This window comes from Spinacia oleracea, chromosome 3 (genome assembly GCF_020520425.1).
Source record: "Spinacia oleracea cultivar Varoflay chromosome 3, BTI_SOV_V1, whole genome shotgun sequence".
Taxonomy (NCBI): Eukaryota; Viridiplantae; Streptophyta; class Magnoliopsida; order Caryophyllales; family Amaranthaceae; genus Spinacia; species Spinacia oleracea.
Genome location: NC_079489.1, coordinates 138,829,987 through 138,902,075, shown reverse-complemented (window position 1 = coordinate 138,902,075; position 72,089 = coordinate 138,829,987). Strand labels below are relative to the sequence as shown.

At 35.9% G+C, this 72,089-nt stretch overlaps 1 protein-coding gene across 1 annotated transcript; it reads left to right on the top strand.

The window, feature by feature from the left end:
* Positions 1–49,177: 49,177 nt before the first annotated feature.
* Positions 49,178–59,913, top strand: LOC110794078 (LOB domain-containing protein 36). Its single transcript, XM_056839710.1, has 3 exons — positions 49,178–49,309; positions 56,489–57,646; positions 59,577–59,913. Exons 1-2 carry the CDS (start codon positions 49,178–49,180, stop codon positions 57,521–57,523), a joined length of 1,167 nt encoding a protein of 388 aa, XP_056695688.1. The 3' UTR covers positions 57,524–57,646; positions 59,577–59,913.
* Positions 59,914–72,089: the final 12,176 nt, after the last annotated feature.

The window sequence follows — 72,089 nt, the reverse complement described above, 5'->3', positions numbered from 1 at the left end:
AAATAATAATCTTGGTCCAAGTTTTCATTTAATGCATTTAATGCTAAGTCTTATAAATGGGGTTCAGTATTAATTAAACAAGTTAATTATTCAGTTAGATCAAGTGATCTGAATGCCTAGCTAGAGGTCGCTTCAGTTCAAGTGGAATTGATGATATTAATGCATCGACTTACTCTTGACGAAACCCGTAGGGTCACACATATTGTACGTGAACGGGTCAAGTATTTAGGTGAATATAATATTCAGTAAATACTCTAATTATGGAGATTCGGAAATGATGGATCTTGGTTCTAGTGGGAGCTAAAATCATTAAAAGGGAAATAAAGAATATTTGCCGGAAATAAAGATATTTCCGGAAACGGAAATATGGTTCATGACGGCTATATAAATATTATCGAAGTCGAATATATTGCCGGAAACGGAAATATGGTTCGAATCAGAAAAAATTATCGGAAATAGAAATATTGCCGGAAACTGAAATATTATCGGAATCGGAAAGATTGTCGAAATCGGAAAATATTGCCGGGATCGGAAATATTATTAGAAACGTAAATATTGTTCGAATCGAAAATAAATTCCGGAATCAGAAAACGAATCGGAAGTACGACAACGACAGGCCGACATGCAAGCCAACCCATCGCTCGACGAGCAAGCCAGCGCACAGCGTGGCCTGCGAGCTTTTTGTGGGGAGCAAGGAAGTGATGGGCGAGTAAGCAGCTCCCAGCGTGGGCTACAAGCCACGCGTGGGGGAGCGAGCAAAAAAGCCCAACCCACGTGCGCAGGTCATAGACTTTGACGCCAAGTCTACTTGCTTGTCAAGTAGCTTGGGCCACAAGTTGTTGGTTTCCCTTATCCTACATAACTTAGAGTTTTAGGACCACCCTAATATTTAAATATTTGGATTTTCCTAAAGACTAAGTATTTTAGATTAACTAGAATCCTAATCTTAAGGATTTTGGGAATTCTAAACCTAGTAGAATACGACTATCTTCCCCTATAAATAGATGATCCATGATCATAAATTTATATCAATTATCATAACTTGAATTCAATAGATTTAGAGTTATTGCACATCCCTTATTGTGAGTTCTAGAGTGTATAAAACTATAGATAATATCCTAGTTAGTTGAACCTAAGGCGGATCCGAACGTGGTGTGGACTATCTACGGAGGGGCGACATTTTGAGATCTATACTTGTTCTTGTTCGGTTCGGGAGCAGCTAGGGAAGGCACACATCACATAGTATGTATACTAAATTATGTTAATTTATTATGTGGCAATTAATATGGATTCCTAGCTTTATGGTTTTTTTGCATGAATTATATTGTTCATAACCTAACCAAATATGAATTTCACGACTTTGAGTTGAAGTTTGCTAAGGATGATAGGAAGTGTAAGGGCATGTTGTTGCATCATACGTCGAATGCATTTCTTGATATTTATATGGGTTATATATAATCATGCTATGGATATTTCGGATGCATTAGATAAAAAGTATGGAACTGATGATGTTGGAACTATGCGTTAATGTGTTAGTATGTGGTCTGGTTTTCAAGTCGAAGATGAAAAATCTATTATAGATCAGATTCATTCTTATAACAATGTGTGTATTGCTATGGATTCTGAGGGTCTGTGTATTTGTGATATCACGCTTGCTATTGTTCTGATTGAGAAACTGCCACCCTCAAGGAAGGATTTTAGAAATCAGTTAATGCATAAGACGAAAGACCTTACCTTGGAGGAGCTCGTAGGTCATTTGCGTAGGGGTTACAGTTAAATACATAACATGATAGCGGAATAACCCCAAAGCTAGTAAGCATATATAAAGTACAAATCAAGCATTACTTAAGTTTGTGGCGTGTTTTCCCTTAGTTCAACGAACACGAACAAGAGCTCCAAATGTCGTTCCTCTACTTGGTTCTCCGACACGTTCAGATCCGTCTTGAGATTGATGGCATAGATCTCCTTCATGATAGTTTAGCTTTTGGGATGATCACTCTAATGGAGGCACAAAGATAATTACAATTTTCTCTTTCCTTAGGTTAGAATATTGGATTTCTTAGATTAGGAAAACATGTGGAGTAGGTTATTATTATAACTTATCACATGAGCAAAGCCAATAGGCCAAGCAACAAGCTCAACCGACCAGCAAGGCCCACGACCACACATGCACACACACACAACCACAACGCAGCGAGCAGTTGGGCCTTGGGCCTTCTCTGCTGCTGCTGTTGTGCTTCCTTGCGTGTGCGCCTACATAGCCAAGGCCATCTGTGCGCTTATGCGCGCTGCGCCCATGGGCCTTGCGCCTCGTGTGCTTGGCTCGTGGGTTTGCTTTCATGTTTGCTATTAAATTATTTATTCAATAATTTATTTATCATTTCGTACTTGACAATCCATTGTCGTACGATACGATTATTCGTTTAGCTTAGCTTACGAATATACGCAACACAATATACGATTTCACGATCCAATATTAAATTGTATAATTATGTTTTCCGAACTAATTTCACGAAAAGCTATTAAATGAATTTCCTATTCATTTAATCCTATGATCTGTTACATGCCAATGGTGTGACCTTATAGGTTCAGTCAAGAGTAAGTTGTGAGCCTAATTAGGATTAGAACTCACTGATCAGAAGCATTGCTCCAGCCAGCTGTTCGGATCACTTGATCTCACTGAATTAATTGTTCGTAATTAATCCGAACCTTTGGTATTATACTAATGCACATTGGGTGAAGGACACATTTCCTCCAATCTCCCACTTGCCATTCAGACAAGTGTGTATTCACATTCCTTTGTCACTTAGTGTTACTTGCTGAACATAAGGTAAGATCCAAGTCATCCTTATTAATTAGGTCCATTGTGTTTCTCGAATCACTAAGTTCAACTGTTAAACTCTTATACAAGGTTAAGTCTTAACCATTCTTAGCACGGCCATGCATTTTCATAGTACCTAACTCTTCGAGAGGCCTTGTTACACAACAACACCATATCCTAACAAAGATAGGAGGACAATCTAGTCTTGCAATCTATGAATACTCACTTTGATTCATAGTACATCCAATAACTGCTTTTATAGTCTCCTTTTATAGTGCGACGTTTAGCGAGCATCAAAGCGAACTAATCTTCAAACGAGCAATCATAATTACTCATGTTTTGAGGAATGGTTCTAATCACCATTAATGAGAACTACTTATGACATGACTTTAATATATTAAAGTGTTCTCATATTCAATCCGATACAAGATCCAATAAGTATCTGTGCAAAATATTTCTGACATATAATGTCCATCTAGTTCAAGAAACTGAACTATAAATCTACTTGCAATCTAATCTTCATTACTCATTGGTCGCCCAACCTTTTAATGACCTGGATTAGGGATCCCTTGTGACTTCAATATTCAAGTTCACTTATGGGTGTTTCTTTGTCAAAGAATCCATCTTGACATCCCATTTGAATGTTTTGAATCACTTGGACTTTATCATTTAATACTAAACCAAAATTAAATGGATATGAAATAAGGAATTTCATAAATATGAAATGGTTAAACCAATTGTTTTAAACACAGGTCTAACAAATGTTATAAACAAAACTTAGAAAATCAAAGGAATTCTCCAACATGCTTGATTCCCATGGTTTCTACATGGGCGTTGTGCTTCAAATGTGGCAACAGTTTAGTTAATGGATCCCCAATGTTGTCGTCAGTTCCAACCTTGCAAATCTCGATTTAGTTTTGTTCAATGATTTCTCAAAGTATGTGAACTCGACGTAGTACGTGCTTGGACATCTGGTGGCTCCTAGGCTCATTTTCCCGGGCAATGGCTCCACTATTATCACAATATAAAGCCATTGGTCCTTTTATGGAGGGGAAAACCCTAAGTTATTCAATGAACTTCCGAATCCAAACAGCTTCCTTTGCTGGTTCTGATGCAGCATTGTTCTCGGCTTCAGTTGTAGAATTCGCAATAGTGCTTTGCTTAGCACTTTTCCAGCTTACTGCTCCACCATTAAGGCAGAACACAAAACCAGACTGTGATCTGAAATCGTCTATGTCGGTTTGAAAGCTTGCATCCGTATAGCCTTTAACAATCAACTCATCTATACCACCATAAACCAGAGATTGATCCTTTGTCCTTTTCAGGTACTTTAGGATATTCTTGGCCACAGTCTAATGCGCCTCTCCTAGGTCTGACTGGTACCTGCTTGTTGAACCAAGTGCGAACGAAACATCCAGCCTTTTACAAATCATAGCATACATGATAGATCCAATAGCCGAAGCATATGGAATTCCACTCATCTTTCTATGCTCATCAGATGTCTTGGGACACTGAGTCTTGCTTTGATATATGCCATGTGACATGGGTGGATGGCCTCTCTTTGCTTCCATCATACTGAACCTAGCTAGCACTTTGTCAAAGTAAGTGCTTTGGCTTAGTCCAATCATCCTCTTAGATCTATCCTTATAGATCTTGATGCCCAATATGTAACGTGCATCTCCTAAGTCTTTCATTGAGAAACACTTTCCAAGCCAAGTATTTACAGACTCCAGCATAGGAATGTCATTTCCAATAAGTAGTATGTCGTCAACATACAAGACTAGGAATGCAATTTTACTCCCACTTACTTTCTTGTATACACAAGATTCGTCCTGATTCTTGATGAAGCCAAATTCATTGACTGCTTCATCAAATTGTATATTCCAACTCCTTGATGCTAGCTTGCTTCAATCCATAAATGGTTCTTAAGCTTACATACCTTTCCTTGATTCTTTGGATCGATAAAACCCTCCGGCTGCATCATAAACAAAGTCTCTTCAAGAACACCGTTCAAGAAGGAATTTTTTACATCCATTTTCCATATTTCATAGTCATGAAATGCGACAATCGCAAGGATTATCCGAATAGACTTAAGCATTACGAATGGAGAAAAGGTTTCATCGTAGTCAAAGTCGCGAACTTGTCTTTAACCTTTTTCTACCAATCTAGCTTTGTATATGTATACAACTCCATATTTGTCTTTCTTTAATTTGAAGACTCATTCGCTTCCGATAGGTGTAAACCCATCCGGCAAATCAACAAGATCCCATACTTGATTTTCAGACATGGAGTCTATTTCAGATTTCATGGCCTCTAACCATTTTGTGGAGTTTGGCCTCGTCATAGATTGCTTGTAGGTCATAGGTTCATCACTATCTTATATCGGAACTTCTAAGTTTTTAGTCAAGAGGACGCATGTCCATCTATCCGGATGAACCTTAGTTCTATGTGATCTACGAGGGGCAACCAACGTCTTGAGGAACTACTCCCACTGGCTCTTCTAAAGGCCTTGTATATTCTTCACCTTGAACTTATTCTAAAGAGTTCTTGGTTCGTTGTATGTCTCGAATCTCTTCGAGGTCTATTATTCTCCCACTTGTCAATTTGGAAATGTGATTTCTTTCCAAAAAGACACCATCACGAGCAACGACTACTTTGTTCTATGACTTGTTATAGAAGTAATACCCCTTAGTTTCTTTTGGATACCCAACAAAGAAACATTTGTCAGATTTTGATGCAAGCTTGTCCGAAATAAAACGCTTGACATATGCTTCGCAACCCCAAATATTTAGAAAAGACAACTTTGGAAGTTTCCCAGTCCATAATTCATATGGAGTCTTTTCAACAGCTTTTGACGGAGCACGATTCAGTGTGAGTACTGTTGTTTGCAACGCATATCCCCAAAATTGTAAAGGAATTTTGGCTTGACCTATCATTTACCTTACCATATCTAGTAAGGTCTTGTTTCTGCGTTCCAACACTCCATTCCATTGAGGTGCCCCCGGAGCAGTCAACTCAGAAAGAATACCGCATTCTTTTAGATGGTCATCAAACTCGTGGCTAAGATATTCACCTCCTCGATCAAATCTTAGATCTTTTATTTTCTTTCCATGTTGATTCTCTACTTCATTTTGAAATTCTCGGAATTTTTCAAACGATTCAGACTTGTGTTTCATTAAGTAAATATAGCCATATCTACTGAAAACGTCCGTAAACGTTATCATAGGCCCACATACTTCCGTATGTATTAGCCCTAGTAGTTCGCTTGCTCTTTCTCCCACTTTTGAGAAAGGTCGCTTTAACATTTTGCCAAGTAAACAAGATTCTCATTGATCAATCTTCTCTAAGTCGAATGATTCTAGAATCCCCTTCTTTTGAAGTCTTTCTACGCGTTTTCTGTTTATATGGCCTAATCGACAATGCCACATATATGTGAGATCCAAATCGCCAGTTTTAGCCTTTTTGGTATTTATGTTATAAGTTTTCTTGCTTGTATCTAGCACATATAGACCATTTTCTTGTTGTGCTGAACCATAAAACATTCTATTCAAAGAAAAAGAACAACTATTGTCTTTAAATTGAAAACTAAAACTTTTAGAATCCGAACTTGAAACGAAAATCATGTTTCTGGTGATAGTAGGAACATAGTAACAATTTTCTAGTTCAAAAACAAAACCACTAGGCAAATATATAAAATAAGATCCTACGGCTAATGCAGAAATCCCTGCTCCATTTCCCACGCGTAGATCCATCTCGCCTTTATCAAGCTTTCTACTTCTCCTTAGTCCCAGTGAATTGGAACATAAATGTGAGCCACAACCAGTATATAATACCCAAGAAATAGAATTTGCAAGATCACAATGTATAACATATACACCTGAAGGAGAAGCAACGTTCCCATTCTTCTCATATTCCTTTCTCTTCAAGCAATCTCTCTTCCAATGCCCCTTCTTCTTACAATAGAAGCATTCAGAGTCGGCAGGAGAACGAGTCACCTTTTCTGTTTATCAGAACTGGTGCTATTCGACTTAGGTGTGGGTGTAGCCTTTCCCTTACCCTTCTTTCTCTTTCCCTTGCCAGATTTCTTGAAGCCCTTGCCCTTACGCACCATAAGCATATCTTGCTTATTCTCTTGCTTAAGCGTCTTTTCAGCGGTTTTTAGCATACCGTGAAGCTCAGTAAGAGTTTCTCCATATTTTTCATGTTGTGATTCAACTTGAACTGATCATATACACTATGAAGTGAATGGAGAATGACGTAAATGGCCATCTCATTAGAGACATCAGAATCTTGAGCCCTCATGTTCTCAAATAATCTAATCATCTTAAGAACATGCGTGCTCACTGGTTCTCCTTTCTTGAGCTTTGTCTCAAGGATCAACCTCTGAATTTTGAATATTTTGATTCTGGCCTGGTCCTGAAACATGTTCTTCAACTCCGAGATGATTTGATAAGCATCCGAGTTTATGAGAGTTTATGAAGTTCAGGATACATGGATGCAAGCATCACGCATTTGACATCCCTTTTGGCCTGGATCCAGCGGTTAAGGGCAGCTTGAGTTCCCTCCGGTCCAGCGGCTTCCGGTAACTCTTCCTCAAGGACATACTCCTTTTCCTCATGAATTAGAACTCTTTGTAAGTTCTTTTGTCAATCGAGGAAGTTATTGCCATTCAATTTCTCTTTATCGAGAATTGAACGCAAATTGAATGAGTTCTTATTGTTTGCGGCCATTGATTACTACATTTGAAAACAATTTGCAATAAATAACCATTCATAATCCTTTAAAAACTTTGAAATAAAAGAAATCATGCAATCATTAAAGCTATTAAAAATTTCATTCATGAAAAATAAAACATGGTCCATAATGAATGAAACGATTTCAAGACCCTAAAATTCTCCAAGTCTTAAGCATGCTTTGGCTTGTCTTAAGTCTTTTAAGATTCTAGGTAAGCAAAACCTATTGATAGTAATTTCCAAACTACTCTTGGTTAATAAATTAATGCCATAATTTATTCCATTGCCACAACATATACCAATATTGTTTGAGTTAAAACCACAATCAACGTGTTCCTTTGGGATATCTTACCATCTAAGAATACTAAAATTGCACCTCGCTTTGGCGGAAACCTACTATCTTATGTTCTAAGATTATTGTAAGTGCTTAATTTGGAAGGCAATTTTTAAACTCAATATTACTTGGACCTAGTTGTTTCTATGTTGGTTTGATTATTTAGTGAACTAAATCCTTAATCAAACATACAAACAACGCATTCATGCATAATATACATATACCATTATATAAAAGCATAAATAATTTGGTGAACTAGTATGGCCCAAAAACTTGGTCTTGAAGCATCCAATCTTCCCTTCACCTTGTTAGCTTGGCATCGTGAACTCCATTCAAAAAGCTAACTTAAAATCTTAAATATTCTAGAAGAACTTGAACCTAATAATCTAATTATTACATCAAAACTTCAATGGTACGCAGACCCTATTTAAAACTTTACATTCAAAGATAAAACAGCATGCAGGCCGTATTTAACTATCCTAGTTTGGCCATACTAGTCACCTTCAATACCTGCTATACATAAAAACAATATATATGCTTTCATCCATTCGTATCCTAAAACGAATGGCCCAAGTAAAATATGCAAGTATTTACACGATTTATTAAAATCACGTTCATGTAAACGCGTCCTAAAAGATTCGTCAATTTCAAATTATTAATCCTTAGAATTATTGTAATCAAAAATTAATTTAATTAAAATAAAGGTGTCCTACGAAAAATAATTATAATTAATTATTTTAAATAATTTCATTTAAACGGCTCCCACTTAAACCAATATTTAATTTGGACCTTTAATTTTAAATATTTAAACTCGCGGCCCGGCCCAAGTCAAATCAAAGAAAATAATGAAAAAGTCCACCGTTAGCCCCTTCGTGCAAAATTAAGCCCAAAGCCCAAAAATAGGCCTTGAAATAAAACGAAGAAAAGTTGCACAATTTGATGCATCGTGGCTAAGAAAGTGCCCAGCCCAAACGATGCGCAGTGCATTGCACCAACGCCCAGGCACGAAGCCCAGCACGCTGTGAGGGGGTCGAAAAAGCACGAGGCTAATGCGTGACCTCGTCCCTCGTTGGAGTGACGTTGTCAGATCAAGTGTAATTGGATTTCCTGTGAGTTTACACCCAATCGACTAGTAATATAGGAGTCGTCATTCAGTTTTTAACGACAATGAGAAAAACTGACAAAACCCGGTTATCGTGACATAAAGGGAGTGCAATTATGTTTGACCACGACGGCCATAGGTTCCCTTGTGATCCCTTGTGTGGGGATCGCTTAACGTACACCCGCAGGGCAGAGATTGAGAGTTCGGAGGACTGTAACTACCGAGAGGAGTGCTCATCGATAACTCCAGAGGCAGGTTATCCTTACTAGCTCAGCATAAATAATTGAAGGGACATGCGTTAAACTATTAAACTGTTCTGAATTGATTTTAGCAATATGCAACACATAACACTAAATCGATCGTGATTATCTTATTTAGATTGATTTAAGGTACCTAGCATGATAATTCAATCGTCCAAGGTATTATCTTATTAGGTGTGATTGATCAATCAAGTTAATAGTTTGACAATTTTATAAAAGGGTGATGAAAGTGATTGAATCATATGAGGGACACATTACAACGCACCCTTGAGAGGTGCGTTACGGTTCTCAGAAAACTAACCACTTGGCTTTCCTATTTCTCCTTTTATTTAACGAATCTCGGGTTTCCAAGCAACGTTCCAGTATTTAGGCTTAATTCATCAGCTACAAGGGGCAGGACGCGTTCTGTTCGACTTTTGGGTCGATTGCGACAGAACGCCGGATCAATTTCGCAGCGTGAGGCTAGGCTTAAGGCTAGAGTCAATACTCAGGTTATGGAATTGGGTTCCCTTTCACGTCGGTTTTGAGGCTGTAGTTATAGGGAAAGAGTTTTTGGAAAGATATATTTTTAGAATAAGAATCCAAAAAGAATTCGGAGACGACACGGCCCCAGGCATTTTCAGCGCCCAGGGCTGGGCGCCGAAGATTTCGGCGCCCAGATCCAGGCGTTGAAAACGGGATCTGGGCCGAGTTCTTTGTCAGATTTGGACTCTTAGAACGCGGAGCTTTTGAGACTTATCCGAGTCTTTTTAGTACGTATTAACTTATGACGGAATGCGTCTGGGCCCATTATGTACTCTAGGTTCGTTAGGAATTTAATTAATACGTAACTCTTATTTTCGAATTATACCAGGAATGCAAATTCTATCTCTTTATGGATTTATGTTGGAGTGCAACACCTAATTCTGACAGGTTTCTATCTTTTATGACTTTGCCACTTTTAACAACTACCTTTTATGGTAGTTACCATTCTTAGCAGGTTTCCATAAATAGCAGTTTTGGCTGAAATGAAAAGGTGATTGAGATCCGTTATTTTATAGGAGATGCGTTGCCAAGTGGAGATTTGTGTTCTCATCATCGAACCTTCCCTTTCGGGAATGGGGAAAAAAGTAGGTGTCTTTAGTTAGCCCCCACTTTAACTGAGTCTCGAGATGAGACGATGGTCAAAGTACTAGACGGAGTGCGTCATACAAGCCATGGTGTATGTGACCTGTTTTGCGAGGGTCTCACGAGCCCCCGAGTGATAACATTTGACTTAAGGGTCATCACTTGAAGTGTTAACACATTCCTCACGTTTCATTGGAATTTGTTAAGTATAGAAACTCCCTCACTTTTTCATTGGAAGTACCTACAGATGTATAGAAACTCCCTCACTTTGTCATTGGAAGTATCTACAGATGTTTTCGAAATCAAAGCTATAAAGTGTAACCAGGCCTGGCCAAGCCCAATCACGAGGTAAAAATGTTTTTAAAGATTCTCATTTTCAGGGTTAGCTAAACGAGAAAACCCCCTTGTTTTTATAGGACGTAAAACGAAGGAAAATCCAGCACATCACTCTTTTTTGGAAAAGCGGAAAACCAATTTTTTGATTTTTGAAAACAGAAACGGTCCTTTGATTTTTGGAAAAGGGAAACCATCCTTTGATTTTTGGAAAAGGGAAACCATCCTTTGATTTTTGGAAAAGGGAAAACAGGAAAAGTTATCGCTGCAGCGACTAAGGACCTGCGCGGTTAGTGACGTAGACCCCGCCCGCTGAAGGTGGGCGAGCCTGTCCTGCTGAGGGTGGACGCCCCGTCCGATAGAAGTGGACGAATTTGTTTTGATGTTTTGAAAATAAGGACCTGCGCGGTTTGTGACGTAGACCCCGTCGGCTGAAGATGGCGAGCCTGTTTTGGTTTTTTAAAGATTTTATTTTATTTTTTCGTTTTCGAAAACTGAGGACCTACGCGGTTTAGTGACACAGACCCCGCCCGCTGAAGGTGGGCGAACCTGAATTCGTTTTTTTTTATTTGGGACTCGCATGGTTCTGACGCGATCCTGCCTGATCGAGGTGGGCCAAAACCTATTTCATTTATCCTTGGGATTTCTTTTGAGAATTTTTTATTCATTCTTGTAAGAGCGAGTTCTTTCAAGAGATGCTCGGGTTTAGTTGTAACCTGAATGTGGGTTGGCAACGTGTCTAAACGGACCATCGTTTCGTGGTCGTCTGCCTTTCATGGTTTTGAACAAGTCTTTGCGGCCCATAGGATGTATGTCACCGTTTAGAACTGGCCTAGTTATGCCATTACTTGGGTCCTTGCGAAATGACTGGTGGGACCATACGTGAATGTTGACGGAGACCTTGCTTTGAGGTCGAGTCCGTTTTTGAATTTGTCCAAGCACGGGACGCGGCCTGGAAGCGTTGTTTCAACTTGCATCGTATATTTTCTTTCTTTCAAGCCCCCAAGCATTCGTACTTGGTGGTCGCTCTTTGCCAAGAAAAGTGCGTATTTTACAACGTCCTTGATCGTGTTTGGGATCGTGCTCGTAAGTGCGAGCGACCTTTGTAGTGGTATGCTACTTTGATGAAATCGTGGAGTGCGACTTCATTTTCCGGGCGACAAAGTTTGCTTCATTTTTCAATGATTAATACATCGAGCTTACTTTGGCCCGGATTGATCTTTTTGACAAATAAACGCTTTTAATTTGAGAAACCAACGACGTAATGACTTTTTTTTTTGTTTCGAAGAATGACCTTGATTATTATACTTTTTTTTTATATTGCTTTGAAAAATGTACACATATTTTTTTGAGACGAGTCTAAGTTTCGACATTTGCTTTCACTATTTGGGCTCTAAAAGTGCTTTGGGCTTGATCTTGATTACAACTGGGCCCCGTGTCTACTAACACGGTTTTAGGCATTTTCCTGGTTCGCGTTTTGAAAGATTTGGGCCTTGGGCTGCATTTTCATCGCCCCAGGCCAGGCGTTAGATATTTCGGCGCCCAGCCCTAGCAGCCCTTTTTTTTCCAGATTTCTCAACGCGTTTCCGAATGAGATCAGGATGATTTCGTGTATATATAGGGGGTTAAGTACGTCTTTCTTTTTCACCACTGCAAACTTCTTCTCTCCTACAATTATCTAACTTTATTTTTTTCTACTCTTGCCATGTCGATTCCTCCTTTCTCCCTCCAACGAGTTGTTAGGCGCTGGTTTAGAGCCCTTAATTCCACAGAAAAGGTTTTGCTGAAAGGATACCACTTAGAGGCACTTTTAGGCTTACAACAAATTAACATTGATTATAACTTTCTGTATGCTGCCCTAAACTTTTGGGATTCTGATCACCATGTTTTTGTTTTTCGGGGCAATGAGGTATGCCCTTTGCCAGATGAATTTACCGCAATCCTTGGTTATCCTACCAATGCTACTCCTGCTACCCCTGACACTGTTGAAGAGGGTAAAACAACTATAGCGGATGACTAGATGATGACACGCTTGCTGAGATCATTGTGGGTGATAAGGTTAATTTGGCGAAGCTTGCAAAACTTCACTTTAGGCCTAGTAAAAATATGACTGAACAGAAATTGAATATCCGGGCACTTGTATTCTTCTTGTTGAACCACTATTTACTGTCGAATAACAATGGTGAGTTTGGTGACATAAGGTTGATTCCCCTGATCAGTCAGATGGAGATTTGTTATTTCATTATGCCGTTGATTGTTGCCGAGACCTTGTTGGGTGCGGATGAGTTAAAGAAGGATGCCAAGTCTGAAACTTTTAAGGGGAGCCCCCTATTGCTGCAGGTAATTGATCGTTAATTTGTGCGCATATAATTTTTATTATTATTTTTTTCTTTTCGTTTGCCTCTGCCTGGAGCTGATTCTCAGCGCCCAGGGCTGGGCGTCGGAATTTCTGGCGCCTGGTCCTGGGCGTTGAAAATGCATCCCAGGCCTTATTACTTTTCTGATCGTACCCGTTTTTTTTTCGCAGACTTGGCTCATGGAACGCCTTAGGCTTCTAGAAGCTCCTGCCGATCCTAAACATTATCGCCCTATAGCCTTAGGCAACCGAAAGTATTTGCACCAAGGCCAGGACGAGGCCGAATGGGCCTCCTATTTTACTCATGGCATATGCTCTATTAAGTGGGTGGTACCGTGGTGGGGTTTGACTAATATGACGGGGGGTTCCGAGACGTTAGTTAATGTTTCTTTGTTGGGATTATCTCGGCCTGTTTACATCTTTCCTTACCGAGTCATGCGACAATACGGCTTAAGGCAGACTATCCCGTTTGCTGATAAGGTACCACCTAAAGTAGCGGTCTTTTCACGAGCACGGGTTCAAGCGTGGGCTAAATATTATGGTGGCCTCCCGCGTTGGACCGTGACTACAGATGGCTTTGTGGGTCTTTCCGAGAATTATAAGTTGTGGATGAGCTCCGATGATAAGGCTGTGAGAACTAAGGCTTGAAATGAAGAGCCGGCTGAACTTTTGATACCTCGAGGTAGGGCTAAGTATGAAAACCGTAATCCTGCTAACCCTCGCGACAATGGCATTAAGACTGTGAAAGCTCGTCCTGATCGAAAGCGAAAGGAAATTCTTCCCCGTTCCAGTTCTAGGCCTAAAAAGGTACCTAACATGAAGGGGCCTGCTGTTCCCAAAAGAAATGCAAGCTCTCGCGGAGATCGTCGCCGGAATAATGTATGGGTTAGGAAAGTTCAGCCCCCAGTAGAACCTGTGGCTGATCCAATTGATGTCGATAATTCTTCCCCTACTATTGTTTGTGCCCTTGAGGCTGAGCGGGCTATAGCTGTTCAGACTGAAGATGTTTCTGAGGCCTTGGCATCCTTGGAAGTTAGTGTCAAGGAGCCTGTTCTTATGGAGATCGACATAGGGCAGCGCAGAAGCCTGTGGGGGTGGACCCTGCGAACATTGCCCTCTACAAAACTCTATTTGATGATCCGGAAGAACTCGAGTAGTGTAGTTCTTGCTAGGGTGTAGGTGCCCTTTATTTATTTCAGTTGTGTTTGTTTTTCATTCCTTAGCACTTTTGTTTTCCTTCTTATTATTTTTAAATATTAATAAAGGCGTAATTTTATTTTTCTGGTTTCTTTGCTTTCTTGTTCTCGCTTTGTTTCTCTTTTTTATTCGCTCATTTCCAACACTTATGCACATTATATATTTTTTTGATTGGACCGAATCCATAAATAGGATTGCCTACGTATCCTTGTTAAATAACTTTAACTTAGAATCAGGTCGCGCGTAGTTCTAGCTAGAATGAATTCTAGGATGCCGAATTTGATAAGTATGTTCTGAGATGGAAACATATTATTTGAAACAGTAGAATAGGCTAAGTTCATTTTAATCTGCTGCTTTGCCGTAAGTCGAAATTTGCTTTATGATTTTTTTTTTAGTACATGTATTTTGCGCATCGTTTTTTCATGTGTTTTTTTTTGTGGTATGTATATCTGAATACGTGAACACGTGCTGTACCCCCCCCCCCCCAAGTGTTTGTTATTTTTCCGTGTATGTGCGGATAAAATGACGAGCACTTCTGGGTAAACTTCGGCAAGCAGAGAGTTTCAACGCCCAGACTGGGGCGTTAATGATTTCGGCGCCCAGCTCTGGGCGCTGAAAATGATTTCTGGGGTGATTTTTGGCGTGTTGCTTCTTTTCTTTCACATGTTTCTTGCTTTTATTTCTTTTTCTTTGTTTTGTTTTACTTTTTATTCGTCAGAAATCAATTTTGACGCTATTTCGGAAGCTTTTTGGACTGTTAGCGTGAGATGCATTTTCGTCCGGATTAATTGTATCTATTCGTGACTCAAAACGGCTTTGAAAATGGAGTAAGGGTGCGAAAGATGTCAAGATCTTTGTGTAGGGATTTTGGGTGGGTTGAGGTGCGTGTTGTTAATGAAGGGTATGGTGGGGTTATGTTTTATTAATTTTCTTTTTAAGCAACATTTACATTTGTTTTGGGTTTGATTTCCTTTGGTTTCTTTGGGTTGCACGGGTTAGACCCTTATATGTTTTGGAAATATGATGGGGATGGTGTGGTTTATTACGGGGTTTTCGGGGATGGGTTTCGATGTCACGATTCAAGATCGAGTGGGCCTTTTTATTGGGCCTAGAGTGGGCCACTTCCTTTGCAAGTATGATTAGTGCTTATTTAATGTTAGAATAAAAGTTTTTAGGAGAAATTTTACGCCTTTATTAATTTGGAAAGTAAGGAAAACACACTGAAATAAATTAGCCTATATTCTAAGGGGTCTTAGGACCATCTCTAGAGCTTTATTTTTTCTATCATCTAAAGAACTACTAGGCGTTTTGCTAAAGTGCTCTCTATGGCTCAAGCCTTGGGTTTAGTCTCGTAGAACTTTGGTCCTTCGCCCGTACTCATCTTGAACTCTATTCCCTTTGCATTGACCCACTGATATGTCTTCACCCATCCGTTCTCGGTCTCTTCTGGTGTTGATGTAGGAGTGATTAACCGGGTTGGATTGAAACCTTCATCTTGCAGGGCTAGGGTGGTTATTACAGTCTCGTCCTCCATAGGCCTCGATTCGTTAAACAATGTCCATAGAGCTTGGTTGTCTAATATTTCAGATGTTTCAGTCTTGGTGAGGTGGGGTGCCTCATCCATAGTATGACAGTCATGGAAAATCTCAAATCCGGGTTTTAGCAGGCCATCCTGAACAAAGGGTTCAGGGAAGTCGCAGCATGGGTGTTCTTCTCCTTCTCGGACAAACATACCGTTAAGGGTTCTTTGGTATGGGGAAGAAGGGTGGCTTGTTTTGTCTTGGCTGGCTTAAGGCGTAGCCTAGACAAGTGGTCAGCAATATCTTCCTCCGTTGGTGTATAGCCTAGACCAAAGGGAGTAGTTTTGTTGGGTGGGGGATGGAACATGTTGTCCTTCTTCCTTATGCCCAATGGAGTTCCCGGGAAATAGCCTTGAGCTAGAAATATTTTAGGGATGACCCGGGACGCTCGCGGATCTAGAAATGCTAAATTGTAGTCCTCAATGACTTGGATGACTTCATCCACTTGAAAACCGTAAAGGTCTTCTGCAGCATCGGTCGTTCCGACCATAGTACAACTGACGTCGAGAGGAGGGGCGCATATTTCCAAAATTACCCCGTTATGGTTAAGTTTAACCATCTGGTGCAAGGTAGAAGCCACACCTCCTAAGTCATGGAGCCAAGGGCGCCCTAAGAGGAGGTTGAAAGTGGGCTTGATGTCAATTATCTAAAACTCTGTGGTGCGTGCCACAGGCCCGATTTGTATTGTGAGGTTGATTTTTCCCAACACAGGCCTTCGAGAGTTATCATAGGCTCGCACCCCATGCGTGGAGGTTTGGAAGTCATCATTTCCTAGCCCCAAGCAATGGGCGGTTCGCAATGGGCAAACATTTACCGCTGAACCGTTATCTACGAGTGCTAGGGGGATGTTTTGTCCTTTGTATCCAACCACTAGATAGAGAGCCTTATTGTGGGCGCCTCCTTCTTTAGGTAAGTCTTTGTCAGTAAAAACTATTGCTTTTTCCTCAACATCTCTGGTGACGTGGTTAACCAACGAGTCAGGTGTGATTTCCGTAGGGACTAAGATGAGGTCAAGTGAGCGAATAAGTTTTTCACGATGTTCCTTTGAAGTGCACATGAGATCCCAGATGGTAATCTCGGCTTTAGTTCTTTTTAGTTGCTTCAAGAGAGGATTTTCGATGACTTCTGCGACGGTGTTGTGCCGCATGTTTTCAGGAGTCTGTCTGACTGGGATGTCATCCACGGGAGGTGGGCGAATATCCTGTTGGTATACCCTTCCGGACCGAGTGAGATTGTTAACTTCGGGCTCTTGAGGGATGGTGTCAATGGGAGCATGCCTGGGCCAAGTTTCAGTAAAAATGTCCTGGCCCGATACTTGGGACAGGTAGATATCTTCAGCATCATCATCCCACACACCACACACTTCTCTCTCGATTTGATCCATAGGGACCATGGCGAGTGGTGCACCTTGGGGGGTAATATACACCGTAGGGTCAAAGTTCATATTTTCTGGTTGATCGAGAGAGATGTGACAAGAGCCGAGTGGGCTCTTGTTGTTGTTGGGTTTGCCAACGTTAGGGAGAGGTATTATTTCATCCTCTATCATATCCTGGATCGTGTTTTTTAGATTCCAGCAGTTTTCAGTATCATGCCCATTTCCTTGATGGAACTCGCAGCGGGCGCCCTCGACCCAGTATTTATTTTTGAATGAAGGGTCGGGTGTGGGGCCTATGGGCTTTGGTTTTCCTTGATTGGTTAGTCTTTGGAAGGCTTGTACTAGAGTCGACCCGAGTGGGGCAAACTTTCGGTCTCGGGTCCACCTTCCGGGGATCCTTCGGGTTGGGGTTTCTTCTACGGCGTGGACCTCTTGGGCTTGAGGCGTGTGGCCCCTGTTGTAGGTATTACTTTTGAATGCAGGCTTGCTTTGTACTGTTTTTGTGAGGTCATCCTCGATCTTTATTCCTACATCATAAACCCTCTTGAAGGTATCAAGGCCCAAGTATCTAAGATGTTGTTTATAAGTTGGGTCTAGGTTGTCAATGAATTTTTGGACCAATTCAGTTTCAGGAGGCCTATTGATTAGTTGGGCCGCTTGGTCCCTCCATCTAGCGAAGTAGGTCGTGAAACCTTCATTTTTCTTTTGGAAGAGGACTTCCAGCTCGCGCATGGTGACTTAAAAATCCATGTTCGACGAGTATTGCTTGATGAAGACATTGACAAAGTCCTCCCAAGTGGGGAAGAGATTAGGGTCCTGGTGGTAGTACCATTTGAGTGGCACAGGTTACAAGGACAAAGGAAAGGCAGGCAAATACATGGACTTGTCCACACCTTTCAAGTTCATGGCATTCACAAAGCTCAAGAGATGATCACGGGGATTGTCCGTGGCTTTGAACTTCGGTAAGTCGGATGAACTAAACTTTTCCGGTAGGTTGTCGGGAAAAGGTTCAGGATCGAGGGAGAAATACTTGCTCCCCACAGTTTGCTGCAGAACCATTTTTTCGATCTTCTTCTCGTTATCGAGGTCATGTTTGGCTTGCGCAGCCGCTAAGGATTCGTTTTCCATTTTCAGTTGATTCATAAGTAGGGTCATTTGGGCCATTTGGTCCCGCAGCTCTTCCATGGACATGTTGGTGGGTGCGAATCGAGGTTTGGGAATCGGAGATCCTTGAAAGGGGGAGTGACGGATGGAGCTTGGAGTTGCTAAACCTTGTGTTGGTGATGTATCTTCGAGACGTACTAACCTTTGATTTTTAGATCGACGCCAAGTGGCAGAACCAGCCCTATGCATAAGACAAGCTAAAGTTTAGGCCCAAAGTTAAGCATTACTTAGTCTAGACTTTTGACTCTTGCTATTGGTTTTCTATTCTCACTCTTGTTGGTACATTTTGGCTTTTCTTTTGGTCTTTCTTTAGATTTTCGAAACACTTGTCCGCGTGACATTCAAAGTTATATTAATTGGCATGCTTGGTTTTGGTGCCGAACATTGTCGTCATAGGAGGCCTAATGACGACGCAAGGAGTTATTTATTTTATAAGTCGTTCTTAGAATTGAGTGCCTTTTCCATACGTCCTCATAGCAAATTTGTTACTAATTTTTTATTGCTACGTATATTTTGTGCGCGGGCACCGAGGCTGCGGTGCCTGGCCAAAAGGCCAAGCAGCAACTTCAGCGCCCAGCAGGGGCGTTGAAATAATTGGCGCCCAGCCAGGGGCGCTGAAAATACGTCCCTGACTGGTACTCGTATTCTGTTCGTCTATTTTTTTCGTACATACGACTTAATTTTGCGTGCTTGCCCAATAACGTCCTTTGCGCGTTATGCAGCGTCGTGGGATCCGTTATAGGCCGTCCTGGGCGTCGCTTATTTTTGTGGCGATCGCCCGGGACTGCGGGGCACGTATTTAGGTATAACTCTTTGGCCAATTGGTGTTTATGAATGTTTGGGCAATTTTTAGGGTCGTTGGTTTTCTATAGTTATTTGTCACACACAATCACAACACAATCACGTAATTCGCTACACATAACTAACATTACAACATGAAGCAAAAATAATATGTCACGTAGTTTATGATAGGCTTCTATGGGTAATATTTGCGTCGGCTTGGTACCGCTTCTATCGTAGATCCAACACATGCCCCGGTCGAGGTAGTGCATTCAACGGACGAATTTCGTCCCAAGAGGCCAATCACGATGTAAGCCAAGGGGGCATGCACCAATGAGAGGGACCTTAGTGGGCGAGCGATTGGGTTTGGGACGGGTGTACTACTAGCGAAAAGTGCCGAGTGGACAACATTCAAAGTGTATGCACCCCCTGGTTGGCAATGGGTATCCTTAGTCCCAACTCCCGAGATGAAACGTGCCAAGGGAGCCGAGATTCGTTATGCGGTTCTGTCCGTTCACATTAATATGCTGATTTTCAGGTCGTCCCAACTTGATAGGGAAATCAACGCGGGGTAGGATCGTTTCACCCTTCGGCTATTTTGATTACCTACGAGCACGAGTATTTCATTAACGTTCCCCAGTGGAGTCGCCACTGTGAGGGGGTCGAAAAAGCACGAGGATAATGCGTGACCTCGTCCCTCGTGGGCGTGACGTTGTCAGATCAAGTGTAATTGGATTTCCTGTGAGTTTACACCCAATCGACTAGTAATATAGGAGTCGTCATTCAGTTTTTAACGACAATGAGAAAAACTGACAAAACCCGGTTATCGTGACATAAAGGGAGTTCAATTATGTTTGACCACGACGGCCATAGGTTCCCTTGTGATCTCTAGTGTGGGGATCGCTCAACGTACACCCGCAGGGCAGAGATTGAGAGTTCGGGGGACTGTAACTACCGAGAGGAGTGCTCATCGATAACTCCAGAGGCAGGTTATCCTTACTAGCTCAGCATAAATAATTGAAGGGACATGCGTTAAACTATTAAACTATTCTGAATTGATTTTAGCAATATGCAACACATAACACTAAATCGATCGTGATTATCTTATTTAGATTGATTTAAGGTACCTAGCATGATAATTCAATCGTCCAGGGTATTATCTTATTAGGCGTGATCGATCAATCAAGTTAATAGTTTGACAATTTTAGAAAAGGGTGATGAAAGCGATTGAATTATATGAGGGACACATTACAACGCACCTTTGAGAGGTGCGTTACGGTTCTCAGAAAACTAACCACTTGGCTTTGCTATTTCTCATTTTATTTAACGAATCTCGGGTTTCTAAGCAACGTTCCAGTATTTAGGCTTAATTCATCAGCTACAAGGGGAAGGACGCGTTCTGTTCGACTTTTGGATCGATTGCGACAGAACGCCGGATCAATTTCGCAGCGTGAGGCTAGGCTTAAGGCTAGAGTCAATACTCAGGTTACAGAATTGTGTGTCCCTTTCACGTTGGTTTTGAGGCTATATTTATAGGGAAAGAGTTTGTGGAAAGATAGATTTTTAGAATACGAATCCAAAAAGAATTCGGAGATGACACGGCCCCAGGCATTTTCAGCGCCCAGGGCTGGGCGCCGAAGATTTCGTCGCCCAGATCCAGGCGTTGAAAATGGGATCTGGGCCGAGTTCTTTGTCAGATTTGGACTCTTAGAACGCGGAGCTTTTGAGACTTATCCGAGTTTTTTTAGTGCGTATTAAATTATGACGGAATGCGTCTGGGCCCGTTATGAACTCTAGGTTCGTTAGGAATTTAATTAATACGTAACTCTTATTTTCGAATTATACCAGGAATGCAAATTCTATCTCTTTTAGGATTTATGTTGGAGTGCAACACCTAATTCTGACAGGTTTCTATCTTTTATGACTTTGCTGTTAGGTTATGATACATATGACATTACATAGATCATGCGGAAACAACCATTAACCCAGGACAACATATTATTTACACATAATCATATAGCATAATTTAGATGCATACTCTTTGTTGCGTGCCCTCCCTAGCTGCGCCCGAACCGAACAAGAACAAGTCTTTAGGACTCCAAGTGTCGTCCCTCCGTAGATAGTCCACAGCACGTCCGGATCCGCCTTAAGATTGACCAACTAGAATCGCCCTTAAGGTACTAGAAAATTTAGGCACTTTATGGGCAAGATGTGTGTTTTAATTTTCTCTCAAAAACTCACTTTTTGAAAACTTTGAAACTTGTTATAAATTGTGAGCCCTAGCCTCATATTTATAGGGGTATGGAAAGGGAATCGAAATCCTATTCAGATACAAATTAATTAAACCTAGAATCCTACAAGAACTCTATTTTAATTAATTTATCAAATAGAATTAGGAATTTAATCATTAACCGAACTCTGCATGTTTTAGGAAACGTGCACGAACACAAACACTTGCACACACACGCACGGCAGCCACGATGGGCGCTGCGTGGGCTGCTGCGGGCGCTGCGCGTGCTGCTGCTCGCGCGCGCTGCGCAGCCTGCTGGGCCTGGCCTTGCGCTGGGCCTGGCGTGGCTGTTTGTGCGGCGCGCTTGGCTTGCTGGGCGATGGCCTGGCTTCGTGCTGGGCCTCGTCCGGCAGGCCTCGTCCGATGCTTATTCGTACGATGCGCTTCCGATTAAATTTTCCGATTCCGGAATTCATTTCCGATACGAACAATATTTAATATTTCCGATTCCGGAATTAATTTCCGTTTCGAACAAATATTTAATATTTCCGTTTCCGGAATTATTTTCCGATTCCGGTAATATTTCCGATTCTGACAATATTTCCGTTTCCGGCAATATTTCCGATTCTGGCAATATTTCCATTTCCGATAATATTTTCCGATACGTACCATGTTTCCGTTTCCGGCAACATCTACGACTTGGATAATATTTATATTTCCGATACGATCCATATTTCCGTTTCCGGCAATATCATCGTTTCCGGAGTATTCATTTCTTGCCTGTGACGATCTTAGCTCCCACTGAAACCAAGATCCGTCGGTTCCGAATATTCATAGATGGAGTATTTAATGCCATTAAATACTTGATCCGTTTACGTACTATTTGTGTGACCCTACGGGTTCAGTCAAGAGTAAGCTGTGGATTAATATCATTAATTCCACTTGAACTGAAGCGGCCTCTAGCTAGGCATTCAGCTCACTTGATCTCACTGAATTATTAACTTGTTTAATTAATACTGAACCGCATTTATTAGAATTAACATAGAATGCATACTTGGACCAAGGGCATTATTTCCTTCAGTCTCCCACTTGTCCTTAGGGACAAGTGTGCATTTCCTAATTCCTTTGTCGCTCGATGCTTGCTCTTTGAACATAAGGTAAGAGTTGTCATCCTTATTATGTCCAGAGGTGTTCCTCGGTTTCAGAGTTCAACTGATCAAATAAACAGATAATCATAGCCTATGATTCATCCGAGCACGGCCATGCATTTCACAGTTTCTAGCTCTCCGAGTGGCCTTGTACAACTTTTAAGCATCTCATCCCGATTTATGGGAGGACAATCCCAATCTTGCGATCTTGAGATTAGACTTCGTTTGATAGGTGATTACCTGAGCGTTGCCTTTATAGCCTCCTTTTACGGTGCGACGGTTGGTCAACGTCAAAGCAACCAGTTCTCAAACAAGTAATCTCAAATCACTCAGGTATTGAGGATTTAGTGTCTAATAATTTTAATGAAATTTACTTATGACAGATTTTCATCTCTTACAGTAAAGTTTCATAGGTCTTGTCCGATACTAGTCTTCCCAAAGTAAGTATCTATGCAAATGATTATGACATTGCCATGTCCACATAGTTCAAGAAACAGAACTACTAGTCATCTTGCATTCTAATCGTCTAACGTTTTCTATGCGTCCAATTTTATAGAAAACTCCGACTAGGGACCATTTTCAACTTTTGACATTCAAGTTCACTTGATAGACATTTCTTAGTCACAGGACTGGTCCTGACAGTCTATCTTGAATATATCGTCAAATTGAAGGGACTCATCATTTAATACTAAACCAAGATTAAATGGAATATGAAAATACATTTCATATATGATAAATGTTCAACCCCATTGTTTTATAACCATGGGCCTCAAACCCATCTTCTAAAACAGTTCATGGAATTTCAAAGCTATGCTTGATTTCCAGTGCTACAATGTAAGTGTTGCTTCTCACTTGTTGCATAGGTTTAGTTATCATGCTTTGCCAATCTTAATATCCTTTTCATCGAATGTTCTTCGAGATAGATGATAAGATCTTTTGAGTATGTTTATTTTGTGATCTAGTCTTTCTCGCTACAATGGTGGTTCTACGCATTTTTCTATGAAGAACCATCAAGTTAGCAGACCTTTTTCTTGCTTCAAGAGTGGTTCTACGCATTTTTCAATGAAGAACCATCAAGCCAGCAGATAGGTGATCTTCCCAAGTTCAGTGAAGAACTATTTAACATAAACAACCCTGTTTTATTGCTTCTTAGGCAATAAGTACTTTTACTTCAACTGTTTAGGTTGCTAGTGATGCTTTGTTTGGATTTACCTATCCAAGCAGTTCATAGATATGTGGAAGACTCTCCAACTATATCTTAGAACATAGAAATTATTTTCTCACGCAACAACTCATGGTCTCCAACCCATGTTGCCATAAAACACGATGCTCTATTGGTCGTCCTTATCAATGGTTAACTCCAAAGGGTCTTGCTTGATCCTTTGCCAGTGTTTATGCGTGTAGCATCAATATTTAGCATATCTTTATTTTGTTGAATCAAGAACTATTCCTATGTACCTTTTCAAGTACCATAAGTATTCTTGATCTCAATCTAGTTGATCTTTACTTAGATCAATAGAGATTGGTATATGTTCGTCATGCCTAAAGTCATACGATACGTTTTTGGCGATCCTCATATTATATCATATACATGATAAATTCTTTTGCAGAATAATTCCCAATTGAATTCTATTCATGTAACTTTAGCTCATCCAGTCTCAGTAGATACTGAATCCAACTAAATTCTTTGACATATAATATAGGTTAAGAATCTTACTTAGATCCTTTGATCTTTAACTTAGTAAATGCTTATACATAGTTCAAACATCCTTTACTTAGATTTATTCACATGGGTCGAATATCTCCAATGGAGACTTTCGTGTTTGATTTAGTAAATGCCATTTACTTAATCCAAAACAATATCATAAGATCTTTGTAAATAGATCTTAATACCCAGTATGTACTAAGTTTCGCCTTGGTCCGTCATTGATGAATAATCTCAAATCTAAGTATTTAGCATTTGAATGTTATTTCACAATAGAGAGATATGTGTGTGATACACATAGGACCAATTAAGTTTTATGTACTCCCACTAAACTTCTTATATATCTATAAGAATCATGTATATTTTATGAAACTAAAATACTTATTAGCTTCACTTAAAATACAGTTTCAATTCCCAATTGCTTGCTTAAATCTGTACTTAGATTTTATAAGCCAGCTTTTCTTTTCAAGCATTTATTTGGATCCACAAATCCTATGACATACCATGTACATAGTTTCTTCCAACATTTGACTGAGGAAGATGTTTTGTCATCCAATTGCCACATGTACCAATATGCAATCATTGCTTGAATTATAGACTTAAGCATTACGATTTTGCATGAGGTTTCAACACAATCCACATCGTGAATTTGCTTGTAACCTTTAGCAACTAATCTAGCTTTGTGTGTGAACACAATTTCATGTTTGATGGTTTTTATCCTTAAAACAAACTTGCAACCAATAGGTGTGAAACTATTCTTGCAAATCAACAAAATTTCAATTTTGTCATCAAAACATTGAGTATGTTTTATGGCCTCTAACCATTTAAAACATTTGAGTCTATATATGGCCTCTAACCATTTTAGGGAATCTAGGTTTCGTCATAGCTTTCTTACAGGTCACAAACTCATTAATCTACATGATAATAGTTTGACTGTAAGTTGTAGGTTTCTTCACTATCTAATAGAGGAATTGCATAGTTTCAGTGACCTGAACTCTATGCCTACTTTGGGTATAGAACATCAAACAAATAGAATATCAATAGCCACTTAAAAGTCCTTTGAATATTCTGTTCTCCTTGAAGCACTTGTAAAGTCTTCTAAGAGATGTCTATTCTTTAAAGCCACTTCTAAGGTCCTTAAAGAATAAGTTCGGATTTTCTGAAGCACTTCGAAAAGCCTCCGGAATGTCCGTTTATGTTTGTTGTTCGCCTCGAAAACTTTCGAGGTCTATTTTCTCCCACTTGTCATTTTGGAAACGAATCTCCAAAAGGACATTATTTCGAGCAAACAAACATTATGTTCTCAAAAATTCGTGGTAGAAACAATACCCTTGTGTTTCATTTGAATAAATCTCAATGAAACATATATCTATACTTGGGCCTTAGTTTGTTGAATAACAAACAGTAAGCTCCCACTGAGTTTAGGAACTCTTTAGATATATTATGAAAAGATATTCTGAAATTACTTTTCAATAGCTTTGACGAATTTGGTTTAGTTTGGTGGTAGTTGAGCATTTTGTTTTAGAAATTATAGGAAAAGACTTTATGATTCATCATTGATCGAATCAAGTACTAATTGACTTCGATCATTCCAACGTAGATATGCCATATCTTATGGAGCTAGATTGTGAAATTACAACACACAATCATTGATGATCATATTTGGTCTCAAGTAATCATTAACATGATCTAACCTAGATCTTTATGATTTCTTGCCAAGTGGATTTTATACTTCTGAATCTTTGAACTAGCCAAACAGATTCAACTTATATCACATTTGAGTAAATAAACCTATATTCACTCAAATCCATGTGAAATAATAAAGTCATAAAACCTTTCTTTAGCTTTGAACTCTATCGTCTAGGCGTTCTAACAATATATTCTTTGTTACTTTCAACAAGTAAGACTAGCTTGTCTTAAGTTGATCTAGAAATCAACTAACTTTCAAAAAGTCCATCAAAATAGAGCTTATGAATGTTAACTTGTTGATATGGTCTAAGCAACAATGCCAAAGATTAATGGAACTCAAATCAAGGGTTTGATTTGAACCTAGTAAAGTTCTTTAAAGAATTGTTTGTTTTAATCAAGCATATTGACTCAACCTGTAATTGACCATTTCATTCAAATAAACAAACAAACATTGTTTTTGTTTTTCTTGAATGTGAGTCTTCCTGTGTTTGAAAACAGAAATTTAGGTATGCTGATTATGGAACAAAATAGCCATTTAGTTCCAGCCTTTGAAGGACTTAAAACAAACTAGATGACCCTACAACTAATGTAGCATTGCCATGCTTCATTTCCCACTTGTAGGTCATTAGTGTATCCTAGCTTCCATTGTTTGAGTTATTACCGAAGTAAGAACCTCAAGCGGTATATGATACCAAGGAAGTTTGATTGCTAGGTCACTTCTCTTTAAACATAAACTTATAGGTAGAAACGAAATCGTAAATTCCTTTCATTTGTTCCTCGTTTTCCTATTTCTTGTACCTTTTCTTATAGTCTTAAGAATTGAATTCTTTAGTGTTGACTTTTATACTTTTTTAGACATGTCCAATGTCACCAACAAGGTTCTTTACCATTTTAATTTATGTTGAATATTTTGTTTCAACTAGATGATCTTACCAGAAGCTTCTAAAGTTCTCTAAGCATCGATCTATTCGAATGTCTAGGGACTAGACTCATTCGAGAATTAAATGGACAAAGATATTAGGTTGTTAACCATTGGTAAAGCTGAGCGTATTAAACTCAATGCTTCATGATTTCAAAACTACAGTGTATTTTGAATTCACAAGCACCAATTGGTTTGCCATTCGATTTTGATATTCGAAAACAGCCATAAAAGTGGATATAAGAAACGTACATTTTAAATTGCTCACTTTCTCTCTTTTCCGTGAATCGTTCTTGGATTCACTACCAATCGAGGAAATTTACTGTTACCTTTCTAAAAGGATTTATTGCAGTGCAAGATATTTAATTATAAACAATAATTAAAACATACATTGAAGCATGCAAAGTCTAAACATTTATCATGAATAATAACTTGAAATTAAAGCAACCATGCAATTCAAACAAGTTATTAGCATTTTATTCGATTTTATTGTTCCGGCAGGTGTGAATAAAATGATTCCAAGACCCTAAAATCATTGAAGAACTAAGCACAGTTTGTCGACTTAATCCTAGAACATCTTAGGTAAGCAAAAGCCTTTTGCTAATAGTCTAGAAACTACTCTTGGTTGATAGGTACGTCTAAGAACTTATTAGGTAAACCTATCGATTTTGCCACGACATAAAAGGACTCCTTACTTATATCGTTGAGTTTCACCAAAACTAACATGTACTCACAATTATTTGTGTACCTTGCCCCTTTAGGACCAATAAGTAACACCTCGCTGAGCGAAAACTATTACTAGATTGATGTAAAGGATATCCAAGCAAGTGTATATTTTGGCATGGCACCTTTTAACTCAATTTTTAAGTTTGGAACTTAAGGCTCTTACTATGTTGGTTAGATTTTAAGTGAACTAAAATCCTTAATCATGCAACATAATCAAGCCGTAATCTCATGCATTTTAAGACATATTTAAAGCAATAAATAACTTAAAGCATGCATAAGATAAATGTGATCTAGTATGGCCCGACTTCATCTTGAAGCTTTAACTTCAAAGTCCGTCTTGAAAATCTCCGTGGGAGGCACCATTTTCTTCAAATAGGATAAGCTATAACTAATTACAACTATTTGATGGTACGCAGACCATATTTGAATTGAAAAATAACTTTGGTACTTTAGACCAATTACATTCAAATTAATGGTACGCAGACCATATTTTCTATCCTATTTGGGCCATACTAGTCACTTCATAACCTGCAAAACAGTACATATACAATATATACCATTCACCCATTCATTATCATGAATGGCCCACATAGCTGGTTAGTAAAACACATTATGCATCACGTAAACATTTGCAGCAATTAATCAAGGGCACCAATAATCTACCAATTATTCAGTCCTTATTAATTCTAATCAAGTTGTTTTAACCTTAAGGATTTGTAGACCTAATCAAGAGTTTGTGACTAAAAAGCGCTCCCACTTAAACCAATAAATTCATATGCTTTACTAATTTTAAACATAAAAATGTATTTCTAGTCTAACCGGAAACATACAAATTTAATTAAAATTTAAAGCTCATATAAATTTATAACTGAATCCAAAAAGTTTAATTTAATTTCAGTCGTTATTTAAATTAATTCATGATTTTAATTTTAGTAAAATAATTAGAATAAATAACATTTATTATAATTATAATATTCAAAATTAAAATCCAAGAAAATAATTTAAATTATTAATTTAAAAATTAATTAAAATTACGTGAACTGAAATTTTCAAATTAAACATTCAAAACGATCTAATCGTAACGCAAACACCCTACGCATTGCACGCCCATGGGCCGCACGCACACAGCCATCGCTGGCCATGTGCGCGCAGCCCATGCGCTCGTCGCATAGCTGCTGCATCCCCATCGCAAGCCTCCGCACGCATTGGTGCTCGCTGCGCGCGCCAGCGCTCATCGCATGCGAGCTATCGCTCGCAGTGCGCGCTCGCCAGCGCTCGCTGCGCGCGTTGCACCGCTCGCTGTGCGCGCGAGCAATTGCTCGCTGTGCGCGCGAGCCCTCGCTCGCTGTGCGCGCGAGCAATGCTGGGCGCAGCGCTCGTGGCACGCGAGCTTGCGCTCGCTGCGCGCGAGGCTGCGCGCTCTTGTGCGAGGCAGCGCGCGTTGTGGCGCAGCTCGCTTGCTGCCCACACGCGACTGCCTTGGCTCGCCCTTCGCCCATGCCCATTCGTCCATTGCTCGTGCATTACGCCCTTGCTCATTGCATTCGTGCCGCACGGGCGACGAGCTCCCTTGCTCGTCGTCGCATGCCCGCATTATACAACACCCCTTAAGGGTAACACGAAGCGTCCATTGCTTCGTGCGTGCAAGTTTTATGAACGAATCGCATAAAAATTTAAAATTTATATTTAAAATTAATGACAAATTAATAAATAATATTAATTTCATAATTTTAGGGCGAAAAATCGAAAATTTATTATCCAATTGATTTCCGATTGTTATGGATTCAAGTCTAGGTCATAAAAATTTAAAATTTATCATAAATTTACAATTTTTATGGTGGTTTTTAATCATAGGTTTCTAATTAAATTACAATTAATTATGAAAATCAAATTAATTCTAAATTATTGTAATTTTCAACAAATTAATCATAATTACAAATTAGATTGCATAATTAACAAGACTAGGCATTCAAACTTGTTAAACATATGCAGTAGGTCAATCAAAAATTCAAGATTTATCAACAAGAATCGTAAATATTTAATTTAACATCTTAAATTTACGAAATTTTGCATTCGAAAAACTAAAACCTTCGAAAAGTCATAGTTAGGCTTCGAATTTGAGAATTCTGGGTTCGGCAGAAAAACACTATTTTTGTCAAAATTTTAGAATGCCTTTTACATGCGGAATTGACACAAAAATCACTCAATTCGGATGAGTAACGAAGAAACTGCCGAAAAACTGCGTACGTATAATTAAATAAACGCAATTTGCAATTAATTAACAATTACGAAAATTAATCACCCCTTTTAATTCTTGCAAATTTGTAATATTTAACCATGTTCATGCAATTTAGATTATGAAAATAATAAGGGGCTCGTGATACCACTGTTAGGTTATGATACATATGACATTACATAGATCATGCGGAAACAACCATTAACCCAGGACAACATATTATTTACACATAATCATATAGCATAATTTAGATGCATACTCTTTGTTGCGTGCCCTCCCTAGCTGCGCCCGAACCGAACAAGAACAAGTCTTTAGGACTCCAAGTGTCGTCCCTCCGTAGATAGTCCACAGCACGTCCGGATCCGCCTTAAGATTGACCAACTAGAAACGCCCTTAAGGTACTAGAAAATTTCGGCACTTTATGGGCAAGATGTGTGTTTTAATTTTCTCTCAAAAACTCACTTTTTGAATACTTTGAAACTTGTTATAAATTGTGAGCCCTAGCCTCATATTTATAGGGGTATGGAAAGGGAATCGAAATCCTATTCAGATACAAATTAATTAAACCTAGAATCCTACAAGAACTCTATTTTAATTAATTTATCAAATAGAATTAGGAATTTAATCATTAACCGAACTCTGCATGTTTTAGGAAACGTGCACGAACACAAACACTTGCACACACACGCACGGCAGCCACGATGGGCCCCCATGCGTGCGCGCGAGCAGCAGCCCACGCAGCGCCCGCGCGCGCTGCGCGCTGCGCGTGCTGTGCGCGCTGTGCGCGCTGCGCAGCCTGCTGGGCCTGGCCTTGCGCTGGGCCTGGCGTGGCTGTTTGTGCGGCGCGCTTGGCTTGCTGGGCGATGGCCTGGCTTCGTGCTGGGCCTCGTCCGGCAGGCCTCGTCCGATGCTTATTCGTACGATGCGCTTCCGATTAAATTTTCCGATTCCGGAATTCATTTCCGATACGAACAATATTTAATATTTCCGATTCCGGAATTAATTTCCGTTTCGAAAAAATATTTAATATTTCCGTTTCCGGAATTATTTTCCGATTCCGGTAATATTTCCGATTCTGACAATATTTCCGTTTCCGGCAATATTTCCGATTCTGGCAATATTTCCATTTCCGATAATATTTTCCGATACGTACCATGTTTCCGTTTCCGGCAACATCTACGACTTGGATAATATTTATATTTCCGATACGATCCATATTTCCGTTACCGGCAATATCATCGTTTCCGGAGTATTCATTTCTTGCCTGTGACGATCTTAGCTCCCACTGAAACCAAGATCCGTCGGTTCCGAATATTCATAGATGGAGTATTTAATGCCATTAAATACTTGATCCGTTTACGTACTATTTGTGTGACCCTACGGGTTCAGTCAAGAGTAAGCTGTGGATTAATATCATTAATTCCACTTGAACTGAAGCGGCCTCTAGCTAGGCATTCAGCTCACTTGATCTCACTGAATTATTAACTTGTTTAATTAATACTGAACCGCATTTATTAGACTTAACATAGAATGCATACTTGGACCAAGGGCATTATTTCCTTCATTTGCCACTTTTAACAACTACCTTTTACGGCAGTTACCATTCTTAGCAGGTTTCCATAAATAGCAGTTTTGGCTGAAATGAAAAGGTGATTGAGATTCGTTATTTTATAGGAGATGCGTTGCCAAGTGGAGATTTGTGTTCTCATCATCGAACCTTCCCTTTCGGGAATGGGGACAAAAGGAGGTGTCTACACACGCATGCACGAAGGCCAGCAGCAGCGCACAGGCTTGGCGCGCCCTGTGCCGCTTGCCTATTGCTTGCTTGTCTCGCCCATGGCTGCGCGCGCTCGGCCATCGCGCGCTCCATCTCGAGATCGCTCGCTGGAGCATCGTTGGTCGATGCGAGTCGTGTACTGCGAGCTCGCCGAAGGCTTCGCCCAAATCTGTGCACATGCCACGCCCATCGCTCACAGCTTGCAGGCACAACGCCCTTTGGCCTGCCTTCGTGTGCGTGCCTTGCCCCTTCGTCTCGCACAGACAGCAGTCTTCGTCTCGTGCCAGTGGCTTGCTCGTCCGATTAAAAAAATCAATTTTAATTCTCGAAATGAAAATTGCACGAATTATATTTTTCATAATATTAACAAATCTAATCGTTTTAATTACGAAAAATATTAAAGTGGGTGATTTAATAAAATTTTAAACAATCCAATTTATGAAATTTATAAATCTAGGCTAACTAATATTCAAATTTATCGAACGATGAACATCAACAAAAATTGAATAAGTTTAATAATCCAATCAAAAACTTTAAATCGTTCTAAACATTTAAATTTCAGATTTTTATCAAATTTAGTTTAGGTGAATGATTAAAATTAACGAATCGAAACAAAATTTTAATCTATTAATTTTTAAATTTCCCATTTAAACATGAAATCATATTCCCCTTCTCACCTAAATAAATTTTCAGATCTAACCAATTAATAAAATTAATTTTCGATCTAAATTCCATTAATCTAGGTTAAATTAAGATTAGGGTTTTTATTCAATATTTATGAAACAAAAAATTACCATATGTTTATAATATTATTAATGACAGTAAGAAAATTTTCAATTAATTCCGAGTTTATTTGGTCGAGTAATTAATTGAAAAACATAACAAAATTAATGTTTTAATTCATTAATTAACAAAAACGCCCAACAAAACATATTTCGGGGCCTGTTTTTGAGATTATGTTCTCATGATTTGACTTTAAAACGTCGTTTTCAATCAGATTAGGGTCAGAAAAGTTGAATTTCCGACACTGTCAGAATCACTTTCTACGACTTATCCAATAATCCAGAAACAATTCGAAAATTCACGAAAAATTCAGAATATATTCCACAATAATCACAAACATATAAACAGTCTAATAAGTACTTTAAATACATGTAGTTCATGATGCCACAGTAGGGGTTTAAAGTTAAATACATAACATGATAGCGGAATAACCCCAACGCCAGGAAGCATGTATAAAGTACAGATCAAGCATTACTTACGTTTGTGGCGTGTTTTCCCTTAGTTCAACTAACACGAACATGAACAAGAACTCCAAATTTCGTTCCTCTACTTGGTTCACCGTCATATTCAGATCCATCTTGAGATTGATGGCTTAGATCTCCTTCAAGATAGTTTAGCTTTTGGGATGAACACTCTAATGGAGGCACGGAGATAATTAGGGTTTTCTCTTGCCTTAGGTTAGAATATTGGATTTCTTAGATTAGAAAAACATGTGGAGTAGGTTATTATTTTAACCCATCACATGAGCCAAGTCAATCAGCCAAGCAACAAGCTCAACCGGACAGCAAGGCCAACGACCGCACACGCAAGCACACAGCCACAACGCAACGAGCAATTGGGCCTTGGGCCGTCATTGCAGCTGCTGATGTGCTTCCTTGCGCGTGCGCCTACACAGCCAAGGCTATGGGACAGCGCTACGCTTATGCGCGTTGCGCCAATGGGCGTTGTGCCTCGTGTGCTTGGCTCGTGTTTTCTTTCGTGTTTGCTATTAAATTATTTGTTAAATAATTTATTTATCGTTTCGTACGTGACGATCCATTGTCGTACGATACGATTATTTGTTTCGCCTAGCTTACGAATATACGCAACACGATATACGATTTCACGATCCAATGTTAAATCATATAATTGTGTTTTTCGAACTAATTTCCCAAAAAGCTATTATATGAATTTCGTATTCATTTAATCCGATGATCTGTTACATACCAATGGTGTGACCTTATAGGTTCAATCAAGAGTAAGCTGTGAGCCTAATTAGGTTTAGAAATCACCTATCGGAAGCATTGCTCCAGCTAGCTGTTCCGATCACTTGATCTCATTTAATTAATTGTTCGTAATTAATCTGAACCTTTGGTATTAGACTAATGCGCATAGGGTGACGGACACATTTCCTTCAACCTGAAAATTGAGGAGGAAAACCGTATTAAGGATAAAGGTCAATCTGTATTTTTTGGTTTTGCTAAAGCTAATCATGTTGAACCCAAGGGTAATTTCAGTTCTAATAAGTTTAAGGGGAAGGGCAAGCCTCAAGGGAAAATTCACAAGTATAAGTTTACGGGGAACTGTTTTGAAGGTGGGAAGACTAGTCACAAGTCCATGGATTGCAGGGTCAAGAAGACGCCTGATCCTTGATGAAGTTGTTGTTGATCCTAACAATTTTTGTTGTTGTTTCAGAAGCTAACCTGACTGGTGATGTTGCTGAATGCATCGTTGATACGGGAGCAACCATGCATGCACATTTGCACCAACAAAGACATGTTCACTGGCTATGAGAAGATTGATGGTGAAAATGTCTTCATGGGTAACTATGCTTCCGCAACTGTCCAAGGAAAATGGAAGATCGTTCTCACTCTCACTTTTGGAAAATCTCTTACTCTAACCAATTAATGTTTTGTATGTTCCAGAAATGCGTAGGAACCTGATTTTCTGGTAGCTTATCATGAAGGTTGGTTTGAATCTTTCCTTTGATTCTTATAGACTAGTTATTACTCACAACGGGGAATTTGTGGGAAAGGGATTTTGTAATGGGGGTTGTTTACTGTTGATGTTTCAATTGAAAATCTAAATAAGAAAGCTAGTATTTCTTCTCCTTATATTGCTGAGTCTATTGATTTATGGTATGCAAGATTGGGTCATGTTAATACTGCTAACAATCTAAAAAACAATATATGTGTTTATGAAGAACGGAAGTGTTAACTACAACAGCCATAAACGACTAGAAATAAAAATGGAAGTAGTGGAGCAGTTAAAACGATTAGTGAGTTGATTAATTCTTCTGACCGTTACAGTAAGAATTAACCAAACCGCTTCTGACCAAAAAGAATATATTTGGCCCACAAAACCCACCCTACGCTCGCGAACCGCATTTCCAATAGCCCAAGTACCAAGGCCCATGGCCCGAGCCCGACCCAACTGGCCACGCGTGCGCACGCGCGTGTGTGTTATGTGTCTACCCATACCGCTCTCATGCTTTCTTACAAAAGTATTGCACTCATATGTTGGCATTTTATCAATGTGGAACTTTTCCCCTTCTCACTTTTTCCACTCTTTTCTTTTGTATTTCTAATTCCTTGCCTACTAATCCTTCTTCCACTACTAAGAATGATTCTGATTTGGAGTCAAGGAGAAGCAAAAGCGCAAGAAAGGAAACAAGCTATGGTGATGAGTTTATTACTGCTAGTCTGACTGAACCTTTCTTGATTAATGATAATTTTGTGTATATCTTTATTTTAGAAGACGACCCTAGAACCTACGAAGAGGCAATGAGGTAAGTTGATGTAGTTTCTAGAAAGAGGCTATTGATATTGAACTTCAGCCAATCCTAAGAAATAATACTTGAGAATTGGTTGATCTGCCTAGAGGTTGCAAGCCCAATACTTGTAAGTGGATCTTTAGGAAAAAATTGAAATCTTGTGGATCCATTGACAAGTATAAGGCCAGGATTGTGGTAAGGGGTTTTATTGAAAAAGATGGCATTGATTATTTTGATACATATTCTCCTGTCACTAAAATTGCAACCATTAGAACTTTAATTTCTCTAGCTTGCATTCATGATCTTGTTGTGCATCAAATGGATGTAAAAACTACTTTTTTTGAATGGTGATTTGGATGAAGATATTATATGGTTCATTATGAAGGTTTTGTTGTTCCAGGTCAAGAGAACAAAGTTTGTAAACTGGTCAAGTCATTGTATGGGCTTAAGCAAGCTCCTAAGCAATGGATGACAAGTTTGATAAGACAGTGACTGCTAATGGCTAACGTTTAAATGAAGGTGACTCTTGTGTCTATTCTAAACATGATTCATTTGGTTGTGTGATTTTTTATCTTTATGTGGATGATATGCTAATTTTTGGTACTGATTTGGATCCAGTGAATGAGATAAAAGAATTTTTGAGTTCAAAATTTCAAATCAAAGACATGGGTGAGGCATGTGTGATTTTGGGAGTTAAAATTATTAGAACTCCAAATGGCATCTATCTTAGTGAAGCTCACTATGTTGAAAAACTTCTTAAAAAGTTTGATTCATTTAATGTCGATCCAATCAAGACCCCTTATGATATAAACATCCATTTAAATAAAAATAAAGGTGATCATGTCTGTCAATATGAGTATGCTAAAATTATTGGTAGTGTCATGTTCCTAGGGGTGTAAATGAGCCGAGCCGGTCAATAAACTACTCGGGCTCGGGCTCGTTTAAAACTCGTTCATGTTCGTTCATTTACTAAACGAGCCGAGCTTGAACAACTTTTGAAGCTCGCTTAATAAACGAGCTTGAACATGAACATATGTATGCTCGTTCATTTAAGTTCATGAACAACTTGTTCATTTATGTTCATGAACAACTCGTTCATTTATGTTCGTGAACAAGTTCGTCTAGTTATGTTATGTATCATATTTTACCATATATACATTTTTCAAATATAAATAAAAATCATGTTTTTGACTTTTGGAATCTATAATAGAATAAAAATATTTTGAAATAAAATTTTAATTGCTAAATTATTGCTCTTTGACTCTTTCTAAATTATTAGTTTGTTTATCAAATAAAGTAATGTATACTTTAATCTTTATTATTAGATATAATTATAATTTGTTAGATTTTCAAGTGGTTATACTCTAAAGCTCGTTTAAGAAAGCTCGTTTATAAACTCGGCTCGATTAATAAATGAGCCGTTCACGAACAGTTCGCGAACACAAAATATTTTAAACGAACCGAGCTTGAACAAATTTTTGAGCTCGGTTAAAAGCTCGGGCTCGAGCTCGCATAAGTTAAATGAACATGAACATGAACAGGGTAAAGCTCGGCTCGGCTCGGCTCATTTACACCCCTACATGTTCCTTATGAATTACACTATACCTGACATTGCTTATTCTGTGAGTAGGCTGAGCAAGTACACTCATAACCCAAGAAATTAATGAGCATTGGGGTGCTTTGAGGCGTTTACTTAGGTACCTAAGGGGTACTATGGATCGGGAATTGCACTACTTTAAGTTTCTAGGAGTGTTGGAGGGATTTTTTGATGCCAATTGGGTATTCGACAATGATGAAGTCAACTCCACCAGTGGTTATGTCTTCACCCTAGGGGTGGAGCTGTTTCTTGGAAATCTTGTAAACAATCTTGTTCTGCTATGTCTACTATGGAATCTGAGTTTATTGCTCTTGAATTGGCAGGTCATGAGGAAAAATTGTTGAGGAAGGTGCTTGCAGATATTCCAATGTGGGGGAAGTCAGCTCCTTCAGTTGCACTTTATTGTGATTCGCAACATGTTATTGATGTGGCAAACAACCATGCATACAATGGGAAGAAGAGACACAATCGTTTGAGGCACAAGGCTGACAAGGAATTGTTGTCAAGTGGAGTGATATCACTAGACTATGTTAAGTCTGAAAAGAACATCGCAGATCGCGTTAACGAAAGGCCTATGTAAAAAAAAACTAGTTTTGGAAACGTCGGAGAGAATGGACTTGAGGCCCATTGGATGAATTGTAAGGTAATGAACTCCTACTCACTATGAGTTCAAAGGGAAAAATAACGAAACAATTCAGAAGCACAAATTTTTGTTTTGTCCATCCCTTGGATGTTTATTATGTGCTTGCTACTATTTGGAAAGAGATTGAGCATACGACTCTTAATGAACCCAATCCATATTTTTGGTGGTGTGATGTAGTTCACACTTGATGGGATTCACCTACTTAGGTGTGGGAAGTGAGGTCACTTCCTATGAGAATTGCATGGCCTATTCTCTAGGGTACCTATGAGCATCCAGGTTATGGACGTATGGTCAGTATAATGCGTCACTTTTATTGGCGGAGATTCAGAATTTTATACATGTTCAATTGTGTGCTTTGAGTAATGGGTTTCTAACCTTCTATTAAGTTCAAAACGAAAGTCACTTGGTAGGAAAAAGATCCTAGCTTGAATGTCACTAAGTGTTAATTCAAGTCGCAAGACATTGACACTTATTCAATTGTTTGTTTTACCCAGAAATTCAATTCCTTCATTTCTTTCTTTTTTCTTCTCATCTTCGAACATTGGGGAATTGTTAGAAATTCTTGTTGAAAGTGAAAAAAAAAACACATATACAGAAACTGTAAACTCATTCTCTCTCAAATTCTCTCTCAAATTCTCTCTTCTCTTCTAGGCAAATATTCCGGTCTCCAATTGAGGCTTGTGAGTGCACACAATCTTTGGTGTCGTATTAACCCTGGAGACAACCGCAAGCGTTCTACTGCACCGGGGTAGCGCGAAATTGTCTTTTAGAGCAGTGGTTCGGCCACGGAGCGACAATAGTTCAGATTGTATTCGTAACATCCAGATAAGTTGTTCTGATTGTTTTACCGGTAACAGAAGCTACATTTAATTTTAATTAGTGAGTCATTATTGTAACTGTGCACTGCGTTACACGTACCTATGTGTTTCCCTTTCTAATTGTCATTGATTTTTGTCTTTTCCAATATGATTTATTCCCTCCTCTTAAGGTGGGTTTTTTTTCTACTGAATGAATAAGAATATCACACTTTCCTCCTTTCTGTGAAATTATTACACGCTTTTACTGGCATCTTTGTCATCACTCAGTAATACATAATTGCAGATCGAAATTGATGGCCAAAAATAGTGAATCGGAAATTTGACGTCTTCCATGCAAATTTGACGTATATATTGAGCTTGGCCATATGCAAATTTGACGTCTTCCATGCACACGTACGTTAGCCGCAAAAGCCAGCAAATTTGTGGACGGATTTGGTTGGATATGTTGATATGTCTGATAAGTCTTAACCAAATAACCATCCCACATGCATGCATCCACAGTGGCGGAACCAGTAAGGGTTCAGTGGGTTCAATTGAACCCTTACTGGCCCGGAAGAAAAACTGCCAGATTTTTATAATTAAATATTTTTTATATATAATTAAACGCGTGAATATGTCACAAGCAAACCAAGTGCTTGGATGGTTTTAACATCTACATATTAAAGCAAGGTCTTGGGCTCGAAACCCTTTTTTTTTTGTTTAAAATATATAGTCATAATTCTGTATTCTTCCCCCCAACAAACCTTTTTTTGTTTTCCTTTCCTATTTTTCGTTTTATTTTTCTTTTACATTAAATTGAAAAATTTTGATTTGATTTTGAATAGGTTGAGATGACACCCGTTGTTTCCTCAATATTCAACACCACTTGAACCATCTCAAAATCTCCAACATTTCAAAAAGTGAACCTCTAATACAAGAAAATGAAAACTCGTCGATTTCAATTATAAATTTATTTTTAGTGTTATTGTAATAGAACATATGTACCACCGAATTATTAATCATAAGTTGGATTTTGGATTTTGATGTTTGATTTTATTATATGTTTCTGAAAAATTCCGAACCCTTAAGTGGCGAATCCTGGCACCGCCATTGTGCATCCACCACTTTATTAATAGTGTACGGAGTAGAAAAATATGAAAAGCGCAAACCTACCATGCATACCAATTAATTCTACCTTAATTTTCTTTCGATCTCCATTCTAAAATACTGCTTTTTTAAACCCTCACCAACTTTTAACTCTTATTCTATACTAAATCAATGAATGTTAATTTGCTTATCCACTTGCAGTGTGATTGTGTGAAAAAGTTCATCAACTTTTTTCTTTGACCATAATAGGGTACATACACCTATTAAAACAATGTGAGTATTTCGTACATAAAGAAAACAAAATGATTATTCTAAAAAAGAAATAAGGTTAATAATCTATACTATTATTAAAATTCGATGGCATTTCATGCCATGTCGCCCCATTAGGTGGCAGTTACATAGCGTCAAGTCATAGTCACATTGACATATACTCCAATGTTTTCTTACAAAAAGATGAAGAAATGCAAACATCAATGGTTGAACCCATGACCTCATGTTCATGAACTAGAATTTTAACCAGTAATCCAATAACACAACATATGATATTTAAGCAATTCAAAACATAAAAATTATATTTATATTAAAACTTTACTACCTACCATAAATATGTATTTAAATTATTTCTTATCAAAATAACTATACTTACAATTTTTCTATTTACATTTACGTTTTTTTTTTTTTTTGACAGGTTCATTTACAACGTAACTATGTTTTTTTAGCAAGCCCGTTCATTTACATTTACTTAAATCTATTAAAAAAAAAAGGGAATAATTGGAATTTAAACATAGCAAACGACTACTCCACTTTAAATTTAAATTTAGTTTACTAAGATATTTAACCAAATTTTATATTCAATCACCTTACAAAATAAAATATAAAAATAAATTATGCATTTTATCTCATGTTGCATGTACGTATTTAAATATCAAACTATTTTAATTTTTTTAAATTTAACTCAATTTTTATTAAGACTAGAATTAAGCCTGTGATGCACGGATCAATACATTAAAATTACATAGGAAATTCATGATTTGTTACTTTTTTATGGGGTGTCATAGATTAATTCTCAAATTACATATAAGCACCGGAACATCGCCGGTTAAATCTAAAATGAAAAATTAATGTTTGGCTTGAGGATAGAAGTATAGAACCTGTATATGACCATCCATATGTAAACACCAAATACAACCAATTTTTAAGAATCATGGTAATAATTAATATTTCAAAGATGGTAGACACTTATCAAATACTTCATGGTTTCAGTTTTCCTTTCCTCTCCTTCTCTATTATCTTTCAGAATTTCAGTTTTCTTAGCCTTTTAGGCCGGAAATAATCTAACTAGACTAATTTCAAATTAGACTATTTTCGACACTTCTTCTTGTTTTATATTGTTTGCTCTTCAAGGTTTTTCCCGTTGTTTTGTTCCAAAATGTATTCTTGTGATATTCCCAATTAATTTATTTTGGATTTTTCCTAGATTTTTCTAGGTTCTTGATTTTCATCTATGAATGAGAATTTTATTTTTAGGATTTTAATAATTGGGGAGATGATCGGGATTCATATAAATTTAGGATTTATTATCAACTCGTCAATCCGAACAATACATGCGCAAATTGCGAATGACTTAACTCGGAAAGATGTGAAAACATAAAAAATTACTGCTCGCGTCAAGTTACAAGCGGTGGAGTACGAGTTATACTTTAGGGATGCAAAATAATAATTGTTGTGATTGTAACAAATACGTATTTCTCTAAATTTGTGGTATCTATTTTATCATCTAGATGTCATATAACTGATTATTAATGATATTATTTTTGTCCGTCATAAAACAAGAGAAGAAGGTAAATATATACTCCGTACTTATATACTCCGTACTTGTCTGTCCCTTGTCCTTCGTAGATCCGCCCCTGGAGGTATGTTGTATGCGAGCATGATAGATCCTTCTATTTAGACAATGATAGAGCAATATCGAGAATATAACACGAGTTAATAAAAGTTGCAACTTGCAAGCACCTTTGAAATACTGCCTTAAAGTAAAAGAAATAGTACTTCCTCTGTTTCAAAAGAATTACAATGTTAATATCTTTATTTTACACTATTTATATAATCTACTTTTTTTTTTTATGATCTACACTTTAACATATATATATATATATATATATAGATATATTCATGTGAGATATTGTTAGATTCGTCTTAGTGAATATTTTGCGAATACAATTTTTTTGTAAGTTTACTTATCCCTTCGTCCCAAAATTATAGTTCTGTTTGATTAAAAGCACATATTTTAAGAAAAATAGAATATAGTTTGTTGGAAATTGAAATATAATACATTCATGATTAATTTGTATGAGAAAGTAGAATATAGTACATGTTAAAAGTAATAAAGTACTCCTATATGGGAATGAAAATATAGTTATAGAGGAAGTCTAAATACACATATGATATAGAGCAAAAGATAAAAAGCAAAAAGACAGATTGATTATGGATACGAAAAAATAAAAAAAATAGTACTTTTTAAAAAGAAATGGTACTTGTTTAAAAAGAAATGATACTTGTTTTAAAAGAATGATACTTGTTTTAAAGAAATTCTTTTTTAAGAAATGATACTTGTTTTAAAAAAAAAAGTACTTTTTTAAAAGAAATGATATTTGTTTTAAAATAAATGGTACTCGTTTTTTTAAGAAATGGTACTTTCTATTTCTATTGTCATCTCTTTCTTCTCTATTTTTTTCTCTTTCTTCTCTCTTATCTTTTTGTTCTGATTTTTGTGTTTTGCCTTTTTGTGTTTTATCCTTTTCTCTTGCTTTTTCCCCTAATTTGTCCTGTTGTGGATGATATGTGTGTTACCACACATATTATATATGCGTCTCTCCTACCTCTATAACTATATAGTATATGGAGAGATTTTCAATGCATTTTCGTGTGGTCCCAAATGAAGGTAATATGAGAAATATTTTATGTTCAAATAAGAAAATAAGACTATAATTATCAAATTATCACTACAAGAATTTGTATATTTAACGACAACCTAATTACGACGGGTCAAAAATCCCGTCGCAAAAGGCTTTTGCGACGGGGCTAACAACCAAACAAGGACGGGAATAACCGTCGTAAATGTCTATTACGACGGGTTTACGACGGATTAACGACGGTATTTTCTATTAACGACGTCCCCCTTTTATGACGGGTTCGCGACAGGAAATCCCGTCGTTAATCAACGATTATTGGTCTTTCGCGATGGGATTTCCCGTCGTTAATGGTACAATTTCTTGTAGTGTATGGGACGCTCAATTTGGAATGCAAGACTATAATTTTGGGATGGAATGAATAATAATTAAGATATTAATTGTTCAAGTTATGCATTGACAAACATGAAAAACAAAATGTTAAAACTAAAAAGAAACAGAGAAAGTAAATATTAATAATAAAATAACAATTGAAAGATGAGAACACAATATTATGCACCTAAGACAAATCAGCAAAAGAGACTAAGAAAATTGTATTTGTAGAAGACAAATCACGTTGATCAAATGGACTTATGGAGTATTAACTTTCATTAAATTCATCGTAAAGTCGAAACAATAATAGAGACAATCCTTGTCAAAAAAAAAAAAAAAGTAATAGAGACAATCAATTAAAAACTAATCCTTTCCTTAAAAAAAAAAACGAATCAAGTACTACGTAATTTTTCAGACTATTGTTATACTCCTAGTCTTCTACCAACTCACAAAAACATCTCATTTTATTTGATCACGATTGTCATCACACAATTTTAACTACTGCTCCTTTCACAATGTGTAATTATTAAAAGCAACTCTAATAGTTGATAAAATTGATTAGCTTACAAATATTAAAAATATTAAGCTAGTAGTTAAGTCATTGTTGCACATATTTTAAATTATCTTTGTTTGGCCAATTATCTTTGTAGAGCTAATTAGCTTGAAAAGTATGGCAGACACATAATTTGCTTGAAAACGTTAAAAAAAATATAAATAATAATAATTGAGAAGTAACTAACTAATGGAGCAAAAAATAACTGGAAATCGTATAGCTTAAAAAGAAGATGTGATATTCCAAGCTATAAAATGATTTAGACAATCATGGGTGTTGCTCTAATTAAAATATGGACCCAATTGAATAGCAAACTAGTTTGGTAAATTAGCTTGTCAGGTACACAAATTAGCTAGAAAATAAATTAGCTTTAAATTTTATGTGTCATGACAAACTACTTTAACAATTAGCTTGTCATTGTAGTTGCTCTAAGAGAATAAAAGTTAATACGACAATATTTGCCGAGAATATAATGGAGTAGAGCAATAAAAATCACCTTTAATGAAAAGTGGCTACGTTGCGTAAAAAACACCTTTAATTATTTACTCCGTACATTAAAAAAAAACACCTTTAATTATTTACTCCGAACATTGAAAAAAAAAAAACCCTAATTCGTATAATTATTTACTCCCTCTGCTTTTTTTTTTATGATGTACCAACCCTCTATTCAATTTTTTTAAAAAGGTAAAGTATGTGAGGTAGAATTGATGAAGAATAATCAGTTAGTCCTGAATTCCTCAGGTATCACAAGAATAGGAAAAGGCGAAAATGATAAAAGGCAAAAAGGGAACGAAAAAAAGAGACAAAGATATGAGGACATAAACTTGTAATTGAATATCCAGGTACGATCACAACCAATCACCAACAATTCCAAGTTAATTACTCTGTCATATTTTATCTGCATTTAAATTGGCGGTCCATATATATTCCATTAGTAATTACATATACTTCTATAAATGGTCATTAGTTATATTCCCTACTTCCTCGGTTTCTTATTGATTTTCTTATTGTTTGACTATGCACATTTGTTAATTCATATTTGTATTAGAAAAATGTTAAGAATAAGGTAGGCATTATAGAGGATAAGATATCATATGTGATAGAGTTATGGTGTATTCTAGCTATATGATATAAGAAGAAGAAAAAAAAAGTCAATCTATATGCATGACTTGGAAAATCTACAAAACACAAGATATCTAATTTGTAATATTAGTAGAGACGTTACCCACAAATAAGATAACACAAAAATATATTTTCCACTCGGTAACATATTTAGCATAAATTATGAAAATTTGATGTTCTTTCTTAAAGCACACATTTAGGTGAAGTAAGGAATACCCCCACGAAACTATGTTTTTTCTTAGAGTACTTGATTAGATATTGTAAAATTATTACAACAACAACAACAACAACAACAACAACAAAGCCTTAGTCGCAAAATGATTTGGGGTCGGCTAACATGAATCGTCGTAGGAGATCGCCATTGTCACCAATCAAACCAGAAAGGAGCAGGAAATAAAAAGAAAAAAACAAGGAAGAGAAAGTGAAAGTAATGAAAGTAGGATAAGAAAAAAAAATATATATAAATATATTAAAGAAGAAATATTGTAAGAGATAATAAAAAATAAGTAAAATAAGTACATTTCCAAATAGCATTAAAAAATAAAAATAAAAATAAAAACATTGAAAGAATTTTAAAAATAAAAATAAAGAGAATCAGACACATTGAAGTTGTATAAGTCAAATAAAGTCATCAATGTATATTCTCTCCCTCCACTCTGTCCTATCCAACGCCATATTTTCCTCAATCCCAAGAAAGCTCATATATCGTGCTCAATCACCTTCCTCCAAGTTTTCTTAGGTCTTCCCCTACCCCTTGCAATTCTATCCCTTTGCCACCCTTCTATCCTCCTAACCGGGGCATCATGTGATCTTCTGCTTACGTGTCCAAACCATTTTAAACGATTTTCCATCATCTTAAACTCAATCGGTGCAACCCCTACTTTCTTCCTAATAATCTCATTCCTCAAACGATCTTTTCTTGTATGCCCACACATCCAACGTAACATGCGCATCTCCGCCACATTCATCTTGTGCACGTGACAATGTTTCACTGCCTAGCATTCCGTGCCGTATAACAATGCCGGTCGAATTGCCGTGCGGTAAAATTTTCCCTTCAATCTTTGAGGCATGCCTGAATCACATAGGAACCCCGTGGCACCTTTCCACTTCAACCAACCTGCTTTGATTCTATGGGCCACATCGCCATCCAGTTCTCGATCCTTTTGGATAATAGATCCTAAATAACGGAACATTTCAGAGCATTAGACAATTTTCCCATCTAAGGTAATCGCCCCTGTCTCTCTATCTCGGACTCCACTAAACTTACACTCCATATATTTCATCTTGTTTCTACTCAGCCTAAAACCCCGAGATTCCAAAGTTTGTCTCCATAACTCCAACTTACTTTCCACTCCTTCTTTTGTTTCAACAATCAACACAATATCATCTGCAAACATCATGCACCAGGGTATACCATCTTGGATTGACCTCGTCAATTCGTCCATGACTATAGAAAAAAGAAACGGGCTAAGTGCGGAACCTTGATGCACTCCAATCGTAACGGGGAATTCTTCGGTCTTACCAACACTAGTTCTCACACTCGTGCTAACTCCCTCATACATGTCCTTGATGATATCAATATACTTCCTCGAAATTCCTTTCCTACTTAATGCCCACCAAAGAATTTCTCTTGGTACCTTATCATACGCCTTCTCCAAATCAATGAAAACCATATGTAATCCTTCTTCTTATCCCGATAATTCTCCATTAGTTGCCTTATAAGATGAATGGCCTCCATAGTCGATCTCCCAGGCATAAATCCAAACTGGTTCTCCGAAATTTTCACAGTTCTCCTCAATCTTTGCTCAATAATCCGCTCCCAGAGTTTCATAGTATGACTCATTAGTTTGATTCCTCGGTAGTTGGCACAATCCTGGACATCACCCTTATTCTTGTACAAGGGGATGATAGTACTTTTCCTCCACTCTAATGTCATCCTATTACTTCCCCAAATCTTGTTGAAAAGAGTTATTAACCATACAACCCCTCTCTCTCCCAAGCATCTCCAGACTTCGATAGGTATACCATCGGGCCTCACTGCCCTCTTGCGTCTCATCTTTTTCAGCGCCATTTCGACTTCTCTCTTTTGAATCCTTCGCATAAAGTCTAGGTTAACCATATCTCGAGGGATATTTGTATCCCCAATATCGCGTCCTTGATCCCCGTTGAACAAGTTATCAAAGTAGAACCTCCATCTATCCTTGATTTCCTTATCTCCCACCAAAAATTTTTGATCAACATCTTTCACACATTTAGTCCTCCCGATGTCTCGCGTCTTTCTATCTCTCATTCGAGCAAGCCTATAGATCTCTTTCTCCCCTTCTTTTGTATCCAATCTTGCGTAAAGATCCTGATTCACCTTCTAGCATCTCTTACGGCCTTCTTTGCTTCCCTTTTAGCCTCCTTGTACTTCTCGTAGTTCTCATCACTTCTACATTTTCCCAACTCTTTATAGCACTCTCGTTTGCTCTTTATAGCTTGTTGCACAACTTCGTTCCACCAGGATGTGTCCTTACTTGGTGGCATGATTCCTTTAGATCCCCTAGGACCTCTTTCGCCACTCCCTTTATGGTGTGCTCCATTCTTGTCCATAATGAGTCTATATCCAAATCCATATCCCCGGCCCAAATACCTTCACTTGCCACATTTTCCACGAATTTTAGTTGTTGCTCCCCTTGAAGTTTCCACCACTTGATCCTAGGCTCCACTAATAGTCTTCTCCTCCTTATATAACTTCTACCTCGAAAATCAAGGACCACAAGCTTATGTTGGGTTGTTGTACTCTCACCCGGAATCACCTTACAATTGGTGTAGCACTGTCTCAAAGCATTCCTTACTAAAAAGAAGTCAATCTTTTTAGTAAGGAATATTTCTCCCCTTAAAGTTATTGTATAATTAAAAAATTTTGAACGTACTCAATTAATGATCTAAAATACAATCCCGTCCTACCACGTATTATGTTTTTAATATGCTAAATTGACCAAAATATTAGTTATTATTTTCATTATTAACAGATAATTTGAGTAAAATATTAACCAAATTATTATTATGTGGTAGTGTCGTAATCTATAAAAAAAAATTGTACTACGTACTAAAAATGATAGAAAATTAAAAATAAATAAAGTAGAGATTACTTTTTACGAAAAAAAGGTTTTTTTTTTCTTTTAAAATTTTTATTATTATCAAGGGGTAACATTTGTTTTTTCTGATGTCTACTTTAGTAGACAGTTATGGATATATTGAGATATAAGAACAAATTAGTAGTAGAACTCTCAAATTTAAATAGTTACAAACTTTTAAGTAGGCGGAATATTAAAAAAACGAGGGAATAGTCGTTATATAAACTCCTATAAATAGTCATTAGTAGTTACATATACTCCTATAAATAGTAATTAGTTACGATCGTCCTAAATTAGTCCCGTAGTTCCGAATAATTGAAATTAATTAATCATATGCCCAACTTATATGAGACAAATGCCATTATTTGGCATCGCCTTTCTAAGTGTGTATTCATCAATCTATGTCGAAAGCGAAATCATAATTGTAATTATGCGTCAATTATCATAAATGTCGAAAGCCAATAATTTTCTTTCTTTTTTTTATTATATAAAAGAAATTTTGTAGTGTATTTTTAGTTACGGCTCCACTAAAACTTTATATTTAGTTACGACCTCTATAAAATTTGTGTATTATTGTATAAATTTCATACTATATATCTTGCTTAATTTTTCTACTCGCCCCGAGTAAAATTGTTCAAGATCTGTATCGTCTGTATTGAGTTGCTTTTTTGTTAGTCATTTTATAATCTTTATTTATTTGCCCAACAATTATCCAAATTATACCCCTATATCCAAATGGCTCACTCGTTTACTTTCAAATAAACTTTTATCCCTCTCCCTCTTCTCTCCTTTTTTTAGGGTTTTCAAAAGCTATGGTTTTTTAGGGCGAAAATAGCCAAATATCTTCGAAATTTTGGTTATTTCCAAGCTTTTTTCAATTCTGATTTGTTTTGGCGTTAGATCTCAATAAAGCTACATATTGTTAGTGTAGTAAGTACCCCTATGGTGGGTTTGATTCTAGTTAATTTTTGTGTGTTTGGTTTAATTAGTTCAGGTTGTTTCTTTGGTAAATCTTTGTGCGGGATCGAAGAGTAGGTCAATCTTTCGACTACAATCATTGAATCAAACAGGAATCATATTTGTCACGGCTACAACAGATCTATAGACCCCCTTGCTGAAGAAGGCTGTAAAACACAACGATATAAAAGAGGGTATACAAGATGTTTGATATACTATGATCGTAGCTATGATGAAAGGAAGTTTTTATTTGATTCGTTTGTTATGTATTTATTAGATAAAATCTTTATGTAAATGTCGTATGACTTTTCATCAATGAATTAATTTGATTATCAAAAAAAAAAATTCCCTATTAAACCCTTATTTATTTATTTATCTCAAAATCGACTAATGTTCAACAACGGGGGGAAGTATTACATATCCAGTACCAAATATGATCCTTCATCTTACCTTCTAAGAGAGGAAAAAAAAAGTACCGACATACCGCATAAATAGTACTCCAAATGTACAATGAACGTCTTGATCTAGAAAGATTGATATTCCGAAAGTTTGTATATAGCATGTACATTGGTTGACTCTTCAAAAGAGCTCTTGTAGGGCTCTCCACTCTCTCTCTACCACTATCTCTCTACAAGACACACCCAAGAATTCATTTCTAAAAACAACCAACATTGGTTAATTGGTTCCTCAAATGAGCTCTCCAATCTCTTTTTTACCATTTGGTGGTCCATAATTAACTGTACTTTTAACCAAAGTTACTATCTACTTTTCAAAGTTACTCCCTACTTTTCAACAAAAATCAACTCATGGAGGGATCTTGGACAAGAGCTATCTTGAAATAGCTCTCCATAAAGAGCTACTCAAGAGCCCCTGAAGAACCACTCAAAAGCCCCAATGTTGGCAAAGATATGGTTCTTGTTGGAGAGCTACTTGAAGAGCTACTTGGAAAGTCTCAATGTACATGCTCTTACACTATCGACGAAACCTTTTGACCTTAGATTTTTCCCAATCATGTTCCGCAGAACGGTGTGATTAATTTTGGTAACAACTAAAACTAGATTACTACTACCTCCGTTTCAAAAAGATCTTTACAGTTACTATTTGCACGGACTTCAATGCAATATTTAACTACTAATATATCCAATTTCGTATGTGAAAAAATTATAAAAATTTGATATTCAGAAAATATATCCCGAGACCAATATAACAAGATCTTACATGTAACGTTTTGATGTATATAATGGTGAGAATTTACGGTCAAATTTTTTATACTTTGGACACATTTTCCAAAGCGTAAAGAACTTTCTGAAACGGAGGTAGTATAAGTTAAATATTTCTCGGGTTTTACCAGAAATTACCTTACACAAAAACTGTTGTATGTTATTCTTAACAACCTTATAAAAAAAATAATGTTATAAATGCCTACTTTTTGCACAAATATGAACATTGACCCAAAATTCCGACATTGACTTTACCATTTGCATCTCATGGAAAGGATAATGTGAAGTGTACATTAAGCCCTGATCAATGAACCATAATCCGGCTAAAGTTAATATCTTACCATTTTTTTATGTTTCCTATAAGGTAGTTTATTACAACAACTTTTTTTATAAAGTAGTATCTTGCAAAAATGCAATTTTATAAGATAGTTTTTGAATTTTTTTTCCTAACTACTACTATAAACATAATTATTGAATCATAGTTTTCTCAAACAACACATGTGAATATCTTAAAAGATGACTAGATAAAGAGTGTTAATCACTGTACAAGGTTAATGAGTTATTCCCCCTTATTACCATGTGGTTTAAGATGGAACCTCATTGAACTTAATTATGAATTGGAGTTTCTCTCTGGTCTAACAATAATTAACATGATCGATAATGTAGGGACTATTTGATTTGACTATGCTAGATGGAAAAGGAGTAGGAGGAACCCTAAGATAGGTAATGCCATTATTAGTTGAGCGCAATTTGGATTATACACCCGGGTGTGCACCCTGTTGAACATTTATTGAAAATCTAAAGAACATTGAGAATGTTTTTCAATGTACATGTACTAGTGAAATATTTAAACTATATGTTATATGGATTTGAATTATATCTTCATTGGCTATATGTTCTTTGTATTTGAACTATATGTTCATTTAAAAATAGGGTGCACAGTTAGCATTGTGTACCCGGGTGCAGATACCATATTTTGTTAGTTGAGCAGGTGAGCAGTTAAAACTTAAATATTTCCAATTAAATATTTTACTTTCTATAATCAACAACAAACTTGGAGTAAGGACAAAAGGCAAATACGGAGTAACACCCAGGTCTTAGGTATCATCCCCGGCCTCAATTATTTTACCAACGATGCTACTGTAGTTGGCATCCACAAAGCGAGGGATATTGATTAGTCTAATTACTAATTACCGATTACTCTCTCCGTCCCTTAATACTCGCACCGTTTTGACTGGACACACTTGTCAATGCACAACTTTGATCACCAATATATTTAACTACATATTATAAAAACTTATAAAAATATTAATATTTTGAAAATATATATTAAGATGAAGTCAACAATATATTATATACTGATATTTATTTTCATATACTGGAAATAAAATAGTGTCAAAGAAAATTACGTGAATATTGCAAAAAGTCAAAACCATACGAATATTAAGGGATATAGAGATATAAACAATATGGAGTTATTATACAAAATATATATGACCGGCGCACATCAAACCTTGGCTTTTCTTCCCCTTCACGTGTGAAATGGGTCAATCGTGTTATGATTGTCGTGCTTTGATTGATTTTGGATTCGATTTATTTTGCTTTGGCGACTTTCTGTTTTAGGTTTATCCTAATGCTGCTTGTTTATGACATAAAGCTTAATTGATTTGATATTTCGATTGAATAACCGGATAAAAAAAGATTTAAAGTCCACCTTTAAGGCTCACTCTTAATCGTGTTTAGTTTAATCTCTAATGATAATAACATCCGAACATATAGTAATACAAAATATTTGAATTTTGTACCGAAAAAGGTTCACATAAATAAACTCAAGTTATTGGTACGGAGTATAAAAAATTCATTTTTGGTAGGTTAGGTAAAATATAGATCGATACAGTCGTGTTTAACAAAAAAAAAAAAGGGGGGGGATGTTTTGGATGCAAATCTATATTTTCTTAAAACTCACTATAATTTCCTAATTGGGTTGGGTCAAGAGTCGGGTCGGTTATTTTTATGGGTGACATGATGTTTTGTTTGAAGTCTTTTGCAAATTATTGCACCGTGCATCCAACGATAATTTATATCCATTGATAATCCCTATGACCCTATTACATTTTCTCCTCAAATACAAGAAGAAAATATGAGAGGGTACACGGAACATTGGGGTATATTGTAGTAAAAGTCTTTACCTTGGTGGGAAAAATAATTAGAGTTTGCAAATGTTGACCAACAATGTCACTCCAAGGTGGGTATGATTTTGGATTTTCAATACGTTTAATAATCTATATTTCAATACATTTAATAAGTTTAACAACTACATATTCATAAATTTTATATATTGAAGAATATTTGTCAATTCATATCTTTAAATATATACGCATACACATTGAAACAAAATATTTTAAACAATGCAACTAATTGATTACTACTCCTACTAAAATGATGAATTTTGAAAGAATGGATAAACGAATTATTTAAATTTATTAAAAAGATTCATGTCCAAAGTCACCACGCAGTGCTCAGCTTCATGAGCCGAGTATGTCTTATGCATGATATCATGGTTTACTATTAAACAATAATGAAAATAATCATATAAAACGTGCATGCAATTAAGTATTAGCTTTAAATATAAATCGTTATTACAATTAACAATATATTCATAATTAATGAACATATGTATGATTATGTTGAATACACCTTCGGGTTAGGATGAGTATTACTCCACCATCAAAGATTTGAAGGATATTCTTTTAAGATGTCTTGTATTCTCCGTTGAAATTTTAGAAACATGATGTTGTGCTTTAGCACGTACGTAGTACAAGTATAATAATCTAAAAGACTTGTTACGTCTTTTTTAGTGAGAATGAGCTCCCACATAACAAATAATCACAAATTAGTGACTAGTGAGGATGGTCGGATGGATTCAAATCTACTACGGAGTACTTATTATATACGAGATCTTATTTTTTTACCACTAGGCTAAAATATCATTGGTTTTTAATTTTTAATGGGTTACCGTCAATATACACTTATTATTTAGGCTTTGTTCTATTCAACTTATTTCCACTTTCAGAAAAAATAAGTTCAGATAAATTTAGTTAAGTTCAGATAAGATAAGTTCAGGAGAAATAATGGTTATCCAATTTTAATTTATAACTAAAATAAGTCCTGATAATTTTAATAAGTTCAGATAAATCCAGATAAAATAAGTTAAAAAAGTGAAAATCAGGTAAATAGCACAGATTATTAAGCAACATTATACGTAGTATTATGTGTAAAAGTTATTGTATTGTGCAATCTATGAAGTACATTTTGTGTACCGTACGGAGTACATGTTAATTGTTCAATGTTAAATAGGAGGAGATATTGTTTTCTTAAAGACATATCTCAAAGGTTTGCTAAGGCCCTGTTTGTTTGAACTTGATTGCAGTTTAGTTCAGTCCAGCTTCATTCAGTTCAGTTTACTTCAGTTCAGCTCCATTCAGTTCAGTTCAAAAAAATGATATTGTGTTCATCTTCTTTTTTAATAATTTTATTTTATTATTATTTTTATTATCATAATATTAAATATTAATATTAATTACTTCCTCTGTTCTTATTTATATGACACAATGGAGTTTTAGACACTATTCACACAAACACCTTTGACTTCCTTTTGTGGTTTATACATAAAAAAATATAGTTGTGTGGGGTCTTATTAGATTCGTATTAGTAAATATTATTTAAATATCAACTTTTTATATTTTTTTGCGATCCACAATTAGAGATATTAATGTTTGAAATCGTGCATTGGCAAACGTGCCTAAATAATTGTATCATTTAAAAAAGAACGGAGAAAGTATATTGTAATGTTCAACTTTTATTTACTATTTATTTATTTATTATTATTATTATTATTATTATTATTAAATATTAATATTAATTATATTGTAATGTTCATATTTTATTTACTATTATTATTATTATTATTTTTATTATTATTATTTTTTATTATTTTTTATTATTTATTATTATTTTTATTATTTTTATTATTTATTATTTATTATTTATTTAATTTTTTGATATTATTTATTTACTATTTATTATTTATTATATGCTATTAGTTCAGTTCCATTCAGTTCAATTCCATTCAGTTTAGTTTTGTTCAGTTAGCTCCATTCAGTTCAGTTCAGTTCAGTTCAGAACAACATGGCTTAAGTGTTGGAGCATATTATAGCTAGAAATCGTTATTACTTAAAAAAATGATGTAGCATACCAAACTACAATGAAATTAGCTAACCATTAAAGATACTCTAAGTAACATAGTCTAAGTGTAAAGTGTCTAACCCTCCTCCTTCTTGATATTGGTCTCAATTCTTGATCCTAACATTTATCTGTTCCCATAATTTAACTACAATTCTTCATTGTTGAGAGTCTTGTATTAATGTCTAGATGTTCAGTCCTATAACCCACTTGGAGTTTACTAAGTAATCGTTTTGGCGTTAAAACACGGAAAAATCTATCATAATCGATTTCACAATAAAGGTGTGTTCTATTCATTTTATTTTCAATCGGCTTAAAATATTAATTAAAACTTGCTCGTTTTAATTCTACCTTATTTCCCCTTGTTTCAGGAAATAAAAGATCACATAAATCCAAAGTATGGCTACTTAGCGCCTAGGCGTTCAAAAGTTAGACTTATCAGCTAAACTAGCCGAAAAAACATAAATTTCACGTTCAAAATAATTTTTGACAAACGCATTAACCACAACTTCACGTTGATATAATTTTTGACAAACACGTTAACCATGACCAACTGTATTATTTTTTTATACCAAACATAAGTGACTTCCTTTTCTTGATACTCCGTAGGCCATTAATAATACGAGTAGTGCCAATCAACACAAGTCATACAATTTAATCTTATACCAACACAAGTTAGTGGTGTAGGTGGCAAAATCACCTTGTAATTTGGAGGTTGTAGAGTCGAGACTCGTCCGCTATAAAATACTTGAAAATGGCTCAAGCGAAGACTTACATAACTGAATGATTAACCTATGATATGTACTGCTTCGATAGGGTACCTTATTCTTGCATAATTAAAAAAAAAATCTTATGCAAATAACAAGAATGTAATGCGACTTTGACATATTAAAAGAGGATGCATCACGATTCATGATCAATTGATCATCAAAGGTGTGAACTGAAAAAAAAAAAATCTACCCCGAAAGTAGAACTAAAAGAGTGAATGGAGGGTACTTTTGGAAATATGCTGAAAGTTTGCTGATACAATAATACGGGGTCCAATAGTAGAGGGGTAATTTCGGAAACTTTATTATAAGAATGACAGTGCAGACAGATTTCACAAAATGGTGCCTCTAAGGTTCTGACTTCACCCACTTATAAAAGATGGATAGCTATTTCACTCCAAAAAAAGGTTATGACTTCATAATTAACTCGGATTTCGCTACCCGAATGGCCGAATCTATTTGACCCAATTCCATATCGATTTTGACCCGACACAATGATTAAAACTTAACCCGAAATCTATAACGGAATATTATTATTGTTAACCACTAAAAAAATATTACCTTTTCCGTTGATATGGAGTATTATTATTCCCGTATTATTATTGAATATTTTTATTATATAATTGATCAGATTTAATTCGAAAAATCTAATTTGATATGAACAGACCCGATATAGTTTTAATCGATATTGACTCGAATCAAACTTGATACGATCATCCATAAACAGAATTAAATACGACGCCCAATTGGATCCGAGCCAAACCTATACAACACTCGAAGTAGAGTGATCCGAATTGACCCGAACTAAAACCAAATAACCCGTTTGCCACATCTACGGAGTGAGTGCAAGTATAAATAGATCGAACGGCATAGATTGATCTAGAACCGTAGATTTCAAGGTAAGAGCTGGTGGCTCAAATGTGTATAGAACCCACACGCTCTCCCAATCTTTTCCATCTCCTCCCTTCTCCATCATCAGGTCATGCCAATGCCCCACCTCTCCAATAAAAACTAATTCTATATTATTCCCGTCAAAATCTTAAAAAATATTGCCGTCATTTCTGATCTTTGTAGCTTTCTCTTTCTCTTCACCTTTTGGCTCCCTCCACCGCTGATGGCTACGCCCTCTTTCTTCGACGAGGTTAATTCTTTGTGTTTTTTTTAATTGAATTGTTAACCTGTGTTTTTGCATGAATTAGATGCAATTTAAATGAATTATTTTGGGTTTTTTTTCTTCAATAAATAAATAAATTTAATTGGTTTGAATGCTGTATTGATGTAAATGTATATTTGTTTATGCTATTCCAGATATGATCTGGGTTTATGACGTTGATCAAAATTTAAATGAATTTAATTTGTTGTTTGGTTGGATGATTGAGTGATATAAGGAGGAATTTAAACGCTAGGGTTTAGTTTAATGGGTGAATGAAAATTTAATTAAAAATGGTGGATTTCCATAATTTCTACTTCACTACTTTTAACAATCCGTCTTTTTTCTTGAATGGTAGAATGAACCCAGCTGTAATAGATGTTGTTCAACGAAGCAGCATTTTAATGGAAATTAAAGAGTTCATCTTTTTATTTTTATTTTTATTTTTATTTAATTGGTGGGTCATTTATGAAAGACACTTTCGTGTTACTTACTACTAATACTTAATTTATTAATTTCTAATAGTACGATTAACCAGTATAGTTGCATTTGACTTATAATTATGAAAAAAATAGAAAAAAGAAATGAATATGCTTTGCGATTCCCGATATATCTGAGTCTCAATCCATGAAACTTCCTCCCTCTTCTTTGTCCCTTTCTCTCCCCCTCTAAATATTTTATTCAATGTAATCATACTCAGTATTCAATAGTTCGTTATTTTCCAGATTTGATTGTTGATGATAATATCTATTTTTTGGCAGTATTTGACATAAAATCATTCTTAAAAAACAAAAACAAAGCCAAAGATTTTGAGGAGGGTTGCTAGAAGATCTCATCGAATTCACCGTGTGCAGCGTGCAAGTTTTTAAGGAGAAAATGCACGCAAGAGTGTGTGTTCGCACCGTACTTTCCACCGGATCAGCCACAGCGGTTCGCCAACGTTCACAAGGTGTTCGGCGCTAGCAATGTGGCGAAGCTACTCCATGACCTCAACGTGTCACAGAGGGAGGATGCTGTGAATTCATTGGCGTATGAAGCTGAGGCCCGGTTGCGTGACCCGGTTTATGGGTGTGTGGGTCTTATATCCATTTTGCAGCAGCGGTTGAAGCAAGTTCAGAGTGACCTATATGTTGCTAAGAAAGAATTATCTACTTATATTGGTCCGACTGCACTTATGCCTATGATTCAAACCGGTTATGCCAACTCCTCGAGTGTGAATTTGATGCAGCAACACTATAATATGGGTCCTATGATGGGTATTAATATTCCTTCAGGGGTTGCTGCAGGCCCATCTCATGGTGGTGGTGGTGGTGGTGGTGGTGGTGGAAGTAGTGGTGGTGGGCAGTTAGTTATCAGAGATGCCCAACAACAACAGCATTTGATTGAGGCTCAACAGCTGGCGGCATTGGCTGTCAGAGACGAACAGGAGATGATGAGGAACTGGGAACAACAGCAACAACAACAGCAGCAACAGTTCATGAGGTTTAATGGTAGCGGTGGTGGATACGACGGAGCAGTGGTTGTTGGTGGTGGTGGTGGGTTTAATCAGGTGGGATCCTCATCAGCTGTTACATCTCCATCTTTAGCTCTTGGAGCAGCTACATTTGATCCAAACGCGTACAATCAGATTCAACAACAACAACAACAACAACAACCGCAACAAGATGAGTCATTAGGGCAGTTGTTACTTCTTCAGCAGCCAGCAACACCACAGCAACAACAGGTACATGGAGAACATAATCCGCAGCATCAACCTCTTCTTCTTCACCAGCAACACCATCATCTTGAACATAATCCGCAGCAACAACCGCAACGGGCCGGAAGTGAAGAAGAGGATAGGACTATTGGCCCAGCTTGTTAGCTAACTAGAGAGATTTTAAAAAAAAAAAAGCCCCAATTTTGGAGTTGTTTTGCATCTTTTGTTTTTGGTATCGATCAATAGTTCCAAAAACCTCCAATGTCTTGAACAAATTTCAGTCCCAAGGTAAAACTCCTTACTCCATTCCGTACTGTACAAATTTCCATTTTAGTTTTCCTCAATTTCATGTACTAGTAATTATTCATTAATGGATATAATTAAGTTGGTGATTACGAGATGTGTGAGTAGTCTTAATTTAACCTGTTTAATGTAAAACTGCATGGATGAATGTATTGGCGTGTCTTTTGAGAAATGGGACAAACTGTAAGTTGAGGGTTTTGGTGATAGTGAAAAGTGAAAACTCATCATGGAATTACTGATTTATGTTTTTATTTTTACTGTATTTTTTTTTTTGACAGAGTATTACCGTCATTTGGTTGATGTCAGGGAAATGTCACATTGAAGAATTAATTAAAAGGGTGTGGTGTTGTATTTTGCCATTTTAGTATCAAAGCTCACCTTTTTTAGCACACTGATTGCAAATTCAGTAATGTCTATTTTGATAACTCATCACATTGATTGCAAATTCTTGTTGTTTTTAGGCTAAAATATGAATTAAGGTTGTCAAATGTCAACAATTAGTATGTGCATGTGTGGGTGCAAGAGTATGCACCAACTTCTTACAAATAGTTGTACTTTTTAATTAAATAGTTACAGTTCAAATATTTATATTCTTTTAATTATAATTAATTAAATAATTATACTTTCTAATTAAATAGTTACAATTCTGTCTCATAAGATACCTATCAAGAACTGTTATAACTTGATACTACAATTGTGGATGTAGTTGTTATTTTGTTAATGTGTACGTCAAACTTATGCTGCAAGATCGATCAATATGATCTTTTTTCAAATTTCCCTCTCCAACCTTTTCACCTAATCTTCTTGTATTTTGTGCTGTCTGTATTTTATGCTAATTAGTAGTATTATATGCCTTGGTTTATACAAATTAATTAAATTATCATGTGTAAACTGGTGTCTTTGTTTGAAAACCATAATGTTAGAGAAAATGGGCAAAGATGAAAGATAGTTCATGCACATGCACACGATTATTTATTGTTGATGGGATGTATAATTATACAGGGGCAAAATGGGTAGGAAAAAGGGGTGATCCTTGGTTTAGCTTGCACCTTCAACCCCACTGGACACTTTGAGAGATGATTCTCTTATCAATTAGCATTCTCCTCAGTCCTCACTCTTAAAAGCGTCTAGCCCATTAATCTGGATCCGATAAATCCATATAAAATTCTAATTTGATATGATACTTCATCTTACTTTCTAAAGAAAACAAAAACTTAAACTTTAACATTTCTCAATATTTCTCAATAAGAGGGGTTTGGTTAGTCTTGTTCCCTTGTTATGTGTGCACACTAACATGGGTCATGGGCAATCTATTCAAAAAGTCAATAGCTTGAAAATACTGTTTAATTCTAGTTATATCATACTCCTAAATTGGGGTTAAGGTTAATATTTCTAATTTTAGTCAAACTAAACCACATTTGAAATTTTAAAAGTAATCCTGCATGACAACAGAAGATCTGGGTTGCATAGATTTTGGTGAAAAAGTAATAAAATGAACCTCCTTTTGTCTTGTTTGATGGACTTTTGATGATGGTTGACCTCTTTTTGGTTGGGTAAAAACTGCTAATTAATCTGATCTGCACCTCAATCAAAAATCTATTGCATTTTATATTCATATTGCATCATTTTCTGTTGTTTAGGATAATCTTATTCATACAGTTCGGTTGTTCCTAATTTTATTTGTCTGAACTAGAACTGAACTAAACTAAATATAATTAATTAAACAATATTATTGACCAATTAAAAAGAACTGAAATAAAGTCTAAAATAATAGAGACTAAGCGGGTCCTAATTCCGAATTAACATTGCTTTTTTCGAACTCTATGATAGAATTTTTAACTTACTTATAAGCTTAAGATTTAATGCTTGTTTATGTGAGTAATTAGTGTTGATTGTTTTGATTTTGTGGTTGCAGATGAGTTGATGCATATGATTAAATGCAATATCATAGTAATGTACAAGCAAGAGATGACCAATGATAGTAGAAACAGAGGTGAAAAAAGAGATCTCAGAGGACAATAAACATCTGAATTTCTGATTACAACCTTATTATTTTATGTAAGTCCATAGTTTCCTCTTGTTTGTCTCTTTTTTTTTTCTTTTTTTAAATGGGTCGGTGTTTGGGGGAGAAGCAATTGGGACGACCTTTCTTCACGAGGAGGTATATTCAAGATCAAAATGTAGGTTGCAATTTATAGTTTCTGTACCCTTTACTAATTACTATAAATATTGAGTACAGTGATATCGATCTATCTCCAATTCTCCAGTGAAATCACAATCTTGTTCAACCTATGGCTACTATGCCAAGACGTGTAATGCCTATGACTTAACGAGTACTCCTTTTGTCCCTTTTCTTATTGCCCCGAAGTCCGTAGAGCATAACTTACTTTACTAAAATTTGGGTGTAAATTGTGCGCATGAGTCTTTAAGGAGAGATATAGAGAAAGAGAAAGAGAAGTAGAAAAAAACCTACTTATAACCTCCGCTTCAAAACCATCTTTACATTTTTCGTTTTAGTCTACTCCCTCGGTCCCTTAATACTCGCAAACCGGTACGGAGTTTAAGACACTTGAATTGACTTATTAATTTAATGAGTGTTAGTTGATAGTAGGTATTTTTTAATATATAGTGGGAAATGTATAAGGGGTGGAGAGTGGTGAGTGGGGGATGTGAATTTTTAAATATTTTTTTGTAGGGAGTAGGGGTGTAGGTAGGTTAGTAAGTAAGTGTGAGAAATAATATAATATTAGTAAAAAATTTCATTTATAGAAGCGGTGCAGTATTAAGGGACAACCCCAAAACGAAAGCGGTGCGAGTATTAAGGGACGAATGGAGTATTTCTTTTACATTGTGCCTCACACTATTTTTGGAACATATAAGTTAATATATTACCCTTCTTATATTACATCATATACAACTTTTCATGAAATTTCTCTTAGGCTTTGTTATGTTCGACTTATTTTGACTTATTTCAGACAAAATAAGTTTAGTTAAGTTCTTATAATATAAGTTCAGCAAAAATTAGTTTTTTTCCAGACATTTTCAGACACAAATAAGTTTATTTCATACAAAATATGTTTTTTTTTCCAGATAAAATAAGTCCAGATAAGTTCTTATAATATAAGTTCAGTCAAAATAAGTCAAATAGAATAGAGCCATACTTTATTCATTTTTTACATGCACCCACCCTTTTACACAGTTATCTCATTTTATCCATATTTTATTATTTTTACTCATTTTTTTCCATGCAATTTCCTCTTTTAATATTTGTGCAAATAGTATAAATATCAATTTAAAACGGAAGTAGTAATGTTTAAGGTATGGATCATTTACAACTTTCGATTAATGTTCTCTTACATTATTCAATTTTCTACACATTTCTGTTATTTAATCTATATTTTAGTATATTTACTTACCTTTTAACACTTTCTTCCTCTTTTTGTCTTAATATTTATACAAATAGTGTAAATATCATTTTAAAATGGAGATAATACTGCTTTAAGATATGTAGAAATCTTCAAGAAGCACTCCAAAAAGGAGCAAAGGGGAATAAAAAGAGGGAATACTCGGTTTACGCACATGTTGGAATTGTATACTAACTCGATTTCTTTACCTAATAGTTGAATGACAAAGTTTAGTCGAGGGAGAAATCTATGTGTTAGTGGATACAATAGTCACACTTGTAACTACGTACGTAACATAAATGCGGGTAGATCATGTTGATCACCCAATAACTAGCCCCACTTGATAGCTCGCAATTATTATTGTTGGATATAGAACAATAGAACATGCATGGTAATTTTGAAGTGACTTACGAGTAGCATCCTTTTTTGGGTTAACCAAGTTGTCAGATATGATGGTCCTTAAAAATACATGGTTTAAGACTTTAAACTATATTCTACATGATAAATCAAAGAAAGTAAAACTTGGTTGGTTAAATGTCACTATGTCATATTTAGTTATGTTTAGTACAATACTCTTTCTGTCCCATTTTATTTTCCCCATTTGTCATTTTAGATCGTTTTTAAAAGAATATTTCATTGCTATAAAAGTATGTGAGATCACAACTTTGCTCTTACATAAAATATGTTTGAGAGTGGAGGATAGCTCAGTTTGTTAGCGTTTCCCTCTTAATTTCAGATATCATGAGATCGATTCTCATCCCCGCTGTTATATGGAAAAAATAATTAGGAAAAAAGGAAGTACAATACTCCCTCCGTCCCGGAATACTTGACCTGTTTTCCTTATCGGGTCGTCCCTTAATACTTGACATGTTTCTAAAAATGGAAATATTCTAATAATATTATATTATTTCTCACTCCACCCCTATTAACCCACCCACCCCCTACTCCATACAAAAAATAATTAAAAATTCAACCCCTACTCTCCCCCCAACCCCACCCTTTACATATTTCCCACTAACTACATTAAAATAATACCCCACTATCAACTACTAGCTATTAAATTAAATAAGTAAACTCAAGTCCCTTAAACTCTGTGCCGGTCAAATCGGGTCGAGTATTCCGGGACGGAGGGAGTATAATATTGACTGTGCAGTTTATTACCTCTTGTTTGTGGTGATTTTTTGGATTCTCGATCAGGTTTCAATCTAATCATTGTGTTTAAGTTCTTCCCTACTGTAATTGCTTTTTGTATCGCTTTTTATTTTATTTTATGATAGTGATGCCACAATCTTAACAATATAGACCTAGCCCTTTAGGGGTTTCGCCGTCTCCCCAAAAGGGTCTTGAATACCTTACCAAAATAATACTCCGTAGAATGTGTTATTTGGTTCGGGTACACTTGGTCCGCTTCATTTTGGGTTGCTTTTATTTTGGTTGGGATTCAGATATAAATTAGGTCTATATATTCTTAGGATTTAATACGGTTTATTGATTGTTGGATCAGTTCTGCTTTAGGTCAGGCCTTTCGGTTAATATCCGATTGTGTATTTGGGTTTGATTAGATTTTTCAATTTTGAGTTCAATCGGGTTATTTATCTTTAGATTTGGTATACTCCCATGTTTGGAAATGATAATTATTTCAGCAAGGAAAAGAGTATACTTTCCAATAATAATTAATAATAATAAAAAAAAGAGTATACTTTCCAATAGACGATGGGCGGTGCATGGATTTTGGCAACGGAGATTGATATTCATGTGCGTTATACACATAAATTTAATATAATCTAAGTCAATTAATTAGTTAATTAATGTACATAAGCAAGCTTCACACACTCTTATACACAAGTTCTACGACAGATTCATTCGCACGTGGGTTATTTCTACTAGGAAGAAAGACATACGTAGTACTAATCTTTCTGTTTTTTTTTTTTTTTTAAATAAAAAATAAAATAACCCCTTCATTATTCAACCTTGTGGTCAAAACAGCTGCTAATGTTTGAGTCGATCTTAATTTTATTTTAGAAAAAAAATTCAACCTTGTTTGGTGATTTCTCTTCTAAGCCACTACTATAGTCAATAGTTGATTGTTAGATTTCTAGGTATAACTTGTAGTATATTTTTATATTATGCGTTATACAACCAACGCTATAAGATTTTTTGGTCCAAATACTTGAACTAAGGGAGCGCATGTGCAAAAAATATAGTTTCGTGAAAGGATATCTTAGATTTACGGGCTTGTATATGGTACATGAACACGACCAATCGAAGCGTAGTAGTAGAATGACAATCAAGGCACGAACATTGCAAAATCACAGTAAATCAATGAATAATTGTAAGATACAGTAAGAGCATCATCGTTGGTGAGCCTTTAATTGGGACTCTTAAACCTTATATAATTGCTTTTTCTACAATAGCGAGCCTTATTTTTAAAAAAAATTATGAGACTCAAACATCTAATGGTGAGATTCTTCTTTTAATAATGAAGTAGTGAAGAATTCCCCCCCCCCCCCCACAAACTTTTCTTAGGGTGCGTTCTGTTCAACTTATTTGACCTGAACTTATCTGAACTTGTCTGAATTTATCTGAACTTATCTGAACTTATCTGATCTAAACTTATTGAACTTATTGGAACTTATCTGAACTTATTGAAACTTTTAATAGTAATAATAATAATAATAATAATAATAATAAGAGAGAAGACGAAGTAATTGCTGGGGCTTGTGTTTTGTTTTGTTTTTTTTGGGCCTGATTTCATTAGGGGGGGTTTTTTATTTCATTTTTATTATTTCCTTTTTCCTTTTTTTTCCTTCATTATTTAGTTTACATTTAGTTTTCTCTTTTTCTTTTCTCTATTAATTCCTCTTTTTTTTACTCTTTCTTTTTTTTCTTTAGTTTATTTTGAGAGGGTATAAATAGTTAAATACCCGATTTCATTACAATGTACATAATTAGTCTCATTTTCTAGGGTTTTAGTTTTAGGGAGAGAAAAGTGAGAAAATTAAATGGATTGAAATTGGATTTTGAAGAATCAAAGATGGGGAACTTGATGATTTGAAGATTTCCATCATTTAATCAATGAGATTTTCTTTACTCTTCTCTCTTCATTTATTGTCTTATTTATTGTTTTATATGTTTCTTTGATTAGATTAGTTTCATGTTTAGATTTATAATTAAATCTTCAAATTAGTTGTTGTTTTTCTTAGAATCATGTTATTAGTTAATAAAGTCTTTAAATTTATTGTTTTTATGTTGATTGAGTAGTGTATTGGTTAGGGTTTGGGTGAAAACCTAACAATGATTGATTTGGGTAAATGAGTTTGAATTTGGTGATGTTGCATGATTAAATTATTGTTTGTTTGAGCATACTCAAACTTTGTTGTATGCAAATTAGCTACTTGTGTATGACTTAGATTTTGGGGTAGTTGACTTTAGGAAAATCGAGGGATCGTGACCTAAGTTGACTATTGTTTGGTTTGTGCTTAATCGTAACCTAAGGGTAGTTGTGTGTAGGACGGGAGTTCGCATTTGACTATTCTAAGAATTGATCCAAGGCGGGAGTCATTTGGGGATCTATTTCTAACCAACGCATTATTCATACTTTGCTTATGCATCATCATTCTTAATTGTTGCTTGTATACTTGTTTCATTATTGTTGGTGTTTGATCTCATTCCTTGACCATGTTTGTCCTTGGTAGTTAGTTTAGTTTTAGTTGGTTAGTTGACTTTTTCGACCATATTCCGACCTAGCTTATTGTTCGATTAACATAAATTAGCGCACCTTAGTCCTTGTGGATTTCGACCCTTACTTGCCGCTTTACTTGTGTTTAGTGGTTAGTTTAGGTAATTTGTTTGATTAGGAGAGACTAGTAACGACCTAGTTTTCTACCTCTATCAGACTCGCCCTCCAAAAAAAATTTTAAAAAAAACTAAAAGACATTCATACAAATAAATAATCATAACTTGAGCTAAGTTAAATTGTTATTAATATTTCATAACTATAACATCAATAAACATTAGTTATTACTAAAAAGAAGGCATAAGAAGCTAAACATCTATCAGGATGACTCCTCAACCTCTCATCTTCAATGCACTCCTTATAAATAAATTGACTAACAACATTTTCGTTACATCACTTGCACAATCAACTATATATAATCACACATTTTCAAAGGTAATGTGTGTTTTATTTTATATGTCTATTATTTTTTTGTATGGCTAAATATTAATTTTCGTCAATTTATTATGATTATTTTCATAACCGTTTGTTTTTCTATTGATGTAAGATTATATGTTACATTATCATCACCTTTGATCGATTATTCTCAGTAAATTTTGTTAGATTAACTTAGTAATAACCTTAACAATTAACACATACATAATGTGGTTCTATTTATTTATATATTTATAACTTACATTAAGCAAAAATTTACAAATGCATATAAATAATTTAAAATTTCATAATATCTAAGTTACGTTATTGTATGTCGAGCAATATAACTATGTAAATTCTTATAAAACTTTACAAAATGCCCCCGTGCATTGCACGGGTCAAAATGCTAGTAAGAAACAAATAATTTGCTTCACATTTTGTATTGCAGTAAAAAAATAAAGTAATGGAAATTGTTTTATTCTCTTTTGGTGAAATAAATTGCTATTTTACGCAAAAAAAAAATGTTACACAAATTACCGAAATTTTAATTTTTTTTAATAAATATCTTCTTAAAAAAAATTCATATTTACTATTTACTATTTACTATTTGGGGTGAATAATCGCATGATTTGACAGCTTATGCCCAAAAAGATGTACGTAGTATTATGTTTAGATTTATCCGTAGGAAATATAATTATGTTAAGATATTTTTTAGAGAAAGATACTTATGTTCATATTTGATTTTTTGCGTAATTATTATTTTCTAAAATTTTCAAGATTGTTATTTCTTAAATATATTTCACAATATATTTTTTAATATTTTTTTCACAGTCGTGTATGTCTTGTTCATGCCCATATTTCGCTTTTAAGACATTTCAAAATAAAATATTTTAGTAATTTTTACTCCACATTTGCAAAATTCGTACTTTATAAATATATTTCAGCATATACGCCTTTTAACATTTTTTTATTGCAGCTGCATATATTTTGTGTATTACTCCGTACCATGTTTTTGTATTAAAGAAAACAAATATATTTTTTATGTAATATTTTAAAATTATATTCCTATATTATACTTAGTAACTTATAAAACGTATAAAAATATTAGGTACTTATATTTTTAGCGGAATATACCAAATAAAAAATCATTGGGAAAGCGAAAAAAATAACTCCACACTCCCGCAAGAAATTATAATCTGATAGTTTTCCCTAAAAAACTAACTCAATGATCTTATAATTAAACTTTTGGAAAACATAAAAATCTAAAAATAATTTTTTTTGAGGGAAAAAAATCAAAATATATTACCAGTATAAAATAAGCATCTTCTAAATATACCTTAATTATTTTGAAAAAGTTTTTATTCTTAAAGCTTGGACTGTTCACAGTTGTAGAAAAATTATTATACAAATTCATTTATTTGAATATTTTGTCATGGGTGATGAAAAGGTCATTGTACATACATCGAATAAATATAACCATGGAATAACTCTATGAATTAGATTTTAAGTAATAAACGAATAACATTTGGGGAAATTTTTGGATTTTTTAGCTTATTTTTTCTATGTACTTTCAATTCTAGCGTTACATAAAATTATAAAAATAAATGTATACTTATTTCTCGCGAATGAGTACCATATAATATCAATACTTTGAGATTCCTCACTTATTACTTATGAGCTCATATACTTGAAATAAGGAGCTCATAGTCAACCCGACGTAATTAAACAACCAAAATGTATTTGATCATTTTTTGTGGTCTTGTTTAATTATTTCTTCGTTCGACTTTCAACTCTAATATTACAAACAAATTTACATTTTAGGACTACCTATTTCACTTTAATTCTAGCGTTACCCATAATTTTATAAATAAGTTTCTACTTTGGGACTTCTTATCTCTAATTTATTAGTTATTAAATAAAAATATAAAAATAACTTCTAGCTAGCTCTTACTCTAACGAGTCTTGCATGTAAGCGAGTTTAATCATCTCGAAACGTCAAAGGGGTACGTGTATAACGTGGGCACCAGATTATTTGGATATCACCACAATACATTATGACTACATATTGAGTAGAATATGCTTATGGTTAATTATGTAAGATTTAATTGTATGACTACCAAATTAGGTACAAATTAGGTTAGGAGTTACCAAATACTTTGGGACTTCTCGTTTCTTAATTTGGTGTTACAAAATAAATTAAACAACGTAAAATAACTTCTAGCTCTTAAGAAAATGAGTACTCCTTCCATTCTTGAATGTTAGTCCTCTTTCTGTATTGAGTTGTTTTTATTTGTTAGTCCCTTTTGAAATCTTTCCTTATTTGTCCAACATTTATCTCCATTATATCCTTGTAATATCCAAATGACCCACTTGTTTACTCCCAAATAAACATTTTTCTTCATTATACCCCTTAATTATTTATCTCTCATACCCACATGGGTTAGATTCGATTGAGATTTATATGACAAGTGTACTTAAGTTGGATTGTCTTAGATTCCAACACTACAAGAATCAGTAGCAAAGAGGGCGATTTTTTTGTACAAGAAAGGGCAACGAAAAAAGCGTACTCGTAGAACAAATCAATGAGGGCAAAAGAAAATTGTCCTTGTTGATAAAAACAAAGAGGGCGAAATTGGTCTTTGTCTTCTTTGGTAGTTAATGAAAAGGGCGACTTTCAAACTTTCGCCCTCTTTGATCAATTTAATTAAAAAAATAAATAAATTAGTCATTCCTTTTTTAAAACAAAAAGGGTGAAATTGGGGGTTTCCTTCTTTGATAATTAACAGAAAGGGCGACTAGTAAATTTTCGCCCTCTTTGATCAATTTAATTAAAAAAAAAATAATTGCCCCTTCAACTTCAGACTGAGACGCCTCTACCTAAGCTTCGTACAACGCTTCTTCGACATTGTTTCCCAAAATGAAAAACCCTCTCCATCTTCAATTTAGCTTTCTCTCTCCCTAAATCTCAATTTAGCCTTCTCTTTCTCTCCCCTAAATCTCTCATTTATCTTTCTCTCTCTCTCTCCATCTTCAATTTCGCAGTTCATAAACCCTAATTTTATGCGTTTTGGTTGAGTTCGTCTGAAATTTGGTTTAGTTCGTCTGAAATTTTCTTGAGTTCGCCTGCAATTTAATCAAATCGCACATATTTGCTCATCTCTGAAGTTCGTCTGGTATCATATTTGCTCAACTTCTTCTTCTTTGCGTAATTTTTGCTAGTTACTGGTGCAAATTACTGTTATCATATTGCGTTTGATTTTTTTGCTAGTTCATCATTATTTGCCCTATTTTATTGCGTTTTTGTTGTTGAAATTTGGACAATTTAGCTCCTCTTTATTGCTTTTGATGATTTAAGTTTCACATTTATTGCTGAAACAGGTCAGCGTTTTCTGCTGCAATATAAAATATGGAATCCAAGGTAGTGTTTTGAGGTTTTTGGATTAAAGTGTTATCTAGTGCTGTCAGAGTTTGAGTTTGCATTGCAAATTTATGTAGGAAAACATATAGTGTGTGATTTTAGCTAATAATATGCTTGAAAGTATCAAAATACTTAGTCATCCTAGTTGCTTCGTTCTGTTCCGGTTCCTACTTTACCTTTTCTGCAGGATTTGATGCTTAACATGTCCTACTTTACCTTTTCTGTCGTTCTTGGAAAGCATAACATGACAATCTTGCTTACTTCTACTTGATCCTGGTATATGATTGCGGGCATATCTTATCTGGAGAAGAAAGAAATACGTGCCCTCCTAATCCAGGTTAGTATTGGGTGGGAAGTTGTTTTGTATTGCTTTTCTTTTAGTGGAAGGGATGTCATTACTCAATGTTTTTAGATGTCATGAAAAGAAGTATAGTTCAATAAAAGGGAATTTCGCTTGCCTAAACTTTCCCATGTCTAGAGTGAGGGGGTTAAGTAAGAGTGATATAAGAGTGGGGGTTAAGTAAGAGCTCTAAAATGAATTACTTCATTAACTGAAATAACTAATTGCTTCTTTCATTGTCCATCATAAAGTTCTTGTGATGTACTGGCAACAATAGCAGCTATGTACTTGATACATTTTGGCACCGCATGGATGATTACAGACATTATAAGCTGTATTAGTAACTCGATTTTCCATATCGACTCTCTTTCATTAGTGCGATCCCGGTTTTGGACATTGCACATCGTATCCACTCTGTTGCAGTTTTAAAGAACGATTTCTAAGAAACACATCTTACTTATAAAAACAGATTCCAGCCTAGGAAAATAGCATGAAAGATAATACCTGCATACTTTTGTTGTTGTTCTGGTTCCTCCTAGGAGCTGATGTTATACTAACATATGGTTCGCTCTGTCTTGAAAATTCTCACTTATCATCCCGGCCTGTTTATTTACTTATGCAATTTATTATTGATATCATTTTCTTCTTCTCCTTCTTTGTTTTCTTGTGCCTTTTGTTTTAGGTAAGGGCCTTGTGTACGATCACACAGCTTATTCTGAGGTAATTATTTAATATTTGAATTCGTAACACTAATATAAGAAGAAAATAAAACCCTTCAAACAGTCCAGGGATCAGATGTATGTATTCTCATAATATTGATCACAAAAATGTTAACAGAGTACAACTTTTTTCCCTATAAATATGTGACTTATTGCAGATGGAGCAACTGAATGAACAATCCTTGTGGAAACTTGTAGTTCGGGGTACATCACACTGTCGTTGTTTCTACATTGTCAACAATAGATATGCAGATTGGATGTATGCCCCTTCTGCCTCAGGTTTTCTCTTAAATCATACCATATGCGTACCTTATTGATTTGTCCCTTCTGTTTTAGATTTTCTCTTGACTCGTACATGTTAAATATGAACCTTGTTGACTTGTTGATCTGTTTGAAATCGACAATATGCAACAAATTTTTTCATAAATTCAATTTGAGTGCCTTATAGTCCATATTTTGGCACCAAGGTATATGCCACCACAACTCTTTATAAGAGGTCAGTCAAATGTTGTTTCATGAAGTGAACGAGCGGACCTGGACATAATTTGGAAGATTGTTTGACAGGCAAGCACAACTTGAATGCACTATGCTTTGGATGATTTGAACATGGATTCCACTTAACTGGTGATGTATGCTTTGAAGAAGTTGTAATTACTCAAGAGAGATGGGCAACAATTTTACAGGTTACAATTTCAAGAAAATTATCTGTCTGTTCAAACCTTGCATGTGTGTGTATGCCATTTGTGCGTATGTGTATAATTTAAATTAAATCATTGAGAATTCTGTCCTTCTGAGTTAATTTGCAACAAAGAAATGGCACTATTAGATTATCTTACTTGCCTCTGGTTACATGTACTTTGAATCACCTAAAGTTTGATCATCTGAAATCCGATCTACTGGTTTAGAAAGTCAGTATACTGAATATTAGAGTTGCAAACCTCATATTCAGTTCTGTTGGTATCTACACCATATGCAGCTAATAAATGCCTTACGCTGGAAAATGTATTGGTCTTGTAGGAAAACCCAGGAGCATAAAGCGTAGAGAAGAGCACAAAAGAGAACAAGCATATGATGATTGTCGAGTAGGTTTTGAGTTGTCTGGACAATCATTTGATATAAGCATGTAATAGCGATAGTGAATTGTTGCTCTTCTTTTTGATGGGAATATACCGAAGTTGGTTCTGATTTAACCATAATCCTTGTATGGATTCAAATGCTTGTTGTCTATATACTTTTACTTTCCCAAGATGGACATCAATGTTAAAGTCCCAGTATCATAGTTTTTGAAAGGTTTAATATACTTGTTAGTTCACCAGATTTATTTATTTTTTTTTAAAAAAATAGAACAAAGAGGGCGACTTTATCAAGTTGCCCTCTTTGATTTTGAACAATTTAAACTATTTTAGAGGGCGAAAAACAATCAAAGAGGGCGAGATTTAAGTTGTCTTCCTTGTTTTCAAACAAAGAAGGCGAAAATTATTTGCCCTCTTTGGTTTTGATAAAAAAGGGCGAGCAAATGGAGTTGCCGTGGAAATCTAATAGGACGAACCAAACAGGGCGAGTTAAGGGCGATTTTGATTTCGCCCTTAAAAGTTAAAAGGGCGATATTTTGATCAAAGAGGGCGACTTTTTTCGCCCTCTTTGATCCTGTTTGTTGTAGTGCAAAAGGGACTAACATTAAAAAACGGAGGGAGTAGTGCGTGTAGGGGAATACAGTTAAAGATAATAACATGTGCGGAAACAATCCCCAAAGCCAGGAAGCATGTATAAAGCACAGATTAAGCAGACTTACGTTTGAAGCGTGTTTTCCACAAATTGTCAACGAACACGAACTTAGAACTCCACTTGTCGTTCCTCTACTTGGTTCACCGACACAATCAGATCCGTCTTGATAATCGTAGCTTAGACAATCATTCAAGAGTTTGTGCTTTTGGGAAGAACACATCCATGGAGGTTAGAAAGAATTAGGGTTTCTCTCTCCTCCTTAGGGTTTGATGTGTAATCTGAATTGTGTTGAGAAAAACGTATGTTTTGCTTATTAGAATAACCTAACATATAAGCTAGCTAACTGACCAAGCCCTAAGGCCATTGGCCGGCCAGCAAGCCCACGACGGGCATCATGCGCGCACCTAAACAACATGGGCCGCGGGCCACGAGTTGCTTGCTTTCCTTGTGCCTTGTCCGCGCGCGTCACACAACAACAAGGCTTATGGGTCAGCGTTGCATTGTCATGCACGCTGCGCCCATGGGCCTTGTGCTTGTGCGCTCCGGCTTGTGGGTTGCTTTCGTATTACGATTAAATTATCCTTCGAAAATTTATTTATCATTTCGTACTTGACGATCCAATGTCGTACGATACGATTATTCGTCTCGCCTAGATTACGAATATGCGCAATA

Excerpts from the sequence above, each read along its gene's own strand:
- LOC110794078 (XM_056839710.1), top strand. The coding sequence starts at position 49,178 with ATGTTGGCAAAGATATGGTTCTTGTTGGAGAGCTACTTGAAGAGCTAC. Across the intron at positions 49,310-56,488 it reads CAATCATGTTCCGCAGAACG|AAGATCTCATCGAATTCACC; the intron begins GTGTGATTAATT and ends GAGGGTTGCTAG.